At 39.6% G+C, this 72089-nt stretch overlaps 2 protein-coding genes and 3 pseudogenes across 12 annotated transcripts; 1 reads left to right on the forward strand and 4 right to left on the reverse strand.

Moving 5' to 3' along the window:
* OR7AH1P (olfactory receptor family 7 subfamily AH member 1, pseudogene) overlaps nt 1-12 on the reverse strand; it is a 594-nt pseudogene extending 582 nt beyond the window's left edge.
* Nucleotides 9343-49612, forward strand: LOC100060160 (zinc finger protein 426). Of its 11 annotated transcripts, none has more exons than XM_023645493.2 (7): nt 9343-9755; nt 21377-21461; nt 22084-22210; nt 22721-22801; nt 23305-23390; nt 36637-36724; nt 42214-42542. In XM_023645493.2, exons 2-7 carry the CDS (start codon nt 21429-21431, stop codon nt 42309-42311), a joined length of 513 nt encoding a protein of 170 aa, XP_023501261.1. In that variant the 5' UTR covers nt 9343-9755; nt 21377-21428; the 3' UTR covers nt 42312-42542. The 11 variants fall into 11 exon arrangements, with proteins under 11 accessions (XP_023501261.1, XP_014597291.1, XP_070130238.1 ...); XM_070274137.1 differs by lacking the exon at nt 42214-42542 and adding an exon at nt 49397-49612 and having other exon boundaries at nt 9344-9755; XM_070274136.1 differs by lacking the exon at nt 42214-42542 and adding an exon at nt 45900-46226 and having other exon boundaries at nt 9344-9755.
* On the reverse strand, nt 40942-41795 carry OR7D27P (olfactory receptor family 7 subfamily D member 27, pseudogene; annotated as a pseudogene).
* Nucleotides 49613-51195: 1583 nt separating the features above from the next.
* Nucleotides 51196-52134, reverse strand: OR7D19 (olfactory receptor family 7 subfamily D member 19). The gene is given in 1 exon segment (NM_001390935.1): nt 51196-52134. A coding segment is annotated over 1 exon segment (939 nt).
* OR7D25P (olfactory receptor family 7 subfamily D member 25, pseudogene) overlaps nt 71385-72089 on the reverse strand; it is a 900-nt pseudogene continuing 195 nt past the window's right edge.

The raw sequence follows: 72089 nt of genomic DNA on the forward strand, positions 1-72089 counted from the left end.
TGATACTTCCATGTGTTCCACGCAGCTGGTATGTCTGCCAGGTAAAAGGGCAAACGCAACGTTCAATGAACATACATCTGGCACCTCAGCTAGTCGGAAACTCTTGATTCCACCTTTAAGTGGACAAACTACCCTCTGTTGAGTTTTTTCAATGACAGTGATTCATTCAATCAAGTGTTAGCCCATTTCAATTTTAAATGTGTACAATCATTCAGACTTTCTTTAATTTGGCAGAAATCTCTCTTTTTATCTCCTACTCACTGGTTCTAATTCTATTTGAATCTACAGACATAAACCAATTTCTTCTTTGATATGACTCTTCCAAAAAATTGAATACAGCTAAAGTTTATTCTTTTATAATCTCCCATACTTCCTTCCTTCTAATAACTATAATAGTGGTTAAGACATGGGTTTTCAACTCAAATAATTTTAATTCTGTGACCTGATGCTTTCTGTTGATGTCACAGTTAACTCTCATGTGCCTTTATTTTTTATTCTAAAGGTGTGGTTACTGCTATTACCTTCTTTGTGAGATTTATAAATGCCTTTGTGCACACCAGGCTCTCAATAAGTGATAACTGTTACTGTCATTGTTAATTTTTTCCATTTATGACAATTATTTTTGATATATAATGCACCCAAAGTACAGTATAGAGCTGTGATTTAGAAAATGGGGTCTTCAGTCAGACTTCCTAGAACAGAATTTTGATCCACCGACTTACTATCTGTGTGACCTTCAGAAAATTATTTAATGTCTCTTAGCTGTATTTACCTAACCTCTACAATGGGAGTAGTAAATAGTCCTTACACTGTAAGACCTATAAGTGAATTAAATTAGATGATGCGTGTAATTTTTTTTGTAGTTCCTGTCACATACTGTGGGCACTTGATAAATGTCAGCTTCCATTCTTAACACCACAATAAATCTGCCTTGCATGGCTATCACTTGTCAAAGTTCCCTTAAACTAGGGAAGTCATCAAAGATGGAATTCTGATCATTATTAACACCTCGGGTCTGCTACCTCTTTGAAACACCACGCAGCACTAATTAGTGAAGATCTCTGTGGCTCCCTCTTTCAGAGACCGCCTGCCAGGTGGATTCGTCCAAGAAGAGGGAAAAGCATGTGGACTACATAGATAACAGGAGGAAACAAAACTACGAGATTATTAAAATAATAGACAAAGCATGTGTGAGAGTGTGCACTCAAGTGTACATGCTCAGCAGTGGGGATGTGATGTATTAGCTATCAGTGCAATTAATCATAAAAAGATTATAGAATAGATTTGATAAAAATATTCAAAGCTTCTAAAAATCAAATCATCCTAAAAATTAAAAGGCAAATTTAAGATTTGATAATAAGTGTTTACATTATCCACGATAGAAAAGACTTCGGTGTTATTAATGTCTAGAGAATGCTAATTAATTAAAGAGAGAAAAAGTCATTAAGGACCAATTTACTCTGGGAAGGTGGGTAGAAAAAGTTTCTCTGAAATATGAATATTTGAGTTGTGAGAGAAAGGATAGGCAATTGTTAACCAGGGGAAATAAGGAAAGGGCAAGCATTTTGGGCTGAGAGAATAGAATTCACAGTTGCCCTGTGGGTCAGCGAGCTTGAGAATGGAAGGGATTTGAGAGGTCAATGAGATGCAGAACAGAGTCTGGGGGTCCAGAGGTCAGAGTGGGGGAGGCCCACGAGCCCAGCATTCTGTATTATTCCTTGATGTGCCTCTCACATTGGTAATTTTATTTTTATTTGTGGGTTAGAGGACATGACTCTTTTTGCTCACCACTCTTTCCAGTGACTTACATGGGGCCTGGCACATAGCAGTTGCTTAACACATACAAATGTTAGATGTATAATAAATATTGAAACCCAGAGCACCAAGTATGATATAAAAAAGAAACCTTCAAGCTCACATATGCCTGAATATAAACACAAAATAGCAGAAAGTTAAATATAATGCATTCATATCTATTTTAAGAGAATACTACATCATGAATAAGTAATATCTATTCTAGGAATGGGAAGCTGGTTTAATACTGCGATGTTTGTTAACATAATTCATCACAAAAATAGGTCATAAAGAGAAATCATAACCATAATCACAATAGAAAATGCATTTGAGAAAATGTAATAGCCATTACTGGGTTAGAAGCCAGGACAGAGCTTCTCACTAAATGAGGACACTAAGGACAATTTCGAAACCCAATAAAGAACGGTAGTTTTATAACTACAACCAACAGGATATTCTACATTAAAGCACTAAAGTAAGGGGCTGGCCCGGTGGCGCAGCAGTTAAGTGCGCACGTTCCGCTTCTCGGTGGCCCAGGGTTTGCCGGTTTGGATCCCGGGTGCGGACATGGCACCACTTGGCATGCCATGCTGTGGTGGGCGTCCCACATATAAAGTAGAGGAAGATGGGCACGGATGTTAGCTCAGGGCCAGGCTTCCTCAGCAAAAAAGAGGAGGACTGGCAGTAGTTAGCTCAGGGCTAATCTTCCTCTAAATAAATAAATAAATAAATAAATAAATAAAACACTAAAGTATTTGTTTTAAATTCATGAACAGACCAAGGAAGTCTGCTTCAACTTCAATCACACAATAGTCTTCTGAACATTTAAAGAGTTTGAGAAAAGGACATTGACCTGAGTTCTGAATGTCAGAAATAATTACATTATTTGTAGATAGTGTGGTGGACACTAAGGTGAGAGAAAAATAACAATCAATACAGAACTATCAAGTGCTATCAGTAAATCGAATCTGCTGCAAAAATAGTTAGGAAATATAATAGAAAAATCCAATCACGTGAGGAATAAAATAGACAATACCTGGCACATAATGGATCTCCAGTGGGTAGTTATTGAATAAATGACTGGACACAGGAAATCCAAGGGGAGACAACAATTATGAGAAAGACTAAAGAAGAGATGGAGACTCTCTGGAAAATAACTCTCACTGTAGAGGGGCTCTAGATACTAAAAAGAGAGAGAAGGAGACAGAACAAGAGCTGGAAAAGGCTGGGTTCAGTAGAAAGTAAAGTACCTTCGAAGTACAGAAATTTCACTATCATAGACTCAGTAAATAAGGGACAGTCCCAGTCTCATTACTCTAGGAGCAAAGCCCAGTACATACTTTCTTTCCTCTTTTTCTTCTTACTCCACCAGCTCTCACTGCGACACACTAACCCTCTGTGTTGGTTATCACTGAATCTTTCTATTCTCTGAGGTCTGTCTCTGGGAAGGCCAATTGGGTTTGCATTTGGCTGAAATCAGGAAATTATAGGTAAGGGGCAATAGAAACATGTTTAACGTTTCCAGTCTTCGAGGGTTGAATTCTCAGAGCTTCTTATTAAACAAATTGTTGTATTGACTTTTCTCTCCAAACATATCAACTCCCTTGGGGTACAAAGATAAGAGAATGGAAAATTTTCAGCCAATGCTGTGTCTGCGTAAGTAGCAAAGGGGGAAAAGAGTTTATTTCCTTTAAGAAGATACTCTTCTTTCTTTGATTTGACTTAAATATTATAAGGTGTCTGCTAAAGAAAGTTTAATTTCTACAGGAATCAAACCCAGGAACCAACTTTCTGTAATGTTCTTCCCTTGAAGAATCTTGGGAGATTTTATGTATCACTTGGTGTCCACGATGTTTTGGAGAGAAAGAGGTCCTGTCTGAAGAAAAGCAGAGTGGCTAACAGTTTTGGTTTTGTTGAAAGGGCTAACCAAGTGAGGACTGAAAAATATCCCTTGACATTTATTGGTGACATAGAGGCCTTTGTTGATATAGTGAGGACTCCATTTATTAGCTCTAAATAGAAGGGCAGGAGGAGAAATAATCCAGGTAGAGTGGGTTGAAGAGTGAGTACTGAGGAAATGTAGGTGGCAAATATAAATCATATAAAAAGTTTGACAGGGAAAAGGAGGACAGAAGTAAAACATAGCCTAATGGAGTATCATGCATAGGAGAGTTAAAAAAAATTTCTTAATGAAGATATAGGAAGACATTTCATTTCACAGAGAATGATCATATTGCATGCAGGCATTTGAATATACAGCAAGTACTCGCTACATAATTCAGAGTATGCAGTATACACTCCAAATCAATGACAATCATAAGGTGCCGTATCTCCAATTTAGAGAATACCTGGGTCCAGAAATCAAGGGTTGGACATAGAAGTAGCCCCATCTAACGTCACTCCCACTAAGCCACTTGGGGAGTTTGTGCTTCAGGTCTCCAGACCTCTGGCTCTACAGGTCAGAGGTCCTGACTCCTAAGGGGTAACACTTCCTGAGACATGACAAAGTCCCACTGAATTTCTGCTGCCTGGCATTTCATGTCCGTCATGCCAAGAAGAGTCATTACTGTCCCAGCAGGTAAGTGATCCTTGTCATCAATGTCATTGTGTTACCATGGTAATGGGCATGCACTGGTACCCTTCTGTGCTCAGTCAGTGGCTGAGAGCAGCCCAGGTGCAACCTCAATACAAACACAGTGGTGGATAAAGATGACTGTTGGTCACTTACGCTCCCACGGCAAGAGATCTGAGTGGAGAGACCTTGAGTGGAGCAGGTTCCTTTAGCGGAGAGCAATTCTCAATGAGGGCTGAAGGCTGAGAGCTGTCAGATGGCTGCATTCCCTGCACCTGGAAGAATGAGGCTTTGATTCTGAAGGGAGAAGAGGGCAGACATCACAGGACTCACAACAGTCCACCCCATCAGCCATTCGCACTGTGACCTGAAACGACTTGCATAGTGTCCCTTGAGAACTTATTTGCGATGCATGAAGGTCAGGAGTTGAGAGGACTTTCCTCAGGAAGTGAGAGCCGAACTGAGAACTGAAGGATCATGAGTAAGACTCAGCCAAGGATAATCTTATCTTTCTGAACTCCTTCTCTGTAAACTCAATTGTTGCTCCCACTACTGCCATTAAGACAGAACGCCAGACCAACAAATGCCGCTGACAAGTAGATATTATTAGTAGGGTATTTCATAGGTACATCAAACTGAACCTTTACAAGAACAAACTCAATGATTTCCCTTCATTCCCTTTTTTTCTTCCTTGCAAACGTGTTATGTCAGAGAGAGCAACACCATTGACAGCATCAACAGATCCATGCAGGGAATTGTCCTAGATGGTTAAGTAACAATAACATTATGTTAAGATAGGTTTCCTAATAAGTCTTTACTTTTCTACTAGTGCTTATCACAGTCTCTATTTTTACTATTTATTTATATATTAGCTTCTTTCTCCTAATAGAATGTGAGCTCTATGAAACTTGGGCCTTTATTTTGTTTCAAACTTCATACTAGTTCCTAGAAGATATCAAGTAATAAATATTTAAAGGCACAAATCATTATACCACTGTTAATACCACAATTAGAAATGAATTTGGGAGTGCAGATATGTTTCCAATTTGCTCTCTCTCCTAGTTTTTGTCTGATAGTAAAAACATCCACACAAACTGAACATTTGTAACTGTCAGAAATTTGTAGAGTGGATTTCCCCTTGTTTCTTCCATTAATCCACCCATTAATTTCAAAAGGTCTTATTTTTCTGATATATTTTATAGACATGTACAATTTAGGCAATGTGCCTCTTTAAAGCAAAAATCCAGATCTAATAGCACTGTAAATAATGGAATAGAAAAGGAAATGAGGACTATGGTTTAGATAGCATGTTTCCCATGTGATGAATAAAAGGGAATAGTTACAGTCGGGTATGTTACACACATCTTGGGCACTGTAATGGACTGAGTTGTGAGTCCCCAAAATTCATATGTTGAAACCATAATCCCCAGTACCTCAGAATGTGACTACATGTGGAAAAAAGGCCTTTAAAGAGGTAATTCAGCTAAAATAGGGTCACTAGGGTGGGCCCTAATCCAATCTGACTGATATGTTTATAAGAAGAGGAGACAAAGTCATGCAGAGAGACACCAGGGGCATTTGTGCACAGAGATATGACCGTGTGAAGAGGCAGCAAGAGGGCCACCTGCTGGCCAAGGAGAGAGGCCTCAGAGGAAACCAAGCCTGCTGGTACCTAGAGCTTGGACTTCCAGCCTCCAGGATGGTGAGAAAATAAATGTCTGTAGTTTAAGTCACCTAGTCTTTGGTATTTATTATGGCAATCCTAGCCAATTAAGAGAGCTACCAATTCAAAAATCCTCTTGCTCCATCTTTGTACCCCAGCCACGTATTATTTAGTTATTTCAACGGAGGCTGTGAAAAGCATTGCACATCTGCAATTGGACAGCATGTTGCCTCAGGCCCATGCCACAATCCTCCTGCTTCCTGCCCTGAAGCTTTTCTCATACCACAGTATGGCACACCTGAGGGCATCTACTCATAAACATGCAACTCAGAAATGTGGAGACATTACTCCCTCTAGCATCACCCTTGGCCAATAGAAGACACGAGCTGATGTCTTTTCATCTACCTTGTGGAAAGTTCTGAGACACATTTCATAATGCACCTCAGAAGGGTTTGGTGGCATCGAACACGAGTCACCCATAGAGGGATCAAAATGAAAATGATTCATTTCAATGTCTTTCCTTCCTTCTCTGACTCCCATTGTTCTGTACTCCTACTCCTTGGGATCAAACCTCTCCCCTAAAAACCATTTGCACACAGCCTTTGTGTTGAGGGCCTGTGTTCAAGAAATGCATCATAAGATGGGACAAGGGCGGTAAAATAATGCTTTGGCTCATGAAATAGTAATAAAATTGTTAATGTTAATGAAATAATGCTAAACTATTTGCAGTTGTATTAACATGCTTTGTCACTGTTATAATATCTCATTGTCCTCATATTTGCTGTTTCTGATTTTAGAGTTGACTCAGCAATTCCAATGATAAGAATTCACCATTCAGGTACATCCATATTCATGCAAAATGTTCTATGTCCAAGGTTATTCACTGCAGCATTGTAGTTATAGTAAAGTATTGGGAAGAACCTACCTGTGAGTCACTAGGGACCTACTTAGATAAATGAGGGAACACTAGGACAATGTAATACTGTGCAGACAAAGAAACGCAAGGTGCGTGGTTAATACACACACACACACACACACACACACACAATACTCCAGCTAATATACAAATATACAGTGTACAATATCAATACAGAAAAATCAATGTGTTTCTATAGACAACAATGAACAATCTTAAAAGGAAAGTTTAAAAACTCCATTTACAATTACATCAAAAAGAATAAAATACCTAAGGAGACAGTTAACCAAGGAGGTGAAAGACCCATATACTGAAACCTAGAAAGCTTTGCTGGAACCAATTACAGAGGACCTAAATAAAACAATGATGAAATATCACTACACGCCAATCAGAAAGAAAGCATTGGAGGCTGGCCCCATGGCCAAGTGGTTAAGTTCACACACTCTGCTTTGGCAGCCCAGGGTTCACCAGTTGGAACCCTGAGTGCAGACTTACACATTGCTCATCAAGCCATGCTATGGCAGGATCCCACATAGAAGAATTAGAATGACTTACAACTAGGATATACAACTATGTACTGGGTACTTGGGGAGGAAAAAAAAAGAGGAAGATTGGCAACAGATGTTAGCTCTGGGTCAATCTTCCTTAAAAAAAAAAAAAGCACCACAAACAACACAAAACAAAAAAAGAACTCTGTAATGGGAGACCTGGAAGGTCATCATCGCTTAAAAAAAGAAAGAAAGAAAGAAAGTATTGTATGATTTCATTTACGTGAAATGTCTAGAAAACGAAAATGCAAATCTCTAGAGACAGAAAGCAGATTCTTGGCAGCTTAGATGTTAAGGTAGTAGGAAAATGAGGGTATGACAGCCAAAGGGTACTTTTGGAGAGATGCAAATGTTCTAAAATTGTGATGGTTGCACCATTCTGTGAACCTACTAGGAAATATTAAATGGCATAGTTTTAAATAGGTAAACTCCATAGTATGCAACTTATATCTCAATGTAACTATTGCAGAAAATAAACAGAACAGAAAATCATGATAGTGGCTACGTTCTTAGTAGCATAAAAAATTTAATGTCTCTGAAGCACCTAGAGCATAAGATGCAACAAGATTTAGCTACCATGATATGCTTACTTCTAAATGTTAAAACAATATAAAACTATTGCAATCTAAAGAGTATGATATGGGCATAAGTAAATATTACTGGCATGGAAGAGTCTAGAAATTGATACAGGTATATATGGCAATTTACTGTTTAATAAAGGTGGAATTTCAAATCAGTAGGTCAAGGACAGTTTATCAATAAATGATACTACAACTAGTCATTTTTTCTGGAGGAAAAACAAATTGGATCCACTACCCTACACCGCATGCCAAAATACATTCTTTGAGGATTACAGACTAAAATGTCATTAGAAATAAATTTCAGAAGAAAATTAGGAAATCTGAATGTAATCTAGAGTTTGAAGAGAATTTTTAAGGCAAGGCAGGAAATCCAGAAATTATTTTTTAAAAAAGACTCTTGGCTACATAAAAATTATTTTTAAAGCAACAGATGAAACATTCACGTAGGAAAATAGTTATCAATTCAATAGGTGCATGAAACACAATTAATAAACCACACGAACAATTCTTGGTAAAATGTGCTAGTAAATCAGGATTTTAAAAGACCTCTACTAACTCCACAAGGGCCACCTACTGACAACCACAGCAAACGTAATCACCAGAGAAACTTGAGAACCATTCCTGAATGAGGAATGCCTCCTATCAGTGCTATTTCACATCTTAGTATGGGAGGCCCTGGACCATATGGTAAGATTGGAAAACTAAAAAAACAGAAATACATATTTGAAGAAATAAAGTTACAGAAAAATGTCATTACATTGAAAACGCAAAGGAATCAATGATTAGAGTTTAGCATAGCGTCCCACGTAAATAAAAAGAAAGAAGGGGAAGTAAAGGTTAAATACGGGATTGACCGAATGGAGGAGACAGACTGTCACGGATCGGCAGGCATATCACTATGGGAGAATCATGGTAAGGGCTCTAGAAAGGTGAGGGCAGGCGGGCAGAGAAGCTTTTCATAAGCACCCGGCGTCCTGAGTCCCCATGCCCAGCCTCTGCCTTCGGACATCTAAACCCCGCGCTGGGTTTCATCTCGCCCCAACCCCTGCCCCCGGGTATCGGCTCCGCCCTCCGACAGGAGCCCCGCCCTCATGCCGCCTTCCATCCTCAGCTGCGTCCGCGGGGCCTGTTTCCGCCCCCAGCCCCGCGCGGAGCGACCCCAGGGCCCATCGGCACCCACGCGGGTAGAACTACAACTGCTCTGCCGGAAATGGACGGACGTGATTGGCAGCCCGAGCCTTGGAGGCCCGCCCCTTACGGCCTGCGGCAGGAAGCGGAAGTGGCGTCACCGTTTCGCGCCGTTCTTTTGTCCCGGGATTCCGCGCTTCGTGGAGCGGTCAGGACGGTCCTCTTGCGGTGGCCCCGTCCTCGGTGAGGCCCGTGGAGGAAGGGCCCTGGGCGCACGGAGGGCGTTAAAGGACAGGTGCGGCCCGGGACCCGAGGGGCTCCGTAGAGAGGCCGGGCCTCCGCTCGTCCGCCCGGCCGCTGGGCGCCGCTCTGAGCCGGGGCGGGAAGGGCGCCACGTGGGGCTTTGGCGTCCCCTGCGCTGCCCTAGTCAGAGCCTCCGAGTCACCTTCGAGACTTTTCCCCGGAAGGGGGAGAAGCAGCTCCGCTGTGCGAGTTCCGTTGCTCAGGCCCCGCGCCCTCCGGTTCTCAGGACCTGCGACCCCGCCGTGTGCCTGTGAGTCCGGGGGAAAGTGGGTCAGGGGCCTCTGCTGCTTTTCCTGTGCTGTGAGAATTTGGCCTTGTCCGGGCGCGTTCTTTGTTTTGAACATTACTTGAAGGTAAGATAGTTTCTTGGGTGTCAGGGGTGAGCATATTTGTGTATATGATTATAAGCGGATGTTGACCACAAGTCTTGCATCTAAAGAAAAGCCAGCATACTCAGCTTTGTCGTCATCTGAACTTCCTAGGGCCCTCCATCCCCACAGCCTTAAACAGGGGCCTCCAGAAGATATAGATGGAGATTTTGTGACACCAGTTCTAGAATAATTCGGTTTACCATTAACAGGATATGTGGACTGTGTGTTTTCCCCACATTTTTCTTTTGTAAAATCTTAAACCTACAGAAAATTTGAACATCCAGTACGACGAGTGTTTCTTATAGTGGATTCATCCATTTTTAGCATTTTGCATGCTTGTCCTCGCCACAGATAAATGCATTTGAAGGTCACTATTTGAGAGTAAGTTGAAAATAAATTGCAGACATACTTGACCTTTAAATACTGGGTAATCCATCTCCCAAAGATAAGATAATTTTCCAATCGGTTTTTTCGTTTTTTGTTATTGTTGAATTGTGTGAGTTGCTTATATATCTTGGAAATTAACCGCTTGTCAGATATATGATTTGCAGGTGTTTTCTCCTAGTTGATGGATTGTCTTTTCATTTTGTTTATGGTTTCCTTTGCTTGCAGAAGCTTTGTAATCTAATATAGTCCCATTTGTTTCTTTTTTCTTTTTTCCCTTGCCTGAGTCTATGGTGTTGGGAAAAGATGGTGCTAAGACTGATGTCAAAGAGTGTACTGCCTTTATTTTCTTCTAGGAGTTTTATGGTTTCAGTCTTAACATTCAAGTCGTTAATCCGTTTTGAGTTTATTTTTGTGTGTGGTGGAAGATAATGGTCTACTTTCATTCTTTTGCATGTGGCTGTCCACTTTTCCCAACACTGTTTATTGAAGAGACTTTCCTTTGTCCATTTGTGTGTTTTTGGCTCCTTTGTTAAGATTAGCTGTCCATAGATGTGTGGTTTTATTTCTGGGCTTTCAGTTCTGTTCCATTGATCAGTGTGTCTGTTTTTGTGCCAGTACCATGCTGTTTTGAGTACTATAGCTTTGTAGTATTTTGAATTTGGGAATTGTTATGCCTCCATCTTTGTTCTTTTTTTCTCAGGATTACTTTGGCTATTCAAGATCTTTTGTTGCTCAATATAAATTTTAGGATTCTCTGTTCTATTTCTTTGAAGGATGTCATTGGGTTCTGATTGAGATTACATTGAATCTTTAGATTACATAAGGTAATATGGACATTTTAACTGTGTTTATTTTTCCAATCCATGAGTGTGGAATATCTTTCCATTTCTTTGTCTTTTTCAATTTCTTTCAATAATATCTTATAGTTTTTAGTGTATAGATTTTTCACCACCTTGGTTAAGTTTATTGTAGATATTTTATTCTTTTTGTTGCAATTGTAAACGGGATTGTATTCTTAATTTCTCTTGCTGTTACTCTGTTTTAGTATATAGAAATGCAACTGATTTTTGTTTGTTGATTTTGTATTGGGGAACTGTATTTTATTTAATAGTTTTTTGGTGGATTCTTTAGGGTTTTCTATATATAAAATCATGTCTTGTGTAAATAGTGGCAGTTTTACTTTTTCCTTTCCAGTTGGGATCCCTTTTATTTCTTTTGTTGCCTAATTGTTCTGGCCAAAACTTCCAGTACTTTGTTGAATAGGACTGGCAAGAGTAGGCATCCTTGTCCTGTTCCTGTTCTCAGAGGGATGGCTTTCAGTTTTTCACCGTTAAGTATTATGTTGGCTGTGGGTTTGTCATACATGATGTTTATTATGTTGAGGTGCTTTCCTTTTATGCCCATTTTATTGACAGTTTTTATGATAAATGGATGTTGGAGCTTGTCATATGCTTTCTCTGCATCTATTGAGATGATCATGTGATTTTTTTTTTTTTTTTTTTGAGGAAGATTAGCCCTGAGCTAACTACTGCTAGTCCTCCTCTTTTTGCTGAGGAAGCCTGGCCCTGAGCTAACATCGTGCCCATCTTCCTCTACTTTATATGTAGGACGCCTACCACAGCATGGTGTGCCAAGCAGTGCCATGTCTGCACCCAGGATCTGAACTGGCGAACCCCGGGCAGCCGAGAAGCAGAATGTGCAAACTTAACCGCTGCGCCACCGGGCCGGCAGGATCATGTGATTTTTATTGCTCATTTTGTTACTGTGGTGTATCACATTGATTGATTGTGAATGTTGAACCATCCCTACGTCCATAGTATAAATCCCGCTTGGTTACGGTGTACAATCCTTTTAACACAGTGCTGTATTCAGTTTGCCAATATTTTCTGGAAGGTTTTTGCATCTATGTTCCTAAGTGATATTGGTCTGCAATGTTCCTTCTTTCTGTTGTCCTTATCTGCTTTTGGTATCAGGGTAATGTTGGCCTCATAGAGTGAGTTAGGAAGCTTTCTGTCTTCTTCAATTTTTTGGAATAGTTTGAGAAGGATGAGTGTTACAACTTTTTCAGTGTTTGGTGGAATTCTCCAGAGAATCCATATGGTCCTGGAGTTCTGTTTTTTGGGAGGTTTTTGATTGCTGTTTCTCTCTTTACTTGTGATTGGTCTATTCAGATTCTCTGTTTCTTCTTGATTCAGTTTTGGGAGGTTGTATGGGTCTGAGAATTTATCCATTTCTTCTAGGTTGTCCAGTTTTTTAGCATATAATTTTCATAGTATTGTCTTATAATCCTTTATATGTTTTTGGTATTCATTGTAATTTCTCCTCTTTCGTTTTTCATTTCTTTTGAGTCTTCTCTCTCTTATTCTTAGGATGGCTAAAGATTTGTCAATTTTGTTTATCTTCTCAAAGAGCTAGCTGTTAGTTTCATTTATCCTTTATGCTGTTTTTGTTGTTCTATTTCATTTATTTCTGCTGTAATTTCTGTTATTTTCCTCCTTCTGCTGACTTTGGGCCTTGTTTGCTCTTCATTTTCTAGTTCTATTAGGTGTAGTTCAGGATTACTTACTTGAGATTTTTCGTGTTTGTTGAGGTAGGCTTGTATTGCTATAAATTTCCCTCTTAGTATAGCTTTTGCTGCATGCCATGAGAGTTGATATGTTGTGTTTTCATTTTCATTTTTCTCCAGGTATTTTTTATTTCTCCTTTGATTTCTTCATTGATCCAATGATTGTTCAGTAGCATGTTGTTTGATCTCCTTATATTTGTGACTTTCCCAGCTTTTTTCTTATCGTTGATTTCTAGTTTCCTGGCATTGCAGTTGGAAAAGATGCTTGTTTTGATTTCAATCTTCTTAAATTTATTGAGGCTCCATGTTTCTCGACATATGGTCTATCTTTGAGAATGTTCTGTGTGTGCTTGAGAAGAATATGTATTCTGTTTTGGTGACAGGTTCTCTATATATCTACTAAGTCCATGTAGTCTGGTGTTTCATTTAAGGTCACTGATTCCTTGTTGACTTTCTGTCTGAATGATCTATCCGTTGATGTAAGATGGGTGTTGAGGTCCCCTACTAGTACTGTGTTGCTGTCAGTTTCTCCCTTTGGGTCTGTCAATAGTTACTTTATATACTTTGGTGTTCCTGTTAGGTGCATATGTATTAATAAGTGTTATGTCCTTTTGGTGTAATGGCTGTTTATCATTATATTCTGCTCCTCTTTGTCTCTCACTGTCTTTTTTATCTTGAAATCTGCTTTGTTTCATATAAGTATGGCAACACCTGCTTTCTTTTGGTTGCCGTTTGCTTGTAATATCATCTTCCGTCTCTTCACTCTGAGCCTGTTTGTTTTTAGAGATACGTGTTTCTTGGAGGTAACATATTGTTTGGTCTTGTTTTTTAATCCATCTGGCCTCTCTGGGTCCCTTGAATGGAGAATTCAATCTATTTACATTTAGAGTGATTATTGACATGTGAGTATGAGGGCTTGATTCTGTCATTTTATGTCTTGTTTTCCTGGTGTTCTATATTTCCTTTGTTTCTTTTCCCTTGTATTTCTGACTGCTGTTTCAGTTTGGTGGGCTTTTTTGTGATGGTTTCCTCAGTTTTCTCTTTATTTATGAATTGTGACCATGCTCTGATTTTTTTGTTTTGTGGTCACCATGAGGTTTGTATAAAAGATCTCATAGATGAGATAGTCTATTTGCTGATAGTGTCTTATTTCCATTAGCATGAGCAGGTTCCAGCCCCTTCGTTTTCCCCTTCTCTATTTTTGTTGTCACAAATTATTATTTTTTGTGTTGTGAGTTTGTGACTAAATTAAAGTGTTAATAGTTATTTTTGATGCTTGCGTTCTCTTTCATGTTATAATTGTTTGCTAACCTGTTTTGATAGCTGCAATTTTCTGACTTTGTCTATTTATTTCCTTGCTCACGGCTTTGTAAATGGTTGCCTTTTTGTTATAGGTAGGAGGGCTTCCTTCATTGTTTCTTGTAAGAGAGGCTTAGTGGTGCTGAATTCCCTCAGCTTCTGTTTATCTGGGAAAGTTTGTATTTCTCCATTGTTTCTGAAGGATAGTTTTGCTGGTTGAAGTATTTTTGGCTGAAAGTTTTTGTCTTTCAGTATTTTTTTTTTTTTAAGATTTTATTGTTTTTCCTTTTTCTCCCCAAAGGTCCCTGGTACATAGTTGCTTTTTTTTTCTTTTTAGCTGTGAATCCTTCTAGTTGTGGCATGTGGGACACCACTTCAGCATGGCCTGGTGAGGGGTACCGTGTCCATGCCTGGGATCCAAACCAGCAAAATCCTGGGCCGCCGAAGCGAAGCATGCGAACTTAACCACTCAGCCACGGGGCTGGCCCCTGTCTTTCAGTATTTTGAATATATCATTTCTTTCTCTGCTAGCCTGTAAGGCTTCTACTGAGAAACCCACTGAAAGCCTGGTGGGGATTCCTTTGTAGGTTATTTTCTTCTATGCTGCCCTTAATGTGTTTTCTTTGTCATTAAGTTTTGCCAGTTTTAATATTGTATGCCTTGGAGAAGGTCTGTTTGCATTGATGTAATTAGGAATTCTATTGGCTTCATGTACTTGTATGTCCACTTTCTTCTGCAGTTTTGGGAAGTTTCAGCTATTATTTCTTTGAAGAAGCTCTATACTCCTTTTTCCCACACTTCTCCCCCTGGAATATCTGTAATCCTTATATTGCTTTTCCTAATTGACTCTAATCTATCTTGAAGAACTTCTTCACTTTTTTTTTTAATGTCTTGGTTTTCTCCTCTACCTGAAGCATTTCTATATTTCTGTCCTCTAGTTCGCTAATTCCAATCTCCGTGGCGTCAACTATATTTTTTCATGGAGTCTAGATTATTTTTTATCTCACTGTTGTGTTCTTTATATCTAAAATTTCTGCTTGTTTTTTTTTTAGAGCTTTAATATGGTGAAATATTCCTTCTGCTTGTTAGTTTTATTCCTGAGCTCGCTCAACTGTCTTTTTGAGTTTCCTTTAGCTGAGTTTCTTAATGACAACTATTTTAATTTCTTTGTCATTTAGACTGTAAACTTCTCTGACTTAAGAATTGGTTTCTGGAGACTTGTCATTTTCCTCCTGCTCGTAAGTGTTCCTCTTCGTGGTATTTGATGAGTTGATCCTTTGTCAGCACATTTGTGGTAGTATCAGGTCACAGATTCCCCCTGCCATCACTGGGGGGAGGAGAGCAGGAGCTGTGTTTTCTGATCCCACGCTGTCTGCTGGAAGTTTTGCTGGTAGGGCTGCTCTGTGTTTGCATGGGCTGGCTACAGTTGCTTTACAGTTTGCGCTCATGTGGGTGGGGCCCCTGGGATGGGCAAGCAGGTCATGCATCATAGGCAGGACTTCTCTGCTTGGTGGGCAGGTCACTCTTGTGTGGGTGGGGGGCCCCTGCGCTCGGCAGGTGACTGGTTGAGCTGCTGCACTAGGCTGGAGGGGCACCTATGCGGAGGCTTAGCCACTGCTCAGTGGGTCCCATGGACTGCTGTGGTCAGTGGTTGGAGCACCTTCTGAGCACATGGAGTACCTTTTTGCCTGTGTCTCACTCGGCAAGCAGACTGAGGGGCCACCATCACGCAGTGATTGTGATGGGTCTTGAGAATGAGCATTGCTTCCAAAGCATCTACTCCTAGTGAGATTATCATAGAGTTGTCAAGTGAAAGAGGGATAGTCTCCTCCGAAAGCAAAGGGCAAGCTACTTTCTCCCCTGGTAAGGGAGGCTCAGAATTTCTTAGGGGTTCAAGATTGTGTGTTTCATCTGGGTCCAACTAGGCATTCCTGTTTGAAGTTTTCTCTGTCATTCTTCGATGATCAACATCCTCAATTTCACATTAACAGCCACATGAGGCTGAATTTAGTGATGGTCAAACAATTAAATTTTGAGCTTGATTTTCAGAAGTATCTTCCCCCTGTAACCAAAGGACCTGAGGTTGTTTTGGGGTTTTTTTTTTCTATTTTATTTTTTATTGAGGTTATGGTAGTTTACAACGTTGTGGAATTTCAGTTGTATGTTATTATTTGTCAGTCATATTATAAGTGTACCACTTCACGAACCTTTCTGCCCACCCCCAGTCCCTTTTTCCCATGGTAACCACTAATCTGTTCTCTTTGTCCACGTTTGTTTATCTTCCACGTATGAGTGGAGTCATACAGAGATTGTCTTCTCCATTTGGCTTATTTCGCTTAATGTAATACCTTTAAGGTCCCTCCATGTTGTTGTGAATGGGACGATTTTCTCCTTTTTTATGACTGAGTAGTATTCCATTGTATATATACACCATATCTTCTTTATCCAGTCATCAGTCGATGGGCTTTTAGGTTGCTTCCACGTCTTGGCTATTGTCAGTAATCCTGCAGTGAACATAGGGGTGCATGGGACTTTTGGAATTGCCGATTTCAAGTTCTTTGGATAGATACCCAGTAGTGGGATGGCTGGGTCATATGGTATTTCTATTTTTAATTTTTTGAGGAACCTCCATACTCTTTTCCGTAGTGGCTGCATCAGTTTGCATTCCCACCAGCAGTGTGTGAGAGTTCCTTTTTCTCCGCAACCTCTCCAACATTTATTTAATTTTTGCTTTGGTTATTTTATCCATTCTAACAGTGGAAGGTGCTATCTTAGTGTAGTTTTGATGTGCATTTCCCTGATGATCAGTGATGTTGAGTGTCTTCTCATGTGCCTATTGGCTATCTGTATATCTTCTGTGGAGAAATGGCTGTTCATATCCCTGCCCATTTTTTGATCGGGTTGTTTGATGTTGTTAGTGATGTGAGTTGTTTATCTATTATGGAGGTTAACCTTTTGTCAGATATATGATTTGCGAATATTTTTTCCCAGTTGGTGGGTTATGTTTTTGTTTCGATCCTGTTTTCCCTTGCCTTGTAGAAGTTCTTTAGCCTGATGGAGTCCCATTTGTTTATTCTTTCTATTGTTTCCCTTGTCTGAGAAGACATGGTGTCCGAAAAAATCCTTTTAAGACTGATGTCAAAGAGTGTACTGCCTGTATTTTCTTCCGGAAGTCTTATGGTTTCACGTCTTACCTTGAAGTCTTTGATCCATTTTGAGTGTATTTTTGTGAATGGTGTAAAAGAGTAGGACCTGACCTTTTAAGAGCTGTCATGAAATCTGTCTGGTCACAGACATTGATTTGAGCTCCAAGATAGCAGATCTGAGCTGGCCGTTTTCTGGGCAACTACTCTCAAAAAGAATCCATCCCTCATCACAATCACTATAATCATCAGTATTGCTGTCATTGTTAATTGTAGTGTTTGCTTGTTCTCCCAAGGCACGTCTTTCAGTTGGCACTGTATCACAATCAACCAAAGGTCCTAGCTTGACCATTGTGACTCTGTGAATGTGTTTTCCATTGGCAAGGAGGTGAGCTCTTTGCTGAAGTTTAAAGGCTTGACTAAACCTATCCCCAAGTTTCGTCTTTGCTTCTTTGTCTCTAGGGACCACTGTTCTGTTCGATTCTGTATAAATCTACATGAAATCAAGAGATAGAAATGATACTTTAATTTAAACAGGAGTTTAATATAAAGATGTAAAGAGAATTCTTATGAATAACCTAGAGTTGATTAAGAGTCCCAAAAGAAGGCCGAACTTGTACAGTAGCCCTCTTCTACAGACTTGACTTCACACCTTGTTGGAGATGGCATGGCAGCCCTTTTGATGGTGAAGAAATTTGCAAGATTGCAAGGGCATGAGCTAGTCAACAGTGGGCAAGCAGGAAGCAGCCGTCTGGAATGCAGACAAGCTATGACTGGTGGGTAGATGTGGAGAGTGAATTGAGGTTGCACTGCCTGTGCAAGAACTAGGGCACTAAGTATGCATATAAGGAGGCCGTGGGAATCAACTGGCTGGGGTCCCGATAAGCAGAGGAGAGTGGATGAGTGCTCAGGACAGTGTTCCGCCCACCCTTAACATTCTTAAGGTAATTAAATACATTTCTGAAAACTGAGATGTATATTGCTTTCTGTACAGTTATTTAGCTGTAATGTAGGTACACTTGAAGAGTGGTGTGAGGAATCTGCATTGTCTGTTGACGACCAATCATTGGGTGCCTTCAGTGAGCCAGGCTCTGTGCCACTCCATGTAATGCAATCATTAGCACCCAAAACAACACCTTTCTAAAAGAAAGCTGACCTTAACGTCAGACAACATTGTTCACAGGTGTTACTACAGATACAGAGGTCACTAGGATAAAAGATTCTGTTTCTCCAAAAATATGAAAATTCAATTGTGTACCCACCAATAATATTGTTGCAAATATATTAAGAATTTCGTGACAGAAGTGGAAGAATAGACAAGTCCACAATTCTAGTGGGAGATTTTATTATTTCACTCATATTGTTTTCACTAAGTAATAGAGGAACATCGATTAGGATATGCATTTGAAAGTAATGTGTAAACTGCCTAATATGTAAAATAGTGTATTTAGTAACTTGTAGATGGGAACCAGTAACTAGTAACAGAAAGTGCTTGTCTGGGAGCAATGAGTAAGGAATGGATTGGAAGAGGCAAGGAAGCTCTCTAAGGAGATAAATATGCCCTGTATCTTGTTTAGACAGGTGATCACATGAGTAAATGAAATTGTCAAAACTCTTCCACTAAATACTTAAGGTCTCTGAATTTGATTGTACATTAATTATATCTCAATTACAAAATAGACAGAAAAGTAAAACATTCGATGCAGACATCTCTACTAAACACATTCATAGGCTTTTTAAGTCCAAGGACCCCCAGTTTGAGAACCGTGGTTGTAAGTACAGTTGTACTATGAATCTGGACACATTTTTGTGACTGTGTGTGTTTGTGAGTTTTAGTCTTCTGAACTGTACGAAAAGGTCTGTGGGGTTGTGAGGGTGATACTGGTTCATAGATAATGAACCGTAGAATTTTCAGTGTTTGTCATCATTCAGATACCATTTTGTAGATCAGCATTTGGCCTCTTGGCGTGTGTTTGATTTATTGAAGGTTACTGAGTTTTAACAAAGAGAAGTTAACCTTGAAATACAGAATGTTGAAAGACAAACATGAAGAAAATTTGTGGAAGAAATGAATAAACGTAAAAGTAAATTTGGTGGAAAATGAAAAGACAATGTTGGGGAAAGTATGATGTAGCATTGCCTCTTTTTTAAGGCAAGGGGATAGTGCAGACCTGTTTGATTTAAGTGTTTCCAATCAAGACCTGACGGGGCTTCCCAGTACTCGAATGCCTTCTGACTTCTTTTGTAAAAATTTTGATGTACGTTTTCTAAAGTTTTTGGATAAAATGTGGAAGAACCAGTGATTATTTCCCTTTTTTTCTTTTTTCTTGTCCATAAATCAGAATAATTTATGTGCTTTCCAAGTGTGTGTGTGTGTCAGTCAGAGAGACCATTTATTTTCTCCCTTTCTGGATTGTTTTCCCATGGCAGTTGTGAATTGACATATCAACTGTTATTGTCCACATTCTCCAATATGAATGTAGGATCTTTTTTTTTTTTAAAGATTTTATTTTTCCTTTTTTCTCCCCAAAGCCCCCCAGTACATAGTTGTATATTCTTTGTTGTGGGTGCTTCTAGTTGTGGCATGTGGGACGCTGCCTCAGCGTGGTTTGATGAGCAGTGCCATGTCCGCGCCCAGGATTCGAACCAACGAAACACTGGGCCGCCTGCAGCGGAGCGCGCAAACTTAACCACTCGGCCACGGGGCCAGCCCCTGAATGTAGGATCTTTAATGCCTAAGACGTTTTCTTTATATGTTACTGCTCTCAACTGAGTGCCTAGCCCAGGGACATAACTTGATTATTTACTGAAAGAGTAAAGGAATAAGCCAGTGATAAGAACTTAAAAGGAGGCTCATAGTTTCAAGGTTCTCCAGACGTCCATCAAGGGAAGCTCAAGGGTGTTGACTGAATAAAATATTGAGTTTTTCTTCCTTCATATGCCTGGCAGGAGCCTACACCAGAGCTGTTCAATACAAATATAATGTGTAGATTGTGTATGTGATGAAAATGTTTTCAGTACCAGTGATAAAAATCTAAAAAGTCAGATTATTTCTAAGAATGTATTTTATTTTACCCCGTATACACTAAAGTACTACTAAGTATGTATTCAGTATTTAAAAATTGAGATAGTTGGCATTATTTTCCTCATTCAAAGTGTTCAAAATTCACTGGACATTAGGTTTTTTATCAGATATATTTGATTTGTGTTTAGATTACACAAAATTTGAAGTTGAAAGAGTGGATTCCAGTATCCAAATTGTTCAAAATATAAAAGTGAGCTCCAAGCTTCTAGTGAGACATCAGGTAGATAACGGTCCTCAGTGAATAGCAATTGATCTTACTGGTGCTTGTTGTGAAGCATACGTCTTTAGTAGTTTTCAACTAGGTCATCTGCGTAGAAAGAGCTAAGTTATCACATTGACTGATAATTAATACTTATTGATTAATGATTGATAGGAAGCAGGACTCCAGATAACCCAATCTCCAGAGGGAGGGAGATGGCCCTATTCACTTATATTCATAAGCGACCCTGAAGTAATCTTAGTTCAAGGAAAGGAGTGTTGCAGGCAAATTTCACTAATCAGTCTTGCAGGATGGTGACCTCTGATTTGTCCCATGGTAACTCCTTGGTAATGCGCTTTTTCAGAGGCTGCTTTAAGTTCTCCCTGTATGATATAGAGTCCTTTGGTCTGGGCCTGGGCACTCGTGCTGCGGGTTCATCTAGGAGGAGCTGAAGTGGGCCAGAGAATGCTCTTCTCTGAGTCCGCTTCCTGGTATGTATTCATCAGGTAGAGTTGCTGCATAAGCTGATTCATGAATTCTATTGCTTTGACAAGTAAGACTCAAAATTACTCAGGGCTTCGGGTTCCTTATCTGTAAAATGAAACAATTACTCTTCTTGATGGGCAGTACGGCTCACAATCCCCTTTTGTGGCTTCACGTGAGACAGGACTACTCTTGTCATTTGGTGGCAGTAGGGTGGATTTTCTTGAGTGTGCAAGGCTATTTGGGAATTTCAAGCTGGAAAGGGATGATTTCTAGGCAGATGACTGTGGGAATTAGGGTCACCTGTGTGTCCTCATGGCTTCTTTCTTTTTTCCTAGGTCTTTCTAATGACCTTTCTGCCTTGCTGAGGAAAAGATAGAGCCAGAAAGGATGATGACTGACTGTCTGACAAATTGTTCTCAGGTGAGAACAGGTGTATATTCTACAGCATGAAATACTGCATCCACCAGACAGACACATTTCCTTCTAAGTGGATCTGTCTCCAGAACTTCTTAAAGAAATACAGGCCCTCAAGGATGGAGTTCCTGTTGAATTTCCTCACAAAGTGGTACCTTATAACGGTGATGGCTTACTCTGAATAATCCGAGTATTTGGATTATTACTGCCGAACATTGACTCTGATGAGGGTGGCTGCATAATTTTTATATTATTTGGTGCACTGACAGACGGTAAGGAAGATCAGAGTGTGCATTTCTCCAAAGAATTTATTTATTCATCAGCATTTACAGATATCTACAGTTTTTTCGGGAGTGTTTGCAAGAGGGAAATAAGATGAGAAGAGCTTTTAGTCTAGTTGTGGTGAGATAAGCTCGTGTGTTAGAGAGTCTATTAAAACTGTAACTGGAGGAGATCAACCGTGGGTGAGTGTAGATAGAGAGAAGAGTCCTTAGGAGCATTGCACCCTCGGGGAGATGACGAGAGACCTTGAAACCCTCTGTTGCCATTGGGTCTGCCTTCTTCATTCCCCAGTGAACATTGATGGAGATGTTACTTTACTGAATCCAGCTTGTGTGTGATGGTTTAGGATTCCATGACCTTTGACGATGTGGCTGTGGACTTCACCCAGGAGGAGTGGGCTTTACTGGACCTAACTCAGAGAAACCTATACAGAGATGTGATGCTGGAGAACTACAAGAACCTGACGACACTAGGTAAGGCTGCCATCACTGCTGTAACCTCCTATGGAACAAGTGAACATTGTATACTTGCCATGGTCCAGGATAGGTGATGTCGAATTTGAACACAACGGGAAATAACAGATACATAGTCTATACACTGATGGGTTTTAATTCAGCATCCTTGGTCTAAAATACGGTTTTTAGGGCTAACAGCTTCACCATCACTCTGTTAGAAATGTACATTCTCAGACTCCACTTTGATGTACTGAATGAAACTCTGGCATCGGGGCCCAGTCATCTGTGACATGATTCTGATGGACACTAGAGTGACAACTACTAGTGTGGTGGTTTCTCCACGAGAAAGAAAATCTCTTTTTGGGACAGAAATAACTATCTTTGGGGCACAGAAAGAGGATGTTTACATTTTTATCTGATTGGTAATAATTTTAGTGTAATCAACAGAAAAATAGATCCTGATTTGTGGAAGTATTTGTCATCTTTTACAGGAGGCTTGTCCATTAATATCTCTTTCCTCATGGACAGGCTATCAGTTGTTGAAACCCAGTGTGATCTCCTGGCTGGAACAAGAAGAGTTGAGGACAGCGGAGGGAGGAGTCTTCCAAGGTGAGTGATTGTAAAGATCTTCTCTGGTCAATGAATGTTTCATTATGTTTTGAATTATAAAGAAGAAACTTCTTAAGATGTAGTTTCTCTCAGAAGGCTGAGGTCATTCGTGTCTGATGCTTTACGACGTTTTCAACTTTGTATTCTGTACATTTACTCATAATTTCCTATGATCTCACAAAATGACCTATTCTGTTTTTCCTTTCAAGTTTATTATTTTGATTTATGCTCTTAGTCTAGAGCTTGCTTAGTTTCCTTCCCTGAATAATATTCTCTTTTCCCATCATGTTTAATTACCATAGAATTGTTTTTCCATCAGTTACTCAGTTTTGCCTCCACATCCTTATCATTGTTAAATTGTTGACCTAGTGAAACTGCTCAAATCTGTCATGCTCTTTTCATCATGTTTAAATTGTAAATAATATAAAGGAATCTTAGTTTAATTCCTTTATCCTACCATTTCTTTTTGTAAATTTTATATTTGTTACTCTCTTTTACTTTAGAATCAGAAGTGCATCTTAAAACCAAAGACTTGGCAATTCCTCTGCAGGATATTTTAGGGGAAAAAACATCCAATAGGATAGAAATGGTAAGATGAGTAAGTTTGAACAAAGATATTTCTTATTTCCACATTTACTAAAGATTGGAATTTCATTTGGTAGAAGATCCGCACAAATGAGATATTTGAGATTAGTGGCATTCACCCGAGAGAACAATGTCTAACTTGATCTAACTTGAACCTTATTACTTCACAATTCTCACAAGTTCTCATTCCCACATACATAACTAGGCATTGATTTTTTTAAACAATTCCGTGAAACTGTATAGGAATCTCTTAAGATCATAATAGATCACACATCATTTGACCAGGATTCCGTATTTCAATTTGAAAGAAATCAAGAGGGTAGGAAGTTGTACAAATGTAATGGAAATTGTACAAATCAAATCAGCATTGTCATAATGTTTCTGTTTCGAGATGGGCAAGATGAATTAATGATCTGAGAAATTGTTTAATCCACCTTCATCAACAGGAAAGAAGCCACATTGGATGGGAACTCTGTGAGTGTAAGGAACGTGGAAAAGACTTCAGTGGACAATCGTGTCTTAAGACACACAGGAGAACTCAAAATGGAAGAAACACTTATGAAGATAATCAATGTGGGGGAAGGGCCATCAGCCTTACTCCAGATATTGTATCCTGCAAAACTAGCATGGAACAGAAAGGGTTCAAATGCAGTGACAGTGGGAAAGCCTGTGTTAATCAGTTTTACTTTCAGGCACAACTAGGAAGTCACAATGAAAAAAAACTCTATGAAGGAAAGGAATGTGGAACAGCTTTTATTCACTCCAGAAGACTTGGCACTGAATGCTGGAAAGCCTGCAGTAGCCATTTAGTCTTAACTAGACATAACCAAATTCACACTGGTGAGAAACCCTATGAATGCACCGAATGTGGGAAAGCCTACATTAACAATTCAAGTTTAACTAGACACAAACAAACGCACACTGGAAGGAAACCCTATGAATGCACTGAATGCGGGAAAGCCTTCAGTAGCCCTTCAGCCTTAACTAGCCATAACCGAATGCACACTGGTGAGAAACCCTATAAATGCAACAAATGTGCGAAAGCCTACGTTTACAATTCAAGCTTAACTTTACACAAACGAATGCATACTGTAGGGAAAACCTATGAATGCACTGAATGTGAGAAAGCTTTCTATAGCCGTTCAGTCTTAGTTAGACATAACCGAATTCACACTGGTGAGAAACCCTATGAATGTGACAGATGTGGGAAAGCCTACATTTGCAATTCAAGCTTAACTAAACACAAACGAACGCACATTGGAGAGAAACCCTATGAATGCACTGAATGCGGGAAAACTTTCAATAGCCATTTAATCTTAACTAGCCATAACCAATTTCACACTGGTGAGAAATCCTATGAATGCAACGAATGTGGGAGAGCCTACCTTTATAAGGGAAGTTTAATTAAACACAGACGAATGCACACTGGAGGGAAACCCTACAAATGCACTAAATGCGGGGAACCCTTCAGTAGCCATTCAGCCTTAACTGACCATAGCCGAATTCACTTTGGTGAGAAACCCTATGAATGCAATGAATATGTCAAAGCTTCCAGTGGGCATTCAGGCTTAACTACACATAAATGAATTCACACTGGAGAGAAATCCTGTGAATGTGTGAAATGTGGAGAAGCCTTCAGTGTTTCCTTAAGCATAACTGGGCATGCAAGAGTTCATACTGGAGAGGAAACTTTAAATATGAATATAGGAAATTCTTTACTACTTTCTCATATCTAAGTACACATTTGAGACCTCACACTGGAGAGCAGCCATTTGAGTGTGATAAACATCATAAAGCATATATTTTTTTAACTTTTTATTAAGATTATGATAGTTTACAACCTTGTGAAATTTCAGTTGTACGTTATTGTTAGTCATGTTGAAGGTGCACCACTTCACCCTTTGTGCCCTCCTCCCACCCCCACTTTCCCCTGGTAACCACCAATCAGTTCTCTTTGTCTCTGTTTAACTTACCTATGAGTGGAGTCATACAGAGTTCGTCTCTCTCTGTCTGGCTTATTTCACTTAACATAGTACCTTCAAGGTCCATCCATGTTGTTGTGAATGGGACGATTTTATCTTTTTTTATGGCTGAGTAGTATTCCATTGTGTATATATACACCATATCTTTTTTATCCAGTCATCAGTTGATGGGTAGTTAGGTTGCTTCCACGTCTTGGCTGTTGTAAATAATGCTGCAATGAACATAGGGGTGCATCGGACTTTTGGAATTGCTGACTTCAAGTTCTTTGGATAGATACACAGTAGTGGGATGGCTGGGTCATAAGGTATTTCTATTTTTAACTTTTTGAGGAATCTCCATACTGTTTTCCATAGTGGCTGCACCAGTTTGCATTCCCACCAGCAGTGCATGAGGGTTCCTTTTTCTCCACAACCTCTCCAACATTTGTCACTTTTGTTTTGGTTATTTTTGCCATTCTAACAGGTATAAGGTGATATCTTAGTGTAGTTTTGATTTGCATTTCCCTGATCATCAGTGATGATGAGCATCTTTTCATGTGTCTATTGTCCATCCTTATATCTTCTTTGGAGAAATGTCTGTTCATGTCCCCTGCCCATTTTTTGATTGGGTTGTTTGATTTTTTTGTTGTTGAGAGCTGTGTGAGTTCTTTATATATTATGGAGATTAACCCTTTGTCAGATAAATAACTTGTAAATATTTTTTCCCAACTAGTGGAGTTTTTTTTGTTTCAATCCTGTTGTCTCTTGCCTTGAAGAAGCTCTTTAGTCTGATGAAGTCCCATTTGTTTATTCTTTCTATTGTTTCCCTCGTCTGAGGAGTTATAGTGTCCGAAAAGATCCTTTTGATACTGATGTGAAAGAGTGTACTGCCTGTATTCTCTTTTAGAAGACTTATTGTTTCAGGCCTAATCTTTAGGTCTTTGATCCATTTTGAGTTTATTTTTGTGAATGGTGAAAAAGAATGGTCAATTTTCATTCTTTTACATGTGGCTTTCCAGTTTTCCCAGCACCATTTGTGGAAGATACTTTCTTTTCTCCATTGTGTGCCCTCAGCTCCTTTGTCAAAGATTAGCTGTCCATAGATGTGTGGTTCTATTTCTGGGCTTTCAATTCTATTCCATTGATCTGTGCACCTGTTTTTGTACCAGTACCATGCTGTTTTGATTACTGTAGCTTTGTAGTATGCTTTGAAGTCAGGGATTGTGATGCCTCCAGCTTTGTTCTTCTTTCTCAGGATTGCTTTAGCAATTCGGGGTCTTTTGTTGCCCCATATGAGTTTTAGGATTCTTTGTTCAATTTCTACAATGTCATTGGGATTCTGATTGGGATAGTGTTGAATCTGTAGATTGCTTTAAGTAGTATGGACATTTTAACTATGTTTATTCTTCCAGTCCATGTGCATGGAGTGTCTTTCCATCTCTTTATGTCGTCATCAATTTCTTTCGAGAAAGCCTTCTAGTTTTCGTTGTATATATAAAGCATATTTTTATTCCTCAACATTTTGCTTCCATATGTGAACTTACACTGGAGAGAAACCATATGAATGTAAGCACTGTGGGAAAGACTTCACTGTTTCCTCAGGACTTATTCAACATATAAGAACTGACAGTGGAGGGAAACCCTGTCAATGTAAGGAGTGCAGGAAAGACTTCACTTGGTCCTCAGTGACTAGTAAACATGTATGAACTCAGAATGGAGAGAAGGCCTACGAACATGAGGAACGTGGAGAAGCCTAGAAGGGTCCATGTTTGTTTTGAATATATGAAAGAACTCACTCAATGTGGAAAACAATCAGAATTTGCTACAGCCCAGCATGTAAGAACTCAGACTGTAGCATTTAAATGTAAGAAACGTGTAGAGCTCCAGCACATAGGGTAGCTCTTTAGATTTATTTTGGACAAGTGCCATTCAACTCTAGCTATGTTTAGGAATGATATAGCTTTCATTCCTCTGATAGCAATGCTTGGCTGGTGTAGTTTCTACACCTTCCAGGTTGCAGCCTGGCCAAAAGTGGGACTACCAGATTTAGAGTTACCTGTATTTTCTTGTCATTGTTGACCTGGTCTATAATTGTGAAGATAATGACCACTTGAATCAGTTCCCTACTTATAGAGTCCATCTACAGTGCCTCATGCCAGCCAGGGTGGGGCATATAATGTCTCTGTAAATTGTCTAAAAATTCTTTCGTCCTTCTCACAGCTGATCTTTTTGGATGAAAGGTCAGAATGCAAGTAAGGGAATAGTTTAGAAAAATGAGATTTTGCCTGCTGTTAGGACAGATCCTGGTTTCATACTTCTGTGGGAGAGTAAGCACCTTAGCACCTGAGAAGGACATTTAACCTTAGCCTGTGTAGGAAGAGGCTGAGGACAGAGGTGTGTTTGCAGTGAGGAACCATGAGAGATGAGGTCATCTCTCCCATTGAGATGAACAGCCGGCTTGCTTACTATTTGAAATAAACCAGGTTCCACAATCTCAGCATTACTCTTCTGTAACACAACCCAATGTGCAGACGTCCATGTGGGCCCTTTGTGTCGCCTGTGAGACTTGGAGACAAAGGTAACCAGTACAAACATGCTGATGCTCATGCTGCTGACTATTCCATGAGTATATTAAATCTTTTGTCTCTGACTTAAGGGCCTTGGTTCATCTGCCAATATTCAGTGAAATAGTGGCAAGATTACTAAATACCTTGGAAGAAGGAAATAAACTACAGGTCCAACAGTTTTGGTGATGAAAATGGTATGTTGATAGAAGGCTTTCCAGAAGAGGAGGAATGATGGTGTCCTGGCTGGGTGTGGAGACATAACGGTATTTGCAATCTAGTCATGAAATCTGTTCCCCCAGAGGTTTTCTCAAGATGCCAGTGAGTTGAAGGGAATAAGGATCTTCGCTGTCCTACTTATTAATGAGGCCCGTCAATATTATATCAGCATGGTTTCCCTTAATTTCTTAATCTTACTGTACCCTTAATTCTTAAATGTCTCCTTTTATACATGCTTGGTGTGGAGTTTTGAAATATCTAAGTATTTGAAATACAATTTTTAAAAATCTTTTTTATTGAAATTTGAACATTTAGTCACGTAATTACTAATAAATTGATTTGCATCTAGCATCTAAGTTTTTTCAGTACTTAACTCATTTTTCTTCCATCTCTGCTCTTATTTTTTCTCATGTAAGTGATTTTACTGTTTATGATTGAAAGTTATGTAATCCACTAATTTTATCTTACTTGCTACTCTAAAATCCTTTAACATTTTTCATTTGTCTCTGAATTAACACCCTTTCTCTCCTACAGAGTGTCTTGGGACTTATGAATGCACTAATGCTCATTATTCAACTTGTGAGCAGCACACTAGCAGACCTAGAAATAAGTCTGTAGTCAGAGGAGCCTCTAAACAGGTCCAGGTGCAAGAGGAACAGGTCCCCCTGAGAAGTGGGAGAGCTTCCCCTTCTTGTGAGAGGATGTGTGTGACAGGGACACGTACACCCCTGTGGAGAAGTGCTCCATATCATCAAAAGCTGAACTGAAAGCACTGTCTTATAAGAGTTGGCCACCTCCCACAACTAGAAGGACCTGTACAGGGGGCATTTGGGGAGATAAAGCAGGAAAAAAAAAAAAAAAATGGGTGGGACATTGTACTTGAGATACTCAAAAAAAAAAAAAAAGAATTGGCCACCTCCTTAAGGGGACACACTGGTGGAGATTACGTGATTGCCCTGCTGTGGACAAAACAACAGGTATTATTGTTCTCCAGCTTTGCCTGGATCATACAGGCTTCACATTAACCTTTTCTATCCCAGAAGGCTTTTCTCCACATAGTTTCCCTTAGCTGCAAGTGGTGCTGTCTATTGGCTTTCCCATTGTCATTGTTCTTTTGGGGACGACTGCATCTCTGGCCTTTTCTTCACTCAGCCCAGAATTGCCTTACTATTTCTATCCCTCCTCGACTCTGCCACTTCTCACGTAAATGGGGGCCTGTGGATCCCTGGGGAGAAGGACTCTTTGTTTAAGGAAGGTCGTCACTGAGCTAACACGACATCTGTGCCAGTCTTTGTGTTATTTGTATGTGGGATGCTGCCACGGCATGCATGGCTTGGTGAGCGATGTGTCGGTCCATGCCAGGGATCTGAAACTGTGAATCCCGGGCTGCCAAAGCATGTGAACTTCATCACTACACCACCACGCAGCCCCTGAAAACAGGGTTTTGAAGAGATATTTGTATACCCTTATTTGTAGCAACATTCACAATAGTTAAAATGTAGAAACAAATCAAGTGTCCATCAATGGATGAATGGCTAAGAAAAATGTGACATATACACACAAGGGAATATTATTCAGCCTTGAAGAGGCAGAAAATCCTGCAAAATGCTACAACACGAATGAAGGAGTACATTATGCTAAGTGAAATGAGCAAATCATAGGGAAACAAATACTGTTATGACTCTGCTTATATGAAGTACTTAAAGTAGTTAAAATCACAGATATACAAAGTAGTATAGTGGTTGACAGGAGTTGGGGAGGCAAAAGTGACCTGATGTTTGTTAAGTATAGAGTTTGAGCTTAACAAGATGGAAAGTGTTATGAAGATGGATGGTGGTGATGGTAGCAGAAGAATGTGCATGTACTTAGTGCCACTGAAACGTCCGCCTAAAAGTGGCTAAGATGGCAGATTTTATGAGATTTTACTACAATGAAAACGGAGGGTGCAGAAAGACTGAGAAAGCAAAAACACAGTTATATAGGTATATAAATACATAACAGATATTAAAGAAATAGGAAACATGCCAGAGATGGTGCAGATTATTCAAGGCAGTCTTTGAAAGAAATAATTGAATGACTATTTTTGTATTTTTTCAATTTTTTTAAAGTATGCTTTGTGTGAGGAAGATTGGCCCTGAGCTAATCTGTTGCCAATCTTCCTCTTTTTTTTTTTCCCCCTCCAAACCCCAGTACATAGTTGTATATCCTAGCTGTAGGTCATTCTAGTTCTATGTTGCATGCCACGGATCTGAACCGGGGACCCCCAGGCTGCTCAAGTGGAGCACACAAATTTAACCACGTGGCTGCGGGACTGGCCCCCAGTGCCTGAATAATTTCAGCTAAGATAAATGCAAGAAAAAAATGAGAATGCAGAAAGAAATTATATTTGGAATGAAAAATGGTCCCAACCAGGATTTAATTATAAGGATTAAAGATTAAAAATTTAACCAAATACGTCCATACTATGCATTTTAAAATGGGCAAAATGCCTAGAAGTATATACACAGCCTGCTGAAGATGAAATTGGAAGGCTTAGCTGTCCTATAACCGTAGAAGGAATTCAGTCAATACTTAATATCATTTGAGGAGGAAAGTACCAAAAACAACTCTCTGAACAGTTACCCTACATCTAGATAATTTTACTAGTTCGGTGCACCCTACATCAAAGAAATGGATATGTCTTAGCTTATGGAAACAGTTTACTAGGTGAGAGTACTTCCCGTTGTCATATAGGAGGCTGACATAATCTACATCTAAATGCCACTCAGGACAAAGTATGAGGAACAAACAATTACATGTCAATGTTACTCAACCATATCATTAAAATGCTTGTATAAAATACGAGTAAACAGAATCCAACTAAGTATATATATAAGAAAAAATGATCATCTATGTAGAAGTTGAGTTTATTCAGGAATACAAGCTTGGATTAATAGAAAACTAGTAGTTATAATGACCACTTTTTTAAATAGTCCTTTTATTCACCACTCATTTGAATATTTATTGGGTACTTATCAGGGGCAGCTGCCGTTCCAGGTGCTTGGATTTTATCAGTGAACAAATGCAATCTCATGCTGCAGGGAAGGCATTTAATAAGTATGTAGGCGTTCAGCCCGCAAACTGTGAAATATTAGGAAATTCTACAACCATATATAGAGTGGATACAGGAAAAAAACCTGGAAACAATCTTTTTGATTAAAAGGACTATTGAACGTACAACGTGTAAATTTAGGGCATGTAACATGTTAATTTGATACACTATATGTGGTAATATGATCGCCATTGTAGCAGTAGTTAGCACCCCATCACATTAGATGGTTGTCCTTTTTTTCTTTTATTGGCCGTGAGCTAACATCTGTTGCCAATCTTTTTCTCCCTCCTTCTCCCCAAAGTCTCCCAGTACATGGTTGTGTATTCTAGTTGTACATGCTCCTAGTTGTGCTCTGTGGGACGCCGCCTCAGCATGGCTTGATGAATGGTGCTAGGTCCGTGCCCAGGAACCAAACCGGCAAAACGCTGGGTTGCCAGATTGTGTGAACTTAACCACTCGGCCACAGAGCTGGCCCCAGATTGTCCTTTCTTAGTAGAGTAGTTATAGTTGTCTAGTCTCTTAGCAAATTTGATGGTCATAGTACAACATTGGTGGACATAATCTTGAATGTTAAGGTTTCGGAAAGCATATCCTATTAGAACTGGGAAGAATACAAGATTGCTGCTTTTGCTACTTCTAGTCAGTGTTGTATTGTAGGTCTCATTCAGACTCACAAAGCCAGAAAAAAAAATTATATATATGTGTCCTAAGGATTAAAGCCGAAAAATAAAACTGTCATTATTTACAGACGTGATTTCTTATGGTGAGAAAACTAAATATACTGTTATTTGAATTGACAAAAACATTTAGGAAGACTGCTAGTTACAAATTCAACTGCACTTTATGCATCAACAAAAATTAGAAAAATTCTAATATTAATACTGGTTACAATAACGAGGCAGTTATAAAATGCTGAAAAATAAGTCTAACAAAAATACACAATATTTTTAAAGAAGATTAGAATATATTGAATATTTTTGAAGAGAAACACAAGGAAAGGCCTTCCTTATGTATTAAAAGTCCAATGCATGAGATATTCTAATTCTTCCCTAAAATTATTTAGAGATTCACAAACTAAGAGTATACACTAAGAAAAGAAGAAATAGGCCTATTTTCATTAAAAAATCAGGCAATGATAGAATAACAGAATTGGACACCAGTTACCCAAAAATAACTGCAAAAAAACTTCTCAAAAGTGTCAGTATAATTCAGGCATTTTAAAAAAGATAATTCATTATGTCCAAATTGGGTTTTTCTAGAATTACAAGGTTGATTTAACATTGGAGAAATCAGTGCTCCATAGTTAAAAACAGACGAGTATATGCAATCTGATCAATGACAAGAAAGGCGCCATAGAGAAAAAAGAAAAGATGATCTTTTCAATAAATAGCCCTAGAGAGAGTCATATCCATGCAAGAGAAATTATTAGACATAGTAACACCATATATAAAAATCTATTCCAGATGGATTAAGCACATCAATGTGAAAATCAAAGACAAGGTAGCAGAATGTATTTAAACCACAATGTAGAAGAAAATTTGTGCAGACATCAGTTAGGTTGGATAAGTCTGGCTTTGAAAAAATTAAGAATTCCTTTTCCTTAAGATACCACCACAAATAGAAAGACATCATCTTGACTTCCAGCGATTTTTCACATAAATACACCACTCTGTCATCCACTGTCAACAGAGTGTGGGAGCAAATGTGTTCATTTTACCTCATACAGCATTTAGCATTGCTGTTGCTAGGAGGCCCAGGAGCTGGATGAGGCCAACCTGCAGGATTGACCTCACCCAAAACTTGGGCTCAGTCAACTGTGAACAAGCTTCAGCAGGACTTGAAGTTTTATTGCAGATAACCAATGATGTCATCTAAGACCAGTCTGTTATACATTGCAGCACACAAAGGAGTTACGACTAACCACCTATCCAAGAGAATCATGTCACAACCCACTTTTCTCCAAATACAAATATAATATGAGTGTACCCGGACCACTTCTGATCAGGACTTAGCATTAAGATTGATTCAGTTTATTAAACTGTTGTAAGCCCCATTGGAAGTGACATTAAGCAGCGACAACGTCTATGGCCATACATGCTACCCAAGTGTCAAAAGTATACGAATTTTTTACCTCTAAATTGGAACAAGGTTGTGATGGTTTGTGTGTCTCTATCCTAAGGCTGTTTTCAGGAACTTCCAGTGATGGCATCAAGCACGTTAGAATATCGGGATGTGCCGTGCTCACATGCGGTTTTATATTTCATAGCGTATGGAGGGGATGAAAAACCTAGCAGCAAGTTGCATGCCAGGTGCAGCTCCTGCTGGACACAGGCAAACAATACGGTTGCCTTCTATCCCCATTTTATTCAGGATTTTTATCATGAATGGCTGTTGGATCTTGTCAAATGCTTTCTCTGCATCTATTGAGATGATCATGTGATTTTATTCTTTATTTTATTAATGTGGTGTATCACATTGATTGATTTGCAAATGTTGAACCATCCCTGCATCCCTGGAATAAATCCCGCTTCATCATGATGTATGATCTTTTCAATGTATTGTTGTATTCAATTTGCTAGTATTTTGTTGAGGATTTTTGCATCGATGTTCATTAGTGATATTGGCCTGTAATTTTCATTTTTTTGTGTTGCCCTTGTCTGGTTTTGGTATCAGGATAATGTTGGCTTCATAGAATGAGTTAGGAAGCTTCCCCTCCTCTTCAGTTTTTCAGAAGAGTTTGAGAAGGGCAGATATTAAGCCTTCCTTGAATGTTTGGTAGAATTCGCCAGGGAAGCCATCTGGTCCTGGACTTTTATTTTTGGGGAGGTTTTTGATTGCTGTTTCAATCTCCTTACTGGTGGTTGGTCTATTGAAATTCTGTATTTCTTCCTGATTCATTTTTGGAAGGTTGTATGATCCTAAGAATTTACCCATTTCTTCTAGATTATCCAATTTGCCGGCATATGACTTTTCATAGTATTCTCTTGTAATCTTTTCTATTTCTGAGGTGTCCACTGTAATTTTTCCTCTTTCATTTGTGATTTTATTTATTTGAGCCTTCTCTCTTTTTATCTTGGTGAGTCTAGCTAAACGCTTATCAGTTTTGTTTATCTTTTCAAGGAACCAACTCTTCCTTTCATTGATTTTTTTTTCTATTGTTTTTATTTAAGTCTCTGTTGCATTTATTTCTGCTCTGATTTTTACTATTTCTTTCCTTCTGCTTTTGGCTTTGCTCATTCTTTTTTCAGTTCCTTCAGGTGCACTGTTGCATTGTTTATTTGAGATTTTTTTGTTTGTGGAGGTAGGCCTGTATTGCTATAAACTTGGCTCTTGGAACTGCTTTTGCTCCATCCCATAAATTTTGGCATGTCATGTTTTCATTTTCGTTTGTCTCCAGGTATTTTTTTTTAATTTCTTCATTGACCCAATCGTTTTTCAGTGGCATTTTGTTTACTCCCCACCTTTTTGTGTCTTTTCCGATTTTCTTCTTGTAGTTGATATCTAGTTTCATACCATTCTGGTCAGAAAAGATGGTTGGTATTATTTCATTCAGTGTTCTTAAATTTATTGAGACTTGTTTTGTGGCCTAACATGTGATTAGTCCTGGAGAACGTTCCACGTGCATTTGAAAAGAATGTGTATTCTGTGGTTTTTGGATGGAATGTTCAGTATATATATATACTAAGTCCAACTAGTCTGATGTGTCACTTAAGGCCAAAGTTTCCATATTGATTTCATTTTGGATGATCTATCCGTTGGTGTAAGTGAAGTGTTAAAGCCCCCTACTGTTGTGTTGCTGTCTATTTCTCCTTTTATGTCTGCTGGTATTTGCTTTACATATTTAGCTGCTCCTATGCTGGATGCATAGATATTTACAAATGTTATATCCTCTTGTTGGATTGTTCCCTTTATCATTATGTAATGCCCTTCTTTGTCCCTTGCTATAGTTTTTTATAAAGTCTATTTTGTCTGAGATAAATATTGCTACCCCAGCTTTCTTTTCATTGCCATTTGCATGGAGTATCTTTTTGCATCCGTTGACTTTCAGTTTGTGCGTGTCTTTAGGTCTGAAGTGTGTCTCTTGTGTGCAGCATATGTGGGCCTTGTTTTTTCATCCAGTCAGCCACCCTGTGCCTTTTGATTGGAGCATTTAGTCTATTGACATTTAAAGTAGCTATTGATAAGAATGTACTTATTGGAATTTTGTTACTTTTTTCTGGGTATTTTAGTAGTTCTTCTCTCTTCCTTTCTTCTTCTCCTACTCTCTTCCCTTGTGCTTTGCTGGCTTTCTTTAGTATTATGTTTGGGTTCCTTTCTCTTAATTTTTTGTGTATTTATTCTAGGTTTCTGGTTTGTGATTACCATGAGGTTCATGTATAATAACCTATGTATGTAGCAATCTGTATTGAATTGATGGGCTCTTTAGTTTGACCTCTTGCTAAAAGCCCCACTCTTTTACTCCTCTCCTCTCCTCTCACATTTTGTTTTTGATATCATGTCTAATCTCTTTTTTTTTTTTGCATCTCTATCCATTACCCTCTTATCATGGAAATAGATAATGTAGGCACTTTTTTCTTTTGACCTTCATATTAACGTCATAGGTGGTTGATCTGCTACCTTTATTGTATATTTGCCTTTACCAGTGATTTCATGGCTTTTTTTGATAATTTTATTACTCCTATTTGTGGTCTTCTCTTTTCCACTTGTATAAGTCCCTTTAGCATTTCTTCTGAGACTGGTTCGTTGGTGATAAACTCCTTTAGTTTTTGCTTGTCTGGGAAACTCTTTATCTCTCCTTCCATTCTGAATGATATCGTTGCTGGCTGGAATATTCTTGGCTGTAGGTCTTTTTCTTTCAGCACTTTAAATATATTTTGCCACATGCTTCTACCTGTAGGGTTTCTGCTGAGAAATCAGCTGATATCCTCATGGGGCTTCCTTTATATGTAACTTTTTGCCTTTCTCTTGTGGCTTTTAGAATTCTCTCTGTTTAATTCTCAACATTCTAACTATAAAATGTTTCTTGGCGTGAGCCTCTTTGTGTTTATCTTGTTTGGTCCTCTTGTGCTTTCTGTACCTGAATATCTGTTTCCTTCCTTAGGTTATAAAAGTTTTCAGCTGTTATTTCTTCAAATAGATTCTCTGCCCATTTGTCTCTCTTCTCCTTCTAGGACACCTGTAACACGGATGTTAGTGCACTTGATGTTGTCCCAGGGGTCCCTTAGACTGTCCTTATTCTTTTTAATTCTTTCTTTCTTTTATCTGTTCAGCTTGGGTGATTTCCTCTAGTCTTTCATCCAGCTTGCTGATCCGTTCTTCTGCATCCTCTACTCTGCTATTGAGTCCCTCTAGTGAATTTTTCATTTCCAGTATTGTGTTCTTCATTTCTAATTGGTTCTGTTTTATATTTTCCAGTTCTTTGTTGAAGTTCTCACTGAGTTCATCCATTCTTCTCCCAAGATTAGTGAACATCCTAATGACTGTTTGTTTGAACTCTTTTCAGGTAGGTTGTTTGTTTCTGTTGCATTTAGTTCTTTTTCTGGGGTTTTGTCCTGTTCCTTTACTTGGAATGTATTCCTTTTTCTTCTCATTTTTCCTCTTTCTCTGTGCTTATATCTATGTATTAGGTAGGTCAGCTATGTCTCCTGACCTTGCAGAGGTAGCCTTATGTAAGAGATGCCTCATGAGGCCTAGCACTGTGCTTCCCTCTCATCACCAGGTCCGAATATTCCAGGAGTGTCCCCTGTGTGGGCTACATGTGTCCTTCTCTTATGTCAGGGTTGTTCTTGCTGCAGTGCCTGGGGAGGCTAGGCTGTCTTCCTGCCTGGCTGGTTGTAATGTTCAGCTGCATGTGGCTGTTATGGTCCTTTCAGTCACTATCAAGTGAGAGGAGCCCCAGCACAGTTGGCTGCAAGGTCTAATAGCACATTCCTATTTCAGTTTTTCTGCTAAATGAGTAGGTCCCCAGTGTGCCTAGTTGCTAGGCTCAGGGGCTTATAATTGCTGTAGGCCTCTGGCCCATAAGACTATTGTCAGTTCTGTCAGGAGTGCAGGTGGGTGGGGCAGCACCCAGTTGTTTCAGGCTGTAGAAGATGGTGCTGATCCCTTATGTGGCTGCCTGAGAACAAGTCTACTGCAGCTTACAAGCCCCGCTGACCACGGGGCCACACATCCTGCTGTTACAGTCCTGCCCCATGTGTGCGCCAAGACCCACTGAAGCAGACCCACTTGCCCTCATGCGGAGGCCGCACTGTTGTCCGCAGCCACAAAGGGCAAGGAATGACAGGTACCGCCAAGGCTACTTGGTTGTTTAAGCAATCAGAGGTTATTGATAGAGGAGACCAGAACAAGGAGTGGGGAAGCAAACAACAAATCAGTACTTACAACGTCCACACCGCAATCAGACGGGGAAGTCCCAATAGTTTGTAAGACAGGTGGGAGTGCCGATTGTCCGGGTCTGAGGCACAGCATCCTCTCCTCAGTGAGACTCTCAATTGTTCTATGCTTGTGAGTCCCTTTTATTCTAATGTTTTCTGGGTTCTGACTCAGGGTTTCAGACATTTAGATACTTTGAGTTATTTCTTTTTGTTCCCACGGATGGGATGTTTCTATAGTCCGGTCAGGTGCCCTTCGGGGTGGCCAGCCCAGACAAGGAACATGACGCAGGACATTGTCTTAGTAACTTGTGCCTTGGGGTCAGGGTCGAAGTGGCCATCTTTGGCCCCGAGCCCAGACACATTCTTTCTCACAGGCCCCAGATCCCAGTGTCCCTGGAAGGCGGGGAGGTCAGTGAACTCTGTACACCCACACACTTCACCAGTGCAGGCCTGCTCTTCGCACACGCCCAGCCCTGCAGGCGTGGACCCACTTGCCCAGCTGCAGAGCTTCCAGGCACTCCACCTATGTAGGCAGCTGCCTGACCTGGATGAGCTAGGTTGAATAAGTGCTCTACTGAGTGGGGCAGACTTCTGCAGTCACAGGCCAGGGGAGGAACTCCAACGGCCTCTGCAGCGTCCGTGTCAGCATGCTTATCGTAGGTCACGATAATGGCTACTGCTAGTGTCTTAGTCCCTGGAGAGGGAAAGTCACTCTAGAGAGTTTCTCACAGAGATGCGCCTAGGACCTATCAGGTGAGTCTCTTTTTGCCAAAGGACTGTGTACCTTCTTTCTGGAGATTTTAGCTTCCTTTCCGAAATGGGTGAATTTCTGTGTGCGCCTTTTCAGGGCAGGCTTCTCTTCTCTCTTATGTCTGATAGCTTTTCTGGAGGGTATTCTCTATTATAGTTAATAGCGTGCACACATGTTCATAGAAGCACTATTTATAATAGCCCCAAACTGGAAATATCCAAATGTCCATCAGCTGGTAATTGGATTAGCAAGATGTGGTATATACATACAATAGAATACTAATCTGCAATTAAAAGGAACAATATATTGACACATTGTTACACATGGATGAGCCTCAAATATATGCTAAGTAGCAGAATCCAGATACGAAAGACCTCATATTGTGTGGTTCCATTTATATAAAATCTCTAGAAAAGGTAAATTTATAGAGGCAGAAACTGATAGGTGGTTTTTTGGGCTGAGGTAAAAGTGGGAATTAACTGCAAAGGGACACGAAGTTACTTGTCGAGGTGATAAGAATGTTCTAAAACTAGATTGTGTAATAATGGCATAACTCTATAAATTTACTGAAATTTACATAATCACGGGTGAATTTCATGTATGAAAATTACACCACAATAAAAATGTTAAAAAATAAATGCCTAAAGAGATTTTCCTGGAATTACCCAAGGTAAGTTGAAAAATTTAACCTTTGTTTTCCACAAGATGCATTATACACCAATGTTAGTATACCCCCTCTTCTGTATTGCAATCAATCACCTGCATCTCTCTGGTCCCCTCAGTTTGTACACAGTACACAACAAATGCACGTTGGATTAAACTTAATAGAATCAAAGTGAATTGAAGCCACATCAAATGTCTTTCATTTCTAACAAATTATAATTTTTGAGTAATTTTGCAATTCCTACTATGTCTCCAATAATTACTTTCTTTTTTTCTCTCAATGTCCCTAAACCCATTTGTGATATTGTCTTGATATATCACAGTCTTATTACCTGTGTTAGTTTTGTTTCCTGCAGATGCAGACACTAAGTCAAGGATTCATGTACAAGCATTTTAGTGGAAAGAGAAATGAATGGATGGGAGACAGGAGAAGTGGACACAGGGAAGAAAATATATCCAATAAAGCTTGCGTTAAGTCAGCTAACATTGTGATTGAGCAGAGTTTTAATCCTGTGGGGAAATTCTGGAAAATAATACAAAATCCAAACCTCAAAATTATCCCAGCTAGAGCCAGCCCTGATGGCCTAGTGGTTAAAGTTTAGCACTTACTACTTCAGCGACCTGCGTTTGCTTCCTAGCTGTGGAACCACACCACTTGTCTGTCAGTTGCCAAGCTGTGGTGGTGGCTCACAGAGAAGAACCAGAACAACTTAGAACTAGGATATACAACCATGAACTGGGGCTTTAGGGAGGAAAAACATTATCCCAGGTAAAGGGTGAAGGAGATGGCATACCTCACACCTCCCCTTCAAGGGCTGTCTCTGATGGGCATAATTCCCTGTCGCTTCTGCCACTGCATATTGGGCAAAGTAGGTTTCAGCTGGTGCCGGCCGTTGGCAGTCATGCAATGGAGGTGGTGAGAGGATCCCAGGGGACGTAAGATGAAAGTTGACGGCAGCTGCTACTCCATCCTTCCCTGCAGACTCAATTCTATCAACGTTCTTCTCAAAAAGTTAGTTAAGTTCTCAACACCTCCGCACCTGTGCAGCTATGATTCCTGATGGCGCTTCAGAGAGTCCCAGAAAAAAAGACCACATGACAAAACAACTCTGATTCTACTATATTCACTACTAAATGCTTTAGGATCTTAGAGGGTGTATCTCAAAATTACAATGATGGGAAATTAAGGCCAAATGAAGGTAAGCAAGAAAGGAATGAAGGGGGGCAGGATCACAAAGAATGAAGCAACATCTCAGACTCATTCTAGGTATTGTATTACTGCAAATCATCTGGATGAAACAGTTTTTAAATCTGTATTTCTACTTGGAAGTTGAAAATGGCATTACTGTCCCCAGGAAAAGTAGGATGGCAAAGTGAGCATCAGCTGCCCAACTCAGTCTGTCTCTTCTGTTGAAAAGTGGGATAAATGAGATAAAATATCTCAAAGACAGGTTTTCAAATTGAAATAAAGTCATACAAGTGAAGAAGCAGGCACAGTCCTGATGTAGTATTTTGTTGTGACTACTGTATGATTTTCATTCCATTTCTTCTGGGGAGAACAAGCACACAAACAAATGAACATGAAGGACTGCAACACTGGAAAGGATAATTTTGGGGAAACCGCATCAGCACTTGATATGATAAGTGCTTTAAATCTCAAGTTAGAAATCTCTAGAATGGCTGCAAGAAAGCTGACCCAACATGGAACTATATAAAGAGCATATAGGGAAGAAAAGTCACAAAAGAATAACTCAGGAGGTTGTTGAGGAGAAACTAATACAAAAATAAATAAAAGTGAATCCTAGGTGCTTTGGGAATTGAAGAAATCAAGCATGGCTTTTAGGGGAGAAAAAGAACCAGGAGATTTAAATTTTCAATAATTGTCTTTGGGGCTCACAGTGTCCACTGAGTTCTGAGGAGAGTGACCCATCATGGACAAGGGGCTGCTTGGCTGAGGACCCTTCCCAAGGCCCCCTTCATATTCTTGTTCCTCAGGCTGTAGGGGAAGGGGTGCAGAATGGGAGGAGCGCAGCATACGTCACTGAGGCGATTGAGTTTCTCTGGGAAGAATGGGTCACGGCAGAGCTGAGGTGGACCCCCAGGCTTGTCCCATAGAACAAGGAGACCGCAGAGAGGTGAGACCCACAGGTGGAAAATGCTTTATATTGCCCCTCAGCAGAAGCCATCTTCATTAAGGAGGAGACAATCTGAGAGTAAGAGAAGAGGATTCCAGTGAGGGGAAATGCACACAGGAGGGCAGTTGCCACATACAAGATGATGTTATTGAGGGTGTCAGAGCAGGCCACCTTGAGAACCTGAGCCGGTTCACAGAAGAAATGTGGCATTTCAGTGCCTACATAGAAAGTCAGCCAGCTCAACAGAATATGAAGCAGGGAGATAGATAAAATTATCCCAGCACATCAGAACCGGGAGGCCACAGAGGCATGTGTTCATGAGACCACGTAGTGCAGGGGGTGGCAGATGGCCACAAACCAGTCATTGGCCATCACAGTCAGGAGGAAATCATCCATTCCTGCAAGAACCATTAAAAATCACCTGAGCAAGACATCATATATAGGAGATGTCTTTGTGTCTGGAGGCTCACGAGCATCTTCAGGATGGGGTTGGAGATGAAGCAAATATCAACTCGTCTCTAACAGGTTGGAGAGGAAGACTCACTTGGGTGTGTGGAGGCAGGGATCAGAGCTGGTGGCCAGGATGATGAGCTGGGTCCTGAGGACAGTGACCAGGCACACAGACAGGAAGAGTCAAAAGAAGAGAGGCTGCAATTTAGTATCATCTGAGAGACCGAGGAGGAGGAGGAGAGCTTTGATTTAGAAAATGGAATCTTGAGTCAGACTTCCTAGAATAGAATTTTGTTCCACCCAATTACTATCTGCGTGACCTTGACAAATTTATTTAATCTCTCTTAGCTGCAGATACCTCACCTCTCCAATGAGAGTAGTCAATATTCTCCCCACTGTAAGACTGATGAGTAAATTAAGTGAGATGATGCACGTAATTTTTCTTGTGATGTACAGTGGATGCTTGGTAAATGTGATGTTTGTTCTTAATGTCACAATAAATCTGTCTTGCATGGCTGTCATTATCAAATTTCCTTTAATTAAGAGAGTCATTAATGATGGAATTCTGATCATTATAAACACAACATGTCTGTTAACTCTTTTGACCACCATGCAGCACTTGCAATTCATGAGGATCCCTATGTCTCCACGTTTCAGAAACTGTCTGCCAGGTGGATTCTTCCAAGAAGAGGCAAAAGCACGTGGCCTACATAGATAAGAGGAGGGAAAGAAATCACAAAACCATTCAAATAAAGTACAAAGCGTGTGTGAGAGTGTGTACGTGCTCTGAAGTGGGAATGTGTTGTATTAAAAAACAATGGAATGAATTGCAAAAAACATGATTGATAGATTTGATAAAAAATATTCAATGCTTCTATAAATGAAATTATCCTAAAAGTTGGAAGGAAAATTTAAAATAAATGCCTACATTGTCTAACTTAAAAAGCATCAGTGTTATTAATGTTAGAGAAAATTAATTAAAGAGAAAAATCATTGAAGATGAATTTTGACTGGGAGGTAGATAGAAAAGTCTTCTCTGAAATGTAAATATTTGAGCTGTGAGAAGGATGGACTATGTTAACCAGGGGAAATAAAGGAAGGGCTAGCATATTGGGCCAAGGGGACAGAACTAAGGTTGCCCTGAGGGTGGGTGAGCTGGAGAATGGAAGGATTTGAGAGACCAGTGAGATGGAGAACAGAGAGTGAGGGTCAGGAGGACAGAGTGGGTGAGGCCCACAAGCCCAGCATCCTGTATTATTCCTTGATGTGCCTCTCACATTAGTAATTTTATATTTATTTGTGGGTCAGAGGATGTGACTGTTTTTGCTCATCATTGTCTGTCTAGGGACTTACATGGTCCCTGGCACATAGTAGGTGCTCAACAAATACAAATGTCAGATATAAAATAAAGATTGAGACCCAATGCATTAACTATAACACAAACAAGAAATCTTCAAGCTCACACATACCCTAATATAGACACAAAATTGAATAGTAAACAAATAAAATGTACTCATATCAATTTTAAGAGAATAATACACCAAGAATTAGTAATACATATTCTAGGAATGGAAAGCTGGTTTAATACTGTGATGTTTATTAATATAATGCATCACAAAAATAGGTCGGTGAAGAGAAATCATAACCACAATTACAATTATGCATTTGAGAAAATGTAACAGCCATTAGAGTGGTTAGCAGCCAGGACAAAGCCTTTCACTAAATGAGGAAACTAAGGACATTTTCTAAACCCAATAAAGAATAAAGGATATTCTACATTACAACACTGAAATATTTGTGTTAAATTCATGAACAGACCAAAGCAGTCTATTCCAGCTTCAATCACTTGATAGTTTCTTCAATATTTAAAGAGATTGGTAAAATGATAAAGGAAATTGGGGGGAATACGGAACATCAGAAATAAATCTATTATTTGCAGATGTTGTGGACACTAAGGTGAAACAGCAGCAATCAATACAGAACCACTAAATGCTATCAGCAAGTCGAATCTGCTGCAAAAAGAGGGAATATAATACACAAATCCAATAACATGAGGAACGAAATAGATGGTACTGCGTGCATCACAGATCTGCAGTGAGTAGTTAATGAATAAATGATTGGACACAGGAAAGCCAACAGGAGCCTACAATCATGAGAAAGAGTGGAGAAGAGGTGAAGCCTCTCCCGGAAATAACTTTCATTGGAGAGAGGCTCTAGAGTCCAAAAAGAGGTAGAAGAAAACAGAACGAGAGCCAGAAAAGACTGGTTTCTGTAGAAACTAAAGTACCTTCAAAGTACAGAGACTTCACCTTTGTAGACTAAATAATTATGGCACTGTCCCATCTCATTATTCTGAAGTTAGAGCCGAGGACCCATGCTCCTCTTTTCCTTCTTCCTCCACCAGCCCTCGCTGAGACACAATGAGCCTTTCTGACGGTTATCGCTGAAGATTTCTGTTCGCTGAAGATTTCTGTTCGTTGAGGTCTGCCCCTGGGAACCACAGTTGTATTTTCACTAGGCAGAAATCAGAGAATTATAGGAAAAGGGCAAAAGGGCAAAAGGGACATGCTATTATCATCTTAAGGCTTGAGTTATTAGAACTCCTCATTAAAGAAATTGTTCTATTGGCTTTCCACTTTGCAAATAATTCAGCTACTTTGGGGTACAAATATAAAAGAACAAAATTTTCAGCCAATCTTGTCAAACAGTGGGGGAAGAAGAAGGTATTTTCTTAAAGGAAAAATTCTTTCTTTGGTTTGACTTAAAATGACAAGTTGTCCCCTAAGGAAAGTTTAATTTTTACAGGAAAACCCCCAGGAACCACTTCTCTGTGATGTTTTCCCCTTGGAATATCTTTGTTGATTTCAGGGATCAATTGTTGTCCAGAGTGTCATGGAGGCAAAGAGATCCTTTCTGGAAAAAAGCAGGGTGATTAATAGTTTTCCTTTTATTTAAAGAATTAGCCAAATGAAGATGGAAAATATCCCTTGACATTTGCGGGTGATTTGGAGGTCTCTGTTGATATTTGGGAGGGCTCCATTTAATACCTCTAAATAGAGGGGCCGGGGAAAAAACATTCCAGGCAGAGTGGGTTGAAGAGTGAGTATTGAGGAAACATAGGTGGCAAATATAAATCATATATAAAGTTTGTTAAAGAAGGGGAGGACAGAGGAGAAACAGCCTAAAAGGAATATCATGTATGGGACAATTAAAAAAACAATAGAAGATTCTGGAAGATGATTAATTTCAAGGAGAATGGCCATATTTAGTGTAGGCATGTGATCACAAAGGAAATGCTGACTATGCAATTTGTAGGATGTAGTATACACTCTAAATCAATGACAATCATAATGTGCTGTGTCTCCAATTTAGAGGATACGTGGGTCTAGAAATCAAGGATTGGAAATTAGGAACAGCCTCATCTAATAATCCCTCCCAGTGAGCCGCTTGGAGAGTTTTTGCTTCAGGTCTCCACACCTCTTGCCTCTGCGTGTTTAGAGGTCTTGACTACTAAAGGGGTAACACTTCCAGAGATGTGGGGAAAGCCCCATTAAATTTCAAGCTGTGCTGTAGCCTGGCACTGCAGGTCCCTCATGCCAAGAAGAGGAGTCACTGTCCTGGCAGGTGTAATTTACCTGATCATCAATGTCGTGTGATCATGGTGATGGGCATGCACTGGTTCCCTGCTGTGCTCAGTCGCTGGCTGGGAGCAGCCCAGGAGCAACCTCAGCACACACAGGGGTGGATGCAGATGGCTGTTGGTCAGTCATGCTTTCATGGCAAGAGTTCTGAGTGGTGTGAGCCTAAGTGAGGCAGGTTCCTTTAGCCGAGGGCAATTCACAAAGAAGGCTGAGGGCCGAGGGCTGTCGGATGGCTGCACTCCCCGCACCTGGAAGAAGAATAAGTCCTTAATCCTGAAGGAGGATCTGAGCGATACAGCACAGCAGTCACTAGAGTCCATCCCTTGGGACATGTGAATCAACTTTTTTAAAATTGAGACATAATTGACATAGAACTTCATATTAGTTTCAGCTGTACAACAGAATGATGTGATATTGTTACAGGCTCTTAACATCAGCCCTGATATCAGTCCCCCACATTGAACCCAGCGTACATGGGGTTAAAACTAAAACCCACCACCCCCTTTCCTGCTTCTCTAGCTCCACTCATATGTAAATACCTGTTTCTTTAAACTTGGACTCCTTGAGCTTTACAACTAAATGGGAGTTGCAAATCGTTAAAAGCCCAGGCGGCCTGGTGTTGGAGGCACACTAAAGTTTAGCTGATCATGTGTCCTTGAAGTCTGCCAGGAAAGCCGCTGTCTCAAGAATATCAAGGAGCCGGAGGCTCCCCAGACCTCAACTCCTCACTCCTGGCGCTGGAACCCACCTCAAACAGGAAGACGAGACAGGCGAAGGACGCGCACCTGCCATCCTCCTATCTCACCCTCCCCCCGCCTCGCTGCAAGCAGCCTCTCAAGGCCAAACGCAGGCTGGTGAAAGAGCGCCGACCTGCACAAGCTGCATGTTCCCCCTCCCCTACCTAAAACCCCAAATAAAAATCCCTACCCATTCCTCATCGGGGAGCTAGCAATTTTTGAGGCATGAGCCCTTGCTTTGCTCCCTGTGCCTGGCATGGTAAAAACCTTTCCTCTTCCACTCAAGACTCTGTTCTCATTATTTGGATTGGCATTGGGTTCAGAGACCGAACTTTCGGTTACAATATTTGTACATGTTGGTAAATTATCACCACAATAAATCTAGTTAATGTCCATCACCATGTGTAGTTACAAACTTTTTCTTGTGATGAGAATATTTAAGATCTACTCAACTTACAAATATACAATAAAGTATTGTTAACTATAGTCACTATTCTGTACATTACATCCCATGATTTACTTATTTTATAACTGGAAGTTTGTACCTTTTGACCACCTTCAACCATTTGCACTCCCTCTGGCAACCACCAATCTCATCTCAAGTTTGGTTTTTACTTAATTATTTGTTTAAAGGCAGGCTTGATTGGTATGTTAATGAACAATACACCACGGATCAATAATACTTATCCCAGGAATTTAATGTGCTTCAAATTTAGGAAATCATTTGACATTCATTTATTGAATAAAAAGATCTATATAAAAGTTGGCAAGCCCAATAGGAATCAAAACGTAGATAATTTTTAACAGCACGTGTCTGGGGCAAGGGGATGCAGCCTCTCAAAGTAGGACAATAGGAATATATCTTTCAAACAAGAAATACTGTGCATTTTTCAGTGAAAGATACTTTCTCTTGAACACGGAAGCATTAAGAATGACAATGAGCATGCAAGAATTGCTGCTGTGAACCATAAGTATTTAATATTATTCTAATAATTGAAAACAATTCATAGGATGAAAATAGAAATGGGATGTAAGCATTGTGAATCAAAGACAAATATATCGTTTTTAGTAGATAAGAATTTGAAGGTGGTGAGCCCTCAGATCTTTGAAGATTCAGCACCATGTGGGTCCTTCATCATCCATTTCAACAAATCTCCTAGGGCAGTTGTTTTCAAATTTTAGCCTTGCATAAGATTCACCTGGATCCACCTTATGCACTAATAAGATGCATACACACAAATGGCAGGGCTTTACCCTGGACTTTCTGATTCAGTACATCTGGGATGAAGGACACAAATTCCCAAGTCTAACAAGGTTCCAGGGGATGCTGATGCTTTAGTCTGGAGACGCTTAGAGAGACACTTCATTGTGTCCCTTGTACCTGGTCTAATAAAAGTTTCCCCTCTTCTGTTTCCACCTCCCCTCCTGCACGCCACATCCACCCTTTACTATGACACACTGGTTCTTTCAGATATCATCATGGAAACCCCTGGTGACCCTGACTCTTTCTCCTAGACTGACTTTTCCCCAGAAACTATAGGGAGATGCTCCAGGCACACATCACCCAGGCAAGCTGAATAACAGCTTCCCGAAGATGTCCGTGTACCGATCTCTGGAATGTGTGAAGATGATGTCTTAGATAGTGAAAGGTACTTCGCAGGTGTAAAGAGGTTGAGATGGGAAATTTATCCTGAATTATCTGGGTGGACTCAATGTAATCATAATTGTCCTTATTAACGGAAGCCAGGAGGGCTAGAGACAGATTTGAAGATGCTATTCTGTTGACTTTAAAGATGGAGAAGGTGACCACGAGCCAAGAATGCAGGGACACTATAGAATTTGGAAATGGCAAAGAAACAGATTTTCCTCTAGAGTCTCCAGAAGGAAAGTAGCTCTGCTGATACATTGTAATCTTCTGATTCCCAAAACTGTAAGATAGTGAATGTTTGTTGCTTTAAGCCGCTCCACTTATTTCAATTTGTTACAGCTGCAATAGGAAACACATACACCTCTCTTCCAAAATCTGCCTCTCTTACTGCTGCCTTAGATCGGTCCCCATCATCTCTCCCCTGGACTACTTCAACAGCCTCCTAGCTGTTCCCTCTGCCTCCAGTTTTTCCCACTCACAGCAATCCTAAATTCCTCATATTATGCCTATGATTACAGCATGGCCCTGGTGCTCAATTACTTTTAAAATCCTTAATTTGTCAAATTAGACTCTCAATAGTCTGCCCTCCATCTACGTATCTAGGCTTATTTCAAATAACTCAGTCCATATATCCTCCTGAAATTCCTTACTCTTGAATTTCTCCATGCATATGTGCATGTGCTTCCTTCTTCTCCTAGATCTTACTGTCTTATCCTCTGTGCTTCCCACCAAAACCCGTTCTCCAGTTAACTTTCTACTGATTGTTAGTTATTCAATGCTCAAGTATATTCTCCTATTAGAAGTTTTCCTGGGGCTGGCCCCGTGGCCGAGTGGTTAAGTTCACGCGCTCTGCTGCAGGCAGCCCAGTGTTTCGTTGGTTCAAATCCTGGGCATGGACATGGCACTGCTCATCAAACCACGCTGAGGCAGCATCCCACATGCCACAACTAGAAGGACCCACAAAGAAGAATATACAACTATGTACTGGGGGGCTTTGGGGAGGAAAAGGAAAAAAATAAAATCTTAAAAAAAAAAAAAAAAGAAGTTTTCCTGACTCCCAAATGTTGGCAAAGATGTGGAAAACCTGGAACCTTCACTTATTGCTGATGGAAATGTAAAATAGTGAAGCCACTTTGAAAAACAGTTTGGCAGTGTCTTAAAAAGTAAGCACAAATTTATAATATAACCCTTTGGTTACACTCCTCATTGCCTACCGAAAAGAAATAAAAACACACGTCAGCACAGAGACATGTATGCAAATGTTCATTATATCCCAAACTGGAAATATCCAAATATCTATCAACTGGTAAATGGATAAACAAAATGTGGCATATCCACACATTTGAATACTATTCTGAAGTTGTAAGGAACGAAATACTGATATGTGTCTCCACATGGATAAATCATTATGCTAAATGAAAACCAGATACGAAAGATCACATATCATATGATTCCGTTTATACAAGATATTTAGAAAAGGCCAATTTATAGAGACAGAACGCAGATAAGTGGTTGCCTAGGATGGAGGTGGGAGCGGGAATTAACTGCAAATGGGCACAAGGGAACTTTTTGGGATGACAGAAATGTTCTAAAACTGGACTGTGCTGATGGTTGCATAACTATAAATTTATTAAAATTATTGAATTCACATTTTCAAAGGGTGAATTTCATGGTATGTAAATTATACATCAATAAATCTGTAAAATCCATTTTTAAAAGTTTTCTCTGGAATTACTCAAGCTGATTGAACACTTTTACCTTTGTTTTCAACAGGCTCTATTGCACCCCAGTGTTGTTATGTTCACCACTCTGTGTTGCGGTCATGTTACCTCTTTGGTCCCCTCTTCAGCTTGTCTACAGCAGACAAAAAACACACACTGGAAAATAAACTTAATGGGATCAAAGTGAATTGAAGCCACACTAAATATGTTTTTCCTCACTAACAAATTATGTTTTTTCAGTAATATAAAGATCTTACTAGATACACAATACTTGGTTTCTTTTCTTTTCTTTCACCAAAAGTCCATAGTTCCATTCATGATAATGTTTTGATACCCTTTGCAGTCTCTATGACCTGTTTTGGCTTTTCTCCCTGAAGCAGATGCTGAGACAAGGATTCAGGTGCAAGCACTTTATTGATTGGAGTAGAAAACATAGAACATAGGTTAGAGAGAGGAGAACTGACATAGGGAAGAAAATACATCCAATAAAGCTTACCTGAAGTCAGCTTCCACAATAAGTCAAAGAGTTTTCAGCCTATAGGGAAATTCTGAAAAATGGTGCAAAATCCAGACTTCAGAATTATCCCAGTTAAGGGGTGAAGGAGATGGTGTAATCCATACCTCTCCATCAAGAGCTGTTTCTGGTGGAGCATAATTCCATGTCACTTCTGCCATCATGCATTGAGTAAATTAGGTTGCACCTGGTGCAGACCATTGGCAATCAGGCAATCATGGAGACTTCTACTGATCATTTGTTACTGGTGATGGTGAGAGGATACCAGGGAATGTGGGAGAAATGCTACCAGCTTCTAATACTCCCTCCTTCGCTGCAGACTTGATTCTATCAATATTCTTCTCAAAGTGAACTAAGTTCTGAATGCATTCCACAAGCATGAAACTACCATTCCTGATGGCACCTGCAGAGGGTATCCTGCCCCCAAGAGAAAGCATGTGAGAGAATAAATATTACTCTCCTACATTCATCATTAGATGTTTTTGGACCTTTGGTGTATCTTAAAACTGAAATGAGGGGAAATAAAGGTCCAATAACACAGGGAAGGAAGGAAGGAATAAAGAAAGGAAGAAAAGAAGGAAGGATGGAAGAAAGGAGGAAGGAAGAAAGGAAAAGAGTGAAGAAATATCTCAGAATTATCCTGTGAAATATATTACTAGGAATCACCTGGACAAACTAGCTTTCAAATCTAGATTCCTACTCTTGAAGTTGAAAATCACATCACTGTTTTCATGAAAAGTATGATAGCAAAATTAGGTATGTGGGCTCAGTGTCAGGTTTCCAGATTAGTTTAGCCCAATTTTAATCTATTTCTCTGAAAAATTGGGTAAATGAGAAAAAAAAACCCTCAAGGAAGTGTTGTCAGGATTACATAAAATTATACATGAAAAGTGACAAGAATATCTTTGATATGGCAAGCACTTTGGTCATGACTATTGTATGATTTTCATTCCATTTCTTCCAGGGAAAAACAAACACACAACCCAGTTAAGGTGAAGACATCAGCATTCAGAGTATAATTTTGGGGGGAAATAATGCCAGCACTTGATATAAGTGCTTCAGGTCTAATGCTGGAAATCTCAGGAATGGCTGTAAGACAGTGGACCAAAACCAGAACTTCATGGGCTATAAATATGGAAGGAAAGTCATAAAGGAATTACTGAGGAAGTTATTGAAGAGAAGCTAACACAAAAAGAAATAAAAACAGTCATAGGCGCTGTGGGAATAGAAAAAAATGAAACATGTCATTTGGGGGAGAAAAGGAGCAAAGAGATCAAATTCACAACATTTGCCTTTGAGGCCCATAATGTCCACTTAGTTCTGAGGCAACTGACTAATCATGGACAAGAGGCTGCTTGGCAGAGGAGCCTTCCCAGGGCCCTCTTCACATCCTTGTTCCTCAGGCTGTAGATGAAGGGGTTCAGCATGGGGGTGACCACAGTGTACATCACTGAGGCAATCGAGCTTCTCTGGGAAGAATGGGTCGCGGCAGAACCAAAGTAGACCCCCAGGCTTGTCCCATAGTACAAGGAGACCGCAGAGAGATGAGACCCACAGGTGGAAAATGCTTTATATTTTCCCTCTGCAGAGGACATCCCCATTAAGGAGGAGACAATTTGAGAGTAAGAGAAGAGGATTCCAACAAGAGGAAACACACCTAGCAGGGCAGTGGCCACATACAAGACGATGTTATTGATGAAGGTGTCAGAGCAGGCTAACTTGAGAACCTGAGCCAGTTCACAGAAGAAGTGTGGAATTTCAGTGCCTATACAGAAATTCAGCTGCCTCAACAGTAGAATATGAAGCAGAGAGACCCAGAAAATTATGAACCAGCACATCAGAACCAGGAGGCCACAGAGGCGTGGGTTCATGATGACCATGTAGTACAGGGGGTGGCAGATGGCCACAAACCTGTCATAGGCCATCACAGTCAAGAGGAAACCATCAAGTCCAGCAAAAATCATAAAAAAATATATCTGAGTGAAACATCCTACATAGGAGATGGTTTTGCTCTGTGTCTGGATGTTCACCAGCATCTTTGGGACAGTGGTGGAGGTGAAACAGATGTCGACAAAGGACAGATTGAAGAGGAAGAAGTACATGGGGGTGTGGAGGTGGGAGTCACAGCTGATGATCAAGATGATGAGAAGGTTCCCGAACACAGTGACCAGGTACATGGACAGCAACAATCCGAAGATCAGGGTTTGCAGTTCAGGATCCTCTGAGAGACCCAGGAGGAGGAAGTCTGATACTTCTGTGTGGTTTCCTGCTCCCATGTAGCAGCTGTGTCTGCTGGAAGAGGAGGCGAAAGCAATGTTCAGTGACCAGCCAACTAGCACCTCGGCTGGTCATTACCTTTTGAGTCCACCTTTCCATGTACATCCTTCACCTGCTTTAAGTGACAGTGAATTCACTCGGTCAAATGGAAGTCCATTTTCTTTTAAATGTAATTGTTTAGCCTTTCTAAAATTTAGCAGCAATCTCTTTTTATCTCCTACTCACTCGTTCTAATTCTATTTGAGGCTATGAGTATAAACCAATTTCTTCTATGATATGACCCTTCCAAAATAATCGAAGACATTCAATGTCTTTTCCTTGATAATCTCCATCTTTCCTTCATTTGAATAGCTCTGTGATAGTTATAATAGATGTGGATTCTCAACTAAAACAAACTTAATTCTGTAACCTGATTCTCCCTATCGATGTCAAAGTTAACTTTCATGTGCCTTACTTTATTTCTTTCTGAAAATATGGTTACTGCTACTACCTTCTTTGTAAGGTTTAGAAATGCCTTTGGGCACAGTATGATCTCAATAAATTATAGCTATTATTATAATTATTAACTTATTCCCTTTAAGACAGTTATTTTTGATATATAACTCTCCAAAAGTGCAATATGGAGATACGATTTAGGAAATGAGATCTTGAGTCAGACTTCCAAGAAAAGAATTTTGGCCCACCAATATACCATTGTGTGACCTGAGAAAGTCACTTAATCGCTCTTAGCTGCAGATACCTCACCTCTACAGTGAGAGTAGTAAATATTTCCTACATTGTAAGACTGATGAGTGAATTAAATGAGATGATGCATGTAATTTTTCTTGAGATTCCTGTGACATACAGTGGACACTTGTTAAATGTTCTTAACGTCTGTTCTTAACATCATAATAAACGTATCTTGCATGGCTATCACTTATAAAATTTCCCTTAAATAGGGTAGTCATCAAAGATGGAATTCTGATCATTATTAACATAACAGGTCTTTTACCTCTTTTGACCCTCATACAGCACTTCTAATTAAGGACGATCCCTGTGGCTCTCTTTCAGAGACTGCCTGACACATGGATTCTTTCAAGGAGAGGGAAAAAATGTAGACTACATAGATAAGAGGAGAAAACAAAATCAGACAACCATTAAAATAAAATACAAGGTAGGTGTGAGAATGTGTGCCCAGGTGCAAATGCTCAGAAGTTGGGATGCATTGTATTAAGAATACATGCAGTTAGTTGTTTTAAAAAATGATAGATGTGGTTAAAAATATACAAAGTTTCTATACTAAAAACATCCTTAAAAATTAAAAGGCAAATTTATGATGACAACTTTAAATCCCCATGATAGATAAAAGGTCAGAGTTATTAATTCTTCAAGAATGTGAGTAATTGAAGAGAGAAAAAACAATGAGAACTAATTTAGACTGGGGTTGAAAAGGCTTCTCTAAAATATGATTATTTAAGCTATGAGAAGAAGGATGGTAATAGTTAAACCAGGGGAAATAAGGAAAAAACAAGCATTTTGGACTGAGAGAACACAATTGATGTTTGCCCTCTGGGTCAGTGAACTTGAGAATGGAAGGGATTTGAGAGGCCAGTGAGATGGAGAAAAGAGAGTGAGCGTCAGGAGGACAAAGTGCGTGAGACCCACAAGGCCAGCATCCAGCACTGTTTCTTGATGTACCTCTCATGTTGGTAATTTTATGTTTCTTTGGGGGTCAGAACATGTGACTGTTTTTACTCTCCAATATCTTTCGAGGGATTTACATGGTGCCTGGAACATAGTAGGTGGTTACCACACACAAATGTTATATGTATAATAAATATAGAGACCAAAAACATCAACTATGACACAAAAAAGAAAACTTCAAGCTCACCGTATGCCTGAACGTATGCACAAAATTGAAGAATAAAGTTAAATCAAATGCATTCTTATCTATTTTAAGAAACTAATACACCATTAATAAGTAATACCTGTTTTAGGAATGAGAAGCTGTTTTAATACCAGGGTGTTTGTAACATAATTCAGCACAAAAACTGGTCAATGAAGAGAAATCATAACCATAACCACAATGGAAAATGCATTTGAGAAAATGTAACAACCACTACAGTGGTTAGCAGCAAAGACAAAGCCTCTCACTAAATAAGGAAACTAAGGACAATTTCTTAACCCAATAAACAATGGTTATTTTAATCTACAGCCAACAAGATATTCTACATTAAAGCGCTAAAATATTTATATCACATTCATGAAGAGACAAACCAAGGCAGTCTACTCCAACTGTAATCACTTGATATTCACCTGAACATTTAAAGAAACTGGTAAAACGAGAAAAGGAAATTAGCCTGAGTACCAAACATCAGAAGTAATTATATTATTAGCAGATATATCGTGGACACTAAAGTGAAACAGCAAGTACAAACAACAGAGAACTATTGAGTGCTATCAGCGAGTCACAGCTGCTGTGAAAACAAGGAATATAAAAGAAAAATCCAACCACATGAGGAATAAAATAGACAATAGCTCATGCGTAATAGATCTCCAGTGAGTAGTTAGTGAAAATGATTGGACACAGGAAATCCAAAAAGAGCCACAATTATGGGAAAGAGTAGAGAAGAGCTGGAGATTCTCCAGAAAATAACACTTATCTGAAAAGGGCCCTAGATTACAAAAAGAGAAAGAAGGAAACAGAACAAGAGCTGGAAAAGACAGGGTTCGGTGGAAACTAAAGTACCTTTAGAGTATAGAGACTTTGCTATTGTCAGTTAAATAAATAGGAGACTCTTCCAGTCTGAATCTTCTAGAGGTAAAGCCCAGTACACACTTCTGCTCCTCTTTTCCTTCTCACTCCACCAGCCCTCACAAAGATACACTGACACTCTCTGATGGGTAACACTGATGCTTTCTGTTCTCCGAGGTCTGTCCCTGGAAAGCCCAATTGTGTTTTCACCTGGACAGGGATCAGAGAATTATAGGAAAATGGCAACAGGGATATGTTATCATCTCAAGGATTGAATTCTCAGAGCTCCTCACTAAATAAATTATTCTTCTGACTTTCCTCTTTCCAAACAAACAATTCAGTTCCCTTGAGGTACAAAAATAAGAGAATGGAAAAATTTCAGCCAATCTTGTGTCTGTGTAGGCAACAGTGGGGGAAGAAGAAGGTATTTTCTCAGAGGAAAAATTCTTCTTTCTTTGGTTTGACTTAAAAGTGACAAGGTGTGCCCTAGGAATGTTTAATTTCTACAGGAACCAAACCCAGGGACTAATTCAATGTCATGTTCTTCCCTTGAAGAATCTTTGTTGATTTTAAGGATCACTTGGTGTCCACAATGTAACGGAGGCAAAGAAGTCCTTTCTGAAGAAAAGCAGAGTGGTTAATAGTTTTGGTTTTGTTGAAAGGACTAACCAAGTGAGGATGGAAAACATCCTCTGGCATTTGTTGGTGACACTGAGGCCTTTGTTGATATTAGTGAGGGATCCATGTATTACCTTTAAATAGAGGGTCTAGGGCAGAAATAATCCAGGTAGAGTGGGTTTAAGAGTTAATATTGAGGAAACAGAGGTAGCAAATATAAATCATATACAAAGTTTGTCAGAGGAGCGGAGGACAGAGTTAATCCATACCCTTAGGAGGGTATCAAGAATGGGAGAGTTTAAAGAATAAGAAGAATAAGCTCTTAATCCAGAAGGATGATCCGGGCTATGCAGCACAGCATTCACTAGAGTCCATCCCTTGGGACATTTAGATCAACTTTTTTTAAAAAAAATTGAGATATAATTGACATGTAACATTATATTAGTATCAGGGGTGCAACATAAAGATTCAATATTTGTATACTTGGTGCAATTATCACCCCATTAAGTCTAGTTAATGTCCAACACTACATGCAGTTACAAATTATTTTTCTTGTGATGAGAACGTCTAAGATCTACTAGCTTAGCATCTTAGAAATATTCTATACAATATTATTAACTAAAGTCACTATTCTGTACATTACATCCCATGACTTATTTATTTTATAACTGAAAGTTTGTACTTGAAACCACCTTCACCCATTTGCCCCTACCCCCTGCAGCCTCCATTCTGTTCTCTGTATCTATAAGTTTGGTTTGTTTTGTCTGTTTGTTTTTAAGGCTATCTTGATCAGGTGTTAAAGAATAATACAGCACGGGTCAATAGTGCTTATCCCAGCAATTTAAATATGCTTCTACTTTAGAAAATCTACATATATTCATTTATTTCATAAATATATCAAAACGGAAGCTGGCTTTTGATAGGAATCAAAATTTACTTGATAATTATTAACAGACATTGCTGCAAATGGTGGGGTGTATGTGTGTGTGGTGATACAGGCTCTCAAAGTAGGGAAATAAGGATATATCTTCCAGGTGATAAATAATGTGAAGTTTTCAATGAGGGGTAATGTTCTTTTCAACATGGAAGCATTAAGAAATGATAATTAAGAGTGATGTCAGCATCATGGCAGAGTGAGTTATTCCTTTTGTCTCTTCCTTCTAAGTTACGACTAAATGGACATTTATTAACCAACAGAGGATTCCCCACATAGCACAACAGGACACCTGAGAGATCCATGCAGCTATACATCTGAAGGTGGGTGGGCTGGAAAACTGGGAGGCAGTGGAACTAGAGGAGTAGCCCCCTCTCCCTCCCTGGAAGCAGTGGTCCGGGTCATGAATTCTCACACAGAGGCCAGTGCAACTGTGCGTGGATGTGGGTTCAGTCCAGTCAGCACATGATCACTTACAGAGTGGCATCAGCCTGGCCCATGGGAGTGCCCACCATGCCACAGCAGCCCCACCCATGCAAATGCCTGCATTGAGTGGCAGTGTCTCGCCACACTCAAAGGCACCCTGCTCAAGTGGCACCCCTGCCCATCAAGGATGGTGGCTCCACCCTCGTGAGCATCACCCACTGAGAGGCAATAGCCAAGCTCATGCAAAGATGCCCCACCCAGCAGCTGTGGCCTGGCTTGCACAAATGCAGGGTGGCCTGACTGGTGCAACTATGAGCAGATGGGGCAGGAACAGAAAAAAATCCCCCTTTCCACAACCCCCACCCCCAGTGCTGGAAGGTGGAAAATGCAATCAGAATCAACAGGAACCACAGCTGAACTGGTGACCCAGTCCCCAGTGGTGGCAACTCTGACACCAGCTCCACCAGCACTGGGGGATGTATACAAGTCTCCAGGTCCCCAGGCCCCAACCAGTGACATGACACTTATGAACCAAACATCCCAAGCAGTGGTGCAACCAGCAGCCCAAGACAACCCAGAAACAGCAACACAGGTGGTGCATGGGACAGCAGCATTTAAGCCACTGGAGAGTCAGTGGGGGAACATGAGACCCAGATGACAAGAACCAAAGTATCCAAAGATGTACCCAAATAAGACAAGGTGATTACTACCATAAAAGTGCCAGAAAACGATCAATTCATCAAAGAACAGGAAGAACTACAGTAACACTACAGAACAGAAGGAAAATGACAACTCTCCAGAAAATCAACCTGAAGTCACAGATTACAATCTAACTGGCAGAGAATTCAAAATAGCTGTTATAAAGAAACTCAACAAATGGCCACCAGGTGGCTTAGTGGTTAAGTTTGCATGCTCCACTTTGGCAGCCAGGGGTTCGCTGCTTTGAATCCTGGGCATGGACCTACACACTGCTCATCAAGCCATGCTGCAGTGGCATCCCACATAGAAAACAGAGGAAGACTGGTACATATGTTAGGTCAGTGACAATCTTCCTCAAGCAAAAAGAGACAGATTGGCAACAGATGTTACCTCAGGGCCAATCTTCCTCACACAAACATGCTAAAAGAAACTCAACACGTTAGAAGAAAAACAGAAAGACAGTTCAACGAGCTCAGGAGTAAAATTAATGAACAGAAAGAATACTTCACCAAAGAGACTGAAGCTCTAAAAAACAAAACAAACAAATTCTGGATATAAAGAACACAATTAATGAGATAAAAAAGTGATCTAGAAAACATAAAATAAAATAGAGCAGACCTCATGGAGCAGAGAATCAGTGATCTTGAAGATAGAAACCTGGAAATGCTTCAGGTGGAGGAGAGAGAACTAAGGTTTTTTAAAAATGAAGAAATTCTTCAAGAAATATTTGATTCAGATAGGAAAAGTGACTTAAGGATTATAGGTATCCCAGAGGAAGAAGAAAGGGAGAAAGCAGCAGAGAGCTTGTTCAAAGAAATGATAGCTGAGAACTTCCCAAACCTGGGGAAAACCTGGACATACAAGTACATGAAGCCAATAGAACTCCTAATTTCATCAATGCAAAAAGACCTTCTCCAAGGCATATAATATTAAAACTGTCAAAAATCAATGACAAAGAAAAAATACTAAGGGCAGAAAGAGAGAAGAAAATAACCTACAAAGGAACCCCCATCAGGCTTTCAGAGGTTTCTTGGCAGAAACATTACGGGCTAGAAGAGAATGGAATGAACTATTCAAAATACCGAAAGACAAAAATTATAGAATACTCTATCCAGCAAAATTATCCTTCAGACACGACAGAGAAAGAAAAGATTTCCCAGATAAACAAAAGCTGAGGGAGTTAATCACCACTAAACCAGCCTTACATGAAATGATAAAAGGAGCCATCTTGCCTGAAACAAAAAGGCAAATGTTCACAAAGCTTTGAGCAAGCAGATAGACAGACGAAAATCAGAAAATTGTAGCTTGGGCTGGCCCCGTGGCCGAGTGGTTAAGTTCGCGTGCTCCGCTGCAGGCGGCCCAGTGTTTCGTTGATTCCAATCCTGGGCGTGGACATGGCACTGCTCATCAAACCACGCTGAGGCAGCATCCCACATGCTGCAACTAGAAGGACCCGCAATGAAGAACATACAACTATGTACTGGGGGGCTTTGGGGAGAAAAAGGAAAAAAAAAATCTTTAAAAAAAAAAAGAATTGTAGCTCTCTATCACAATAGGTTAACAAACAACTATAACATAAAAGATAAGAAAGAAAGCATCAAAAACAACTATAAACACTTCAATTTAGTCACAAACTCACAACACAAAAAAGAATAATTTGTGACAATAAAAGCAGAGAAAGGGAAGAGGAAATGGACGTAACCTGCTTAGGCTCATGGAGATAAATGGCTATCAGAAAATGGGCTATCCCATCTATGAGATCTTTCATGCAAACTTCACGGTAACCACAAAACAAAAAATCACAACGGAGTCACAAATCATAAATAAAGAGAGAACTGAGAAAATCATCACAGCAAACCACCAAACTGAAATGGCAGTCAGAAACACAGGGAAATGATACAAAGGAAATATAGAAATAAATGGAAAACAAAAGATAAAATGGCAGCATTAAGCCTCATATATTAAGAATCACTCTAAATGTAAGTGGATTGAATTCACCAATCAAAAGACAAGAGTGTCTAGACGGATTGAAAAACAAGGCTCAACATTATGCTGCCTCCAGGAAACATATCTCAGCTCAAAAGACAAACAGGCTCAGAGAGAAGGGATGGAAGATAATACTCCAAGCAAATGGCAAGCAAAAGAAAGCAGATGTAGCCATACTTATATCAGACAAAGCAGACATCAAGATAAAAAAGACAATCAGAGATAAAGATGGGCATTATATAATGATAAAAGGGACATTCCACCAAGAAGACAGAACACTTATTAATATATATGCACCTAACACAGGAGCACCAAAGTATATGAAACAACTATTAACTGACATAAAGGGAGAAATTGACAGCAACACAATAATAGTAGGGGACCTCAACATCCCACTTACATCAATGGATAGATCATTCAGACAGAAAGTCAACAAGGAAACAGTGGCCTTAAAGAAACACTAGACCAGGTGGACTTGATCAATATATATAGCATTCCATCCAAAACCAGCAGAATACATATTCTTCTCAAGTGCACATGAAACATTCTCAAAGATAGACCATATGTTGGGAAACAAGGCGAGCCTCAATAAGTTTCAGAAGACTGAAATCATACCGAGTATCTTTTAGCCCATCATAATGCTATGAAACTACAAATCAACTCCAAAAAAAAGACAGAAAATTCAGAAATATGTGGATACTAAACCACATGCTACTCAACAATCATTGGATCAATCAAGAAATCAAAGGATAAATCAAAAAATACCTGGAGAAAAATGAAAACACAACATTCTAACTCTTATGGGATGCAGCAAAAGCAGCACTAAGAAGGAAATTTATAGCAATACAGGCCAACCTCAACAAACAAGAAAAATCTCAAATAAGTAATCTTAAGCTTCACCTAAAAAAACTAGAAAAAGAAGAACAAACGAAGCTTAAAGTCAGTAGAAGGAGGGAAATTAAAAAAAAATCAGAGCAGAAATAAATGAAATAGAAACTAAAAAATAATAGAAGGGATCAATGAAACTAAGAGCTGTTTCTTTGAGAAGATAAACAAAAATGACAAACCCTTAGGTTCATCACTAGGAAACAGAGAGAAGATTCACCAGGAAAAAAAGAGAGAAGATTCGAATAAATAAAATTAGAAATGAAAGAGGAAAAATTACAATGCATACCACAGAAATACAAAGGATTATAAGAGAATACTATGAAAAGCTATATGCCAACAACTGGATAGTCTAGAAAAGATAGATACATTCTTAGAATCATACAAACTCCCAAAACTGAATCAAGAAGAAATAGAGAATCTGAATAGACCAATCACAACTAAAGAGATTGAAACAGTAATCAAAAGCCTCTCCTTTGCCCAAGAAAAATATCTACAACCAGATGGCTTCTCTGGTGAATTCTACAAAACATTAAAAGAAGATTTAACATATCCTTCTCAAATTATTTCAAAATATTGAAGAGGACAGGATGCTTCCTAACTCATCTTTCAAGGCTAACATTACCCAACACCAAAACCAGACAAAGACAACACAGAAAAGGAACATCACAGGCCAATATCACAGGTGAACATAGATGTAAAAATCCTCAAAAAAATTAGCCAATCAAATACAACAGTGCATTAAAAGGATCATATACCATGATCAAGTGGGATTTATTCCAGAGAGACAGGGATGGTTCAATACCTGCAAATCAATCAATGTGATACACCACACCAACAAGATGAGGAACAAAAATCACGTGCTTATCTCAATAGATGCAGAGAAGGTATTTGACAAGATCCAACATCCATTTATGATAAAAAAAAACTTTCAGTAAAATGAGTATAGAAGGAAGGCACCTCAACATAATAAAGGCCATCTGTGACAAACCCACAGCCAATATCATACTTAATGGTGAAAAACTGAAAGCTATTCATCTGAGGACAAGAACACGACAAGGGTGTCCACTCTCTCTACTCTTATTCAACTGGAAGTTTTGGCCAGAGGAATTAGGCAAGAAAAAGAAACTAAAGGGATTTACATTGGAAAGGAAGAAGTGAAACTCTCACTGTTTGTGGATGATATGATTCTATATATAGAATTCCCTAAAGAATCCACCAGAAAACTATTAGAAATAATCAACAACTACAAGAAAGTTGCAGGCTACAAAATCAACATACAAAAGCAATTGCATTTCTATACACTAATAATGAACTAACAGAAAGTGAAGTCCAGAATACAATCCCATTTACAAGTGCAACAAAAAGAATAAAATATCCAGGAATAAACTTAACCAAGGAGGTAAAAGACCTATACACTGAAAACTAGAAGACATTATTGAAAGAAATTAAAGAAGATATAAACAAATGGAAAGATATTCCATGTTCATGGATTGAAAGACTAAACATAGTTAAAATGTCCATATTACCTAAAGCAATCTACAGATTCAATGCAATCTCAATCAGAATTCCAATGACATTCTTTTTTTTTTTCTTGAGGAAGATTAGCCCTGAGCTAACTGCTGCCAGTATTCCTCTCTTTGCTGAGGAAGGCTGGCCCCGAGCTAACATCCATGCCCATCTTCCTCTACTCTATATGTGGGACGCCTACCACAGCATGGCATGTCAAGCTGTGCCATGTCCGCACCCGGGATCCGAACTGGCAAACCCCGGGCCACCAGAAGCAGAAAGTGTGCACTTAACCACTGCACCACCTGGCCGGCCCCTCCAATGACATTCTTTACAGAAATAGAACAACAAATCCTAAAATGTATAGGGAACAAGAAAAGACCTCGAATAGCCAAAAAGCAATCCTGAGAAAAAAAGAACAAAGCTTGAGGTATCACACTCCCTGACTTAAAAATATACTGCAAAGCTATGGTAATCAAAACAGCATGGTACTGGCAGAAAAGCAGACACACAGATCAAGGGAACAGAACTGACAACCCAGAAACAAAAACCACACATCTATGGACAGCTAATCTTCGACAAAGGTGGCAAGAACATACAATGGAGAAAAGATAGTCTCTTCAGTACATTGTGTTGAGAAAACTGAACAGCCACACACAAAAGAATGAAGGTAGACCATTATCTCATGCCATACACAAAAATAAACTCAAAATGGATCAAAGACTTGGAGATAAGTCCTGAAACCATAAAACTGCTGGAAGATAATATAGGTAGTACACTCTTTGACATCAAACTTAAAAGGATCTTTTCGAACGCCATGTCTTCTCAGACAAGGGAAACAAAAGAAAAAATAAAATGGGAGTTCATCAGACTAAAGAGCTTCTGCAAGGCAAAAGAAACTAGGATCGAAACCAAAAGACAACCCACCTATCGGGAGAAAATATTTGCAAATCATATATCCAATAAGGGGTTAATGTCCATAATATATAAGGAACTCACACAACTGAACAACAAAAAAAGAAACAGCCCCATCAAAAAATGGGTGGAGGATATGAACAGACATTTTTCCAAAGAAGATATACAGATGGCCAATAAACACATGAAAAGATGTTCAACACCACTAATAATCAGGGAAATGCAAATCAAAACAACACTAAGATACCACCTTACACCTGTTAAAGTGCCTATAATCACGAAGACTAAAAATAACAAATATTGGAAACGATGTGGAGAAAAGGGAACCCTCATACACTGCTGGTGGAATGCAAACTGGTGCAGCCACTATGGAAAACAGTATGGAGATTCCTCAAAAAACTAAAAATAGAAATACCATATGACCCAGCTATCCCACTACTGGGTGTCTACACAAACACTTTGAAATCAACAATCCAAAGTAACATATGGACCTCTATGTTCATTGCAGCACTATTCACAATAGCCAAGACATGGAAACAACCCAAGTGCCCATCGACCGATGATTGGATAAAGAAGATGTGGTATGTATATATACAATGGAATACTACTCAGCCATAAAAAAAGACAAATTCATCCCATTTGCAATATGGATGATCTGGAAGGAATTACGCTAAGCAAAACAAGCCAGACTGAGAAAGACAAACACCATTTGATTTCACTTATGTGGTATATAAACAAACACATGGACAAAGAAAACAGTTCAGCGGTTACCAGGTGGAGGGAGTTGGTGGGGGGGACAGCGTGTGAAGGGGGGCACTTATGTGGTGACAGACAAGAATAACGTACAAATGAAATTTCACAATGATGTAAACTATTATGAACACAATAAAAAAAATAATTGACAAATGTTTTGTTGACATCAAGGTCCATACACAAAAAAAGAAATCATAATTAATGAACACGCAAGGATTCCTGCTATGAACACATACATTTAATATTATTCTAATAATTCAAACAAACTCATAAGATAAACATAGGAAGGGACATAAGCATTACGAAGTCAAAGACAAATGTATCATTATCAGTAGATAAGATTTCGGAGGTGGAGAGCCCTCAGATCTCTGAAGGTGCAGTCCCATGTGGGTCCTTCATCATCCATTTCAACAAATCCCCTAGGGCAGTTGTTTTCAAATTTTATTCATGCATAAGATCTACCTGGATGGCTTGTTACACAAATATCTGGGCCTGACCCTGGAGTTTCTGATTAGAAGATCTTAGATGAACAAAAGAATTTGCATCTCTAACAAGCTCCCAGGGGATGCTGATACTGCTGCTCTGGAGACACTTGTTTGTTTCTTTGTAGTCTGGTTTAATAAGTTTTTCCTCCTCTGTTTCCATCTCCCCTGCCACACATCACTCCCAGCATTTACTAGCAGAGACTGGCTCTTTCAAACGGCATCATGGAAACCCCTGGTGGCCCTGGCTCTTTCCCTTACAGTAACTATTCCCCAGAAAGTACAGGCAGAGGCTCCAGGCAGCGAATTCATAACCCATATCTCTGGGAGGCCCAAGGTGGTTTACCCTGGGGAAAGTGCAACCATATTTAAAATTTCCAGAACTTTGGGGGTTGAATTCTCAGTGAGTCTCATGAAATAAATTCTTACATTTTCATTCTACTCTTTAAACAATCAGGCTCCCTTGGGGTAGAAGGAGATTACTAGAGAAGAAACTTTCTGCTACTTCTTTTCCTTGAAGATCGCTGTGGACAGAGAGTGATTTCTTTTCTCCAATTATCCCTTCTTATCTAGTACATTCAACACTTTGCAGTCAACAAGATCATTCTCCTAGAGATTAAAAAACTTTATCTTCCTTCAAAGAAATCTCCCAGAGCTCCTTACCATGCTTTAATTCTTGCCTCCCCTTCACAAGATTTAATTTCAAAGTTAGGAGTTTCTCCCTGAGAGGTGTGTAAATATTACAAGGAGCTCAATAGACTTCACCCTCAGAATCCCATTGTCACAAAAATGAAATCGATGAGAAAGTCCCTATTTACAGAAGGAGAATGCAGCTTTAGTGATGTTGCTACTGAAAAGTCAAGCATCTTGGAGAATGGAAATATCCCTCGGAATTTTGGGGGGACATAAGGTTATTGAAGACCCCAAGGAGAGTAATTTGTCATGGGGGTAGAAAAACTCCAGATGAGTTGGTAGAAGAGAGAATGAGCAGACCGGATATGGAAGCTGCAAGTGTAGACCAAATTCTCCAAAAGTTTGGAGCAATACCCAAGGGGAGTATGGGTCTATGAGTGAGTTTCATTTCATTGAAAGATATGAAATTTAGAAGAATCCTATGCCATTGGACATGATAATATTGTGTCAGACATTGGAAAATACAGGATAAAGAATGAATAAGGGATAGCATAAGTTCCCCCAAATGTTAGGAAGGGATGTGATTCAAAGTTCAGGTGGAGGTTTTAAGAGCAGGCATTAAAAAAATAATTACATGAGTAATTCTTAATTACAATAGTGCCTAATGTTGTGATGGATGGTACTGTGTCCAATGAGAGCATATATCTAGTGGAGCCCTATAACTGAGAACTGAAGGATCATGGGTAGGATTCAGTCCACCATCAGCTTCTCTTTCCTACTCCCAACTCTCTGAACAGAAGTCTCCCAACTTCTCCCTTTCTGTACAATTACTTGATTTTTGCTGCCACCCAAGCCGACTGATGATCACCAGGCCAATACATTTGACCTCTGAGGTAATAGCACCAATGGGGTGTTCTGCTTTCTCTTCACCTCAACCTTTCCAAAATTCAACTGATGTTTTATTCTTCCTAAAATATTGCTCTTCCTGTTATCTCCCTAGTGTAAGAGCCAACACCATCAACTCTGGCACCCATGGAGTTGTTCTACTCCAGTGGTTCTTAATCAAGCCAATTTTGCCCCCTACAGGACAACTGGCAATGTCTGGAGACATTTCTGGTTATCACAACTCAGTGCTGGCATCTAGTGGGTAAACAACAGGGATCTGCTAAAAATCTTACTATACACAAGACAGCCACTCACAACAACTAATTATATAGACTGACATGTCAATATTGTCATGGGTTAGAAATCCTGGTAAAGACTGTTGAGGACTAGTGCTAAAATTTTTGTCTAAAAAAATCCCAGTCATTGTCAATAGATATTTATAATGATATTGAAAATATTATCTGAAAGAAATCTCACAATCTTTCTCCATTATTTTGTACTACTTGATCTTATTCATTGTGGTTAAGTTTATGTAACCTAAAATGTACATTTTTAACTATTTTTAAGTGTACAATTCTGTTGCTTGGCTTTAAGTACATTCACATTAATGAGCAACCATCCCCACCATCCATCTCCAGAACTTTTTCATTTTCCCAAACTGAAACTCTGTCCCCATTAAACACTAACTACCCATCCCCCTCCCACAGTCCCTCGCAACCACCACTCTACTTTCTGTCTCTCTTGTCATCTCTTATAAGTGGAATAATATAATATTATCCATTTCAATAATCTCAATTTTGATATTTCAAAACCTGAACTTCTGATGTCCCCTTGGCTTGCCAAATTTGCTCTACTCCCACTCTTTCCTGTCTCAATGACTGCAATTCCATTCTTTCAGTCTTTTAGGCTCCAAACCATGGAGTCATTCTCATTTCCTCTTTTTCTCTTATATCCATATCCTGAATGACAACAAATCATCTTGGCTGTATCTTCCAAAGATAGCCAAACTAAGCACTTCTCAACCCTTAAACTTCTATCTCCCCTGGGTCCTAGCTCCCTATATCTAACCTGGCTTGCTGCAGTCAGCTCCAAGCAGGCTTCCTCACACCCTACAATCAATTCTCAACCCAACAGCCAGAAGGATCTTTTAAAATACTAATTATGTCACGTGTCTGCTCAAAACCCTGCAAGGACTCTCCTTGTCACTGAGAGTAAAGGAAAGCAAAAGTCTTTCAATTTCAAAGAAACCTTCACAGGATAAGCCCCTGATACCTATCTTCCTCTTCTGTTATGCTCCCCATCACTCTCCGTGCTCCAGCCACACTCCCCCCAGGCCACTTCCCACCTCAGGGTCTTTGTATTAACCTCACACTCTGCCTGGGGCACTCTTTCCCCAGACATGCACTCACCTCACTCATTCACTGTCTTCGCGAATGTAACTTTCTCAATGAGGTTGATCAGCATCATCCTTTATGACATAACAACCTGCCCTCCTGATCCTCTTTATCATTTTGAGTTTAACCTAAAATAATGGCTGACACACAGTAAATACTCAGTAAAAATAGGTTTGATAAATTGAATACATATATGTGGTTCTGAAGGGGCTGCCAGTAACATTGTCCCCTGACCACAGTTGATTGGTCCCACGCGGTAAGAGGACATGATTGTGTCAGTTAGAATCCTTTTCTGAAATTTTTTGTTTGTCTTTTACATATGAGGAGCTAAAATAAATCCAGTTACTCTTCAGTAATGAAGCTCTGAGGTGTGAGATGTGAGAGCTGCTGTTTTTTGTGTCTCTTTCCACGTGGAGGTAGCTAGTCTGAGAAAACAAAGCTGATAATCTGAATGGAAATCTTCACTGTGTTTGAGCCCCTGTGTCCAGAGTCCAGCTGAGCCTCTGCTCAGTTATATTAAGATGAATCAGGAAATTTTCTCCTATCACTTGTCACCAAAGCAGACGTATCTGATGTACACTTATCTTTACATGAGCAAAGACTATGAGATGGCCCTGACCAATGAAAATCAACAAGGAGTGCCATGACAGACCCTCCACCTTGTCAGCTCAAGGCCTTACCCATCAATTGTTGGCAAACTCTAACTCACACACATCTGTTGTGGCAGGTTAAATAAGAGCCTCCTAAAGATGTTTGAACCTATGAACCTTATGTGGAAAAAGGCACTTGCAGATGTGATTAAGTTAAGGATCTTGAGATGGAGAGATTATCCTGAATCTGGGAGAGGTTAATGTGACCAAAAGCATCCTTATAAGAAGGCAGGAGGGCTAGAGAAAATATTGAAGATGCTATATTGCTGACGTCGAAGATAGAAGAAAGGGTAACAAGCCAATGAATGCAAGGGAATTCTACAGTTTGGAAAAGACAAAGAAATAGATTCTCCTCTAGAGCCTGCAGAAGAAAAGCATCCCTGCTGACACATGTTAGGTTTCTGACCTCCAGAATTGTAAGAGATGAAATTTGTGCCATTTTAAGCCACCAGACTTAGGGCAATTTGTTACAGCCACAACAGGAAATAAATTCATCTTTCTTCCAAAATGTACTTATCCCATTGCTACTGTTTTACATCAGGTCTCCATCATCTCTACCCTGGACTGTTCCCACAGACTTTTAGCTGCCCACTCTGCCTTCAATTTCTCCCACTCAGGGCAATCCTAAAGTCCTCATATTATATGTATGATTACAGCATGGCTCTGATACTTAATTGCTTATAAAACCCTTCATATATAAAATTAGACTCTCAATAATCTGTCTTCCATCTACATATCCAATCTTATTTCTAATATCTCAGCCACAAGTTCCATATATCTTCCTGATATGCCTCACTTTTGAATGTCACATAAACCCCTCTGTAGTTAAATTTCTACTCATTATTTGTTCTTCAACATTCAAGCATATTCTCCTATTAGAAGTTTTTTTTTGTTTTTTTTTTTGAGGAAGATTAGCTCTGAGCTAACATTTGCCACCAATCCTCCTCCCTTTGCTAAGGAAGATCAGCCCTGAGCTAACATCTGTGCCAATCTTCCTCTATTTTATATGTGGGACGCTTGTCACAGCATAGCTTGATAAGCGGTGCATAGGTCCGCAGCCGGGATCCAAAATGGTGAACCCCAGGCCACTGAAGCAGAGTCCGTGAACTTAACTATTATGCCACTTGGCCGGCCTCTAGAAGTTCTTCCAGAATACCAAGTGTTGGCCATGATGTGGAAAAACTGGAACCTTCGTGCTTTCCTGGTGTGAATGTAAATCGGCACAGCAATTTGGGAAGATAGTTTGGCAGCGTCTTAAAAGTTAAGCATAAATTTAACACATAGCCTAGTAATTGCTCTCCAAGGTATCGACCCAAGAGAAATGAAAATGCTTGTCAACACAGAGACACATGCACAAATGTTCATAGCAGCATTATTCATAGTAATTCCAAACTAGAAATATCCAAAGATTCATCAACTAGGAAGTGGATAAGCAAAATGTGCCATATACATACAATAGAATACAACTCTACAGTTAAGAGGAACAAAATATTGATACACACTTCCACATGGCTGAGCCTCAAAAACACTGGTAAGTAGAAGAAGCCAGAAACGAAAGACTGCATATTGCATGATTCTATTTATATAAAATATCTAGAAAAGGCAAATTTATAAAGACAGAAAGTGATGAGTGATTTCCTAGGACTAAGGTGGGTGTGGGAATTAACTGTAAATGGACACAATAGTACTTTCTTAGGTGATAAACATATTTTAAAACTGGATTGTGGTAGTGATCACATAACTCTATAAATTTACTAAAATTATTGAATTTACATTATCAGTGGATGAATTACATGTATGTAAATTATGCTTCAATAAAAATGTAGAAAAATAAATGTCTAAAGATTTTTCCTCAAGTTACTTAGAGTTGAAAACTTTTACCTTTGTTTTACACAGGATCTAATACACACCAGTATTAATTATGCTCACCACTCTGATTGCAATCATCTGTATCTCTCTGGTCCACTCCTCAATTTGTACATAGTAGAAAATAAGTGTACATGGGATTAAACATAATAGAATGAAAGTGAATTGAAGCCATATCGAATAAATTTTTTTGCCTCTAATAAATTATAATTTTTTAGCCATTTTTCAGTCCTTTCCATGTCCCCAATACTAGTTTCTTTTTTCTCTCTCAAAGTCTCTAAATCCTTTCATGATATTGTCTTTATACATCACAGTCTTCCTCACCTGTGTAGTTTTGGTTCCCACAGAAGCAGACACTGAGCCAAGGATTCATGTGCAAGCACTTTATCGGAAGGAGCAAAGAATATGGACGGGAAAGAGGAGAAGGGATACAGGGAAGAAAAGACATCCAGTAAAGCTTGCATTAGGTCAGCTACCATTGTGGTTGAGCAGAGTTTTAATCCTGTTGTGAAATTCTGGAAAATGGTACAAAAACCCAACCCTCAGAATTATCCTAGTTAATGGGTAAAGACATGGCATATACCGCACCTCTCTCTCAGGGCTGTCTCTGATGGGGCATAATTTCCTGTTACTTGTAGCACCACATATTGGGCAAAGTGGGTTCCAGCTGGTGTTGGCCATTGGTAGTCATGCAATGGAGATAGTGAGAGGATCCCATGGGATGTAGGGGGAGTGGTGACAGCATCTACTATTCCATCCTTCCCTGCAGACTCAATTCTAACAACATTTTCTCAAAAAGTGGGCTAAGTTCCGAACATCTTCCACACATGTGTACCTATGATTCCTGATGGCACCTCCAGAGAGTGTGAGAAAAAAATTAAACTTTGTGAAAAAATCTGTGATTGTATTGTATTCATTACTATATGCTTTAGGATCTTAGAGAGTGTATCTCACAATTGCAATGATCGGAAATAAAAGTCAAATAAGAGAAGGAAAGGAAAGAAGGAGGGAAGGAAAAAAGAAAGGAAGGACAGAAAGAAGGAATGAAGGAAGGAAGAGAGGATGAATGCAAAGAAAGAAAGAAGGAATGGAGGAATAAAAGAAGGAAGGAAGAAAGAAAGGATGAGGAAGAATGGGAAGAAGGATCAAAAAGAATGAGGCAACATCTCAGAGTTATTCTGGTGGTATATTAATATCAATCAACTGACCAACCAGCTTCCAAATCTACATTCCTACTTTTAAGTTGAAAATCACATCACTGTTCTTATGAAAAGTAGGATAGCAAAGTCGACGTCAGGTACCAGGTTAGATTCCAACTCAATGTCAGTCTCTTCTTTTGAAAAGTGGAGTGAACGAGAGAAAATATCTGAAAGAAATGTTTTCAAGATGAAATAAAGTCATATATGTGAAGAAGCAAGCACAGTATGATGCGGTAAGCACTTTATTGTGCCTATCGTATGATTTTCATTCCATTTCTCCCGGAGAAAGCAAGCATATGACCAAGTGAAGGTGAAGAACATCAAGATTTGAGAGGATAATTTGGGGGGAAACCACATCAGCACTGGACATGATAAATGCTTTAAATCTAAAGTTAGAAAACTTAAGAAGGGTAGCAAGAAAGCTGACCAAAGATGGAACTTTATGGACAACATAAAAGAAGAAAAGTCAAAAAGGAATTACTGAGGAGGTTGCTGAGGAGACAGAAATGCCAACAAATAAAAGTGAAATCTTGGGCATTTTGGAAATTGAAGAAATCAGAAAGCAAGCATGTGTTTTAGGGGAGAAAAAGAACCAGAGATTAAAATCACAATATGTGCTTTTGGGTAGCACATTGTCCAATTAGTTCTGAGGCCAGTGCCCTATCACAGAGAAGAGGCTACTCAGCTGAGGAGCCTTCCCAGGGCCCGCCTCACATCCTTCTTCTCAGGCTGTAGATGAAAGGGTTCAGCACGGGGGTGACCACAGTGCACATTGCTGAGGCGATTGAGCTTCTGCGGGAAGAACGGTTCACAGCAGATCTGAGGCAGACCCCCAGGCCTGCCCCATAGTACAAGGAGACCGAACAGAAGTGAGACTTACAGGTGGAAAGTGCTTTATATTTTCCTCCTCTAGAGAATGTCCTCATTAAGGAGGAGACAATGTGAGAGTAAGAAGAAAGGATCCTAAAGAGAGGAAACACAGCCAGCAGGGCAATGGCCACACACATGATGATATTGATGAGAGTGTCAGAGCAGGCTAATTTGAGAACCTGAGCCAGGTCACAGAGGAAATGTGGAATTTCTGTGCCTATACAGAAGTTCGTCCACCTAAAAAATAGAATATGAAGCAGGGAGACCCAGAAAATGATGAACGAAGACATCAGAACCATGGGTCCATGATGACCTCATAGTGCAAAGGATGGCATATGGCCACAAACCGGTCATAGGCCTTTATAGTCAGAAGGAAATTGTCCATTACAGAAAAAATCATAAAAAATATACCTGAATGAGACATCCTTTGTCGGAAATGACTTTTCTCTCTGCCTGGATGTTCACTAGCATCTTCGGGACAATGGTAGAGATGAAGCAGAAGTCCAAAAAGGACAG

This window comes from Equus caballus, chromosome 7 (genome assembly GCF_041296265.1).
Source record: "Equus caballus isolate H_3958 breed thoroughbred chromosome 7, TB-T2T, whole genome shotgun sequence".
Classification (NCBI taxonomy): domain Eukaryota; kingdom Metazoa; phylum Chordata; class Mammalia; order Perissodactyla; family Equidae; genus Equus; species Equus caballus.

Coding starts and splice junctions, on each gene's coding strand:
- LOC100060160 (XM_014741805.3), top strand. CDS start 21,429: ATGATGACTGACTGTCTGACAAATTGTTCTCAG. Junction 22,802..23,304: donor GGAGGGAGGAGTCTTCCAAG/GTGAGTGATTGT, acceptor CTTTTACTTTAG/AATCAGAAGTGCATCTTAAA. Junction 23,391..23,832: donor CATCCAATAGGATAGAAATG/GTAAGATGAGTA, acceptor CTTCATCAACAG/GAAAGAAGCCACATTGGATG.